This window comes from Gadus morhua, chromosome 15, assembly GCF_902167405.1.
Source record: "Gadus morhua chromosome 15, gadMor3.0, whole genome shotgun sequence".
NCBI lineage: Eukaryota > Metazoa > Chordata > Actinopteri > Gadiformes > Gadidae > Gadus > Gadus morhua.
The window spans coordinates 13,957,836-14,018,783 of record NC_044062.1 but is presented as its reverse complement, the minus strand read 5'-3'; the positions used below and the strand labels follow the sequence as shown (position 1 = coordinate 14,018,783).

General features: G+C 44.6%; 1 protein-coding gene across 1 annotated transcript; it reads right to left on the bottom strand.

Annotated features, from left to right (window-relative positions):
• Positions 1-824: 824 nt before the first annotated feature.
• On the bottom strand, positions 825-29,820 carry neurl1ab (neuralized E3 ubiquitin protein ligase 1Ab). Its single transcript, XM_030379848.1, has 6 exons — positions 29,505-29,820; positions 25,913-26,157; positions 24,566-24,887; positions 10,600-11,427; positions 5,221-5,388; positions 825-4,588 (listed from the first exon to the last, which is right to left on the bottom strand). Exons 1-6 carry the CDS (start codon positions 29,536-29,538, stop codon positions 4,299-4,301), a joined length of 1,887 nt encoding a protein of 628 aa, XP_030235708.1. The 5' UTR covers positions 29,539-29,820; the 3' UTR covers positions 825-4,298.
• Between the last annotated feature and the right edge of the window lie 31,128 nt (positions 29,821-60,948).

Here is a 60,948-nt window from a genome sequence, read left to right as displayed (position 1 = left end):
GGAGCATTTCCTGCAGGACATCAGGAAATGATTTGTTGTCGGATGCCTACTGAGGTATGTTTGTAACTTGTAGACATTCAACCCACCTACATTTTGCCTGGGAGGCCCTGGAACATCCTGGCTACTACACTTCACCCGACCACCATTTCTTTTTTCCCTCTAAGATTCAAAGAAGGACAGGTTCACTGCAAGGTCTCAATGGAAAGTCTGTGTGTACACGCACACACGCACACCAACTACATTCGCGCCCCGCTTAACATCCACAACCCTCCCCCTTACCCGACGCCTGTTTCATGTCTGCGTGTCACACACACCCTGCGGGTCCAATCTGTGTGGAGCGGCGTCTAAAAAACGTTAAGGAGAGTCAGTGTGTCGGCGATCCATGGGTAGTAAATAACAGACGCTAACCGCAGCCAGGTCTGCATAGCTCGTCTCTAAACAGCTCCTCCGTGAGTTATGGCTGTTTACTAAAAGCCCTTGTCTCTTGTTATTCATAGACAAAGGATGTTACACAAGACTGGGCCCACTACTGGGATTAATGGCGGCAGCATAGGAATGAGCGGGAGAATCTGAGACATGGAAGTGGATGGCTGCAGTCAGTGGAGCCCAATTATAACTGGGTCATGAGGATTGAAGAGGATATCAGTTATGTCACCCAAAGAGATCCAGTGAAAAATGTTGGCTGGATAATGAAAATAATCTATAACTATTTGAAATCCAGCTATGGATAAGATTAGTTTGGACTAGATGCAAAGGCTGTAATCCAATATACAGCCTAAGTATACTGAAGTAAGCCTTTTCATCAGGCAGAAAAACACACTATCCAAAAGCTTATCAGACTTTATTTTGAAATGTCTTGGTTGTGTGTGAATTATACACGTTTTTTGGTTTCTCATGATTAGAATTGAGAATCGGTTGCAGATGATGAGAGACAAAACAGCTAGATAATTGTTGCCCTCTCGTGGGTTATTTAGCCTGATCGTTACATATTTGGTCACATTAAATAAATAATCAAATAGGTTGTCATGATTAAAAGTGTATTGGCACCGTCCATGTCCGTTTGAAAACCACCCTGTGCAAACACCATCAATTGCCCAACGAAGGGAAGAGATACTGACAACAGAAAACAGAAGTAATACCATCTTTTATATGCTAGAGAAGGTAAGCTACAGAAAATAGTGTTGCTAACATTTGTTCTACAATAAAATACATTTCAAATAAACAGTGATAATCTGTAACACCAAAGACAAAATAAATAAATCGAAAAATGTACAGAATAATGTTCTTTTTTATCATTAGTATTTCTTTCAGTAAAATATTTCAGAACAATCTATTTAGTTGAATGTTCAAATTTGGTCAACTGAAAAAAAGCGGGAAAGTAGAAGCTTGGCAAACAACACAATTCCAGTATTATGTATGTATTACATATATAAACGGATATATTATAAAAATATATTCACAGCACCCAGTCGCTTAAACACTGATATTAAGCACACAGATATTAAGTCTGAACGTTCTGCCTCAGAAAAGTCACAAGATTGCATTTAGTACTCATAGTTGTGTTGTTGTGGCTTTAGGCCATAGACGTTATGGCAGAGTGACACTGAATTACAGTGAACCTGAATATTCCTCCTAATACACGATCGGTTTCCACAGTGTTGAAACTGTGCAATGTCTGCTCAGACTCCCCTGTTTTGTTTTTAAAAGGCACACAAGACTCCTGCTAAATCAATAGTGCTGTATTCATCATAATGATAGGCTGAATACCATGAATAAACAACACCACCGGCGTTAAAGGACTTTCGAATTCATGAGTAAAATGATTAAGGAGAAGCAAAATATTAAACAATCCTGACTTTTCTTTGTTGTTTTGTTTTTGAAGCGAGCATCAACTTATCTAAACAAACGGAAAGCAGCATCTACATAACTGATATGCAAATATCCAACACGGTATTCAAAACTAAAATGGCCTTGGCCTAAAACGCCTTACCACCGACTTAACATGTGCGAATAAAATACAGCCTTTAGTTGTTTTTTTGTCAATTGTAAACAGACATGTTTCACTCATGATTGACATTATAGTGAATGGCATCATTTATGAATAATAATTCACTCAAACTCTTGAAAACTGTCACTTGAAGTGAGAGGACAGAGGAGGTGAGAGAATCAAACTGAATCCTTTGCTGCCGTATTGCAACATAACCCTGGGAAAAAATACTAGCCTGCTGTTCACTGCAGGTTCAGTTTTTTTATCTTTTTGTTTTTTGACGAATTACTCTTTCTCCAATCCCAGAGCAGCCAGTGATGCCATGGCAACAGGACTGGATTTGCAAGACATGAGTCACATTTAATAATAATAGATACAAAAATGTTTTTATAACCGTGGTGAAACTCGAGCAGTTGCGGACTTCGCTCCAAGGTGCCTTCCTCCTCTTCCTCCACCACAGTGTCTCTTCTCTCACCCTTGGATTGGACATCCTCTTTTATCCTCCACCTGTCTTTTCTCCCTTCTCCTCCTCTTGACTTTCCTCCACTGATTTACATCATCATCGCCTATGAGACCTTCTGCAGCGAGACTGTCTGCACATTTTCCCCTTTACGCAATCTATTGGTTAAAGGACAACAGGGGAGAACAGAGCCATCATCATACATCTCGGTTTTTACTCTTCCCTTGCTCAAAACTCTGTCTTCCCTGCATTTTTTTTTTTAACAATTTCACCTTTGTGCTTTGAGGAGAAGATTCTGTGCGCATTTCCCGGTAAAAAGAGGAGCACTTTTGCAGATTAAATTTATTTTGAAAACTGATCATTTTGAGAAGTAATTGACCATTTTACCCAGTAATTGTACCAAATGCCGCTCAGTTCGGTCTGACATTGATTCCTCACCTCGAGTCCCTCTCTCACTTTCTCTCTACCTCACACAGCTTCAGGTAAATCAAGTGAGACGGCTGCTGATGAAATTACAGTCCAGCCTCTCCTTTCCCCTTTCTCTCTTTATTTCCTTCATTCTTTCCTACCCTTCTGGACAGCTTCACCTCTCTGAAATTGCCTTACAGTGATTGAATCATCATCATCGCTCATGCTCAATTCTTCCGCAGCTATTGAGACTTCTTCCTTCTCCTTTTTCTCTTCGGATTGCGAGAGAGAGAGTGAGATTAGCACGTATGACAGGATCATGAGGATTTACCGGAGGAGAAATACCTCTCGCACTGGTGCATCAAATAATCCTTTATCTCACGCTTAGTGTTTTCAGCCCTCAGAGCATATTTGGATTGGTTGTCATAAGTTACACAATAAAACCTAATAAAATACTTGTTTTTTTCCCGAGCAGGTCGCGTCATGGCAAATTTCCTAAAGAGATGATATATAATAATAATAATAATAATAATAATAATAATAATTACATGTCATTTATTGTCCTCTTTCATCATATCCTGCTGTAGGGTACCTGAGCACAGATTTCACATCCAACAAAAACAATATCCCATACGTTGTGCCAACCTTTCCCATGCATGTTCTCACGTGAAACAAGCTACTATAAGCCCGGTTCTCACCGCCCAACACGCGCCGTGTCTGAACAACCCCCGAGTCTGATCTCTAAACAGATCATTTTTTATGGCTTTTAACAAACTCCAGCTTGAGTTTGAAGTTCAAGAATTGCAACCCTTGACGCAGTTTCACGTCCAGTACGCCTGCTCCTACTCCTTTGTACTTCAATGGGTCGGGATGGGCCTTCTGCAGATGGAGCAATGCACACCACCCCAAGGCTGATCTCTGACTGATCATTTCTTTTTCTATGTTTTTTTTTAACAACTTGAGGTCAACTTCAAATTAAAAACCGCAAACCTTTGGCACAGTCCCAAACGCCGTTTCCCCAACACTACAACGTTGTTGTCCTCAGTGGGCCCTTGGCGTCTGGTTTATGGACAATCATTTGTATGGCTTTTCCCCAAAATTGAGTTCCGAGTTCAAGCCAGGTCCATTGACACGCCACAACACCCCCTCCCCACCTCTTCAAATCCTACACACTTCAGTAGGTCCCTTGATGAAGATTTCAATGTTCCTTCCAAGGCTAAATTCGGGTCACAATCACTGTCACCACGTCTGCACACATTTTTCCCCTTGAATTTGAGTTCACGCACAGGGCCTGTGACACACGTCGCCATTTCACGCCCTTATGTAGCGCTTGATGGTCTCGATTTGAGGTCAAATTCGAGTTCAAGATTCAGGGGTCGAATCCGAGTTCAAGCAAAGGCCTTTCACACCGTCGCGCCACCGCCCCTCCCACCCTTCTCCCACCTACGTGCTCCGGTAGGTCTTGATGATGTCTTTGATGGCGCGCCTGCAGATGGGACAGCATGCGTTGTTCATCTTCTTCAGCTTGAGGCCGCAGGCGTAGCAGAGGCACATGTGGCCACAGGCGTACAGCACCGTGTCCACCGCGTTCTCGTAGCAGATGGTGCACTCTGTGTCGCACCACCGCGGCGCCGGCGTTAGCGCTGGCACCCCAGTGCATGCTGGGAAGAAGAAGGTGGGGGACTCCGGGCAGCCGAAGGAGGAGGAGCTTTTGGCGGAGCCCGGTGTTGATCCTTTAGGATAGAGAGAGAGAAAAAGAGAGAGAGTGAGAAAGTGAGAACGTCAGATTGAGAGTGAGAGCGAGAGCATATTAAGCAGATGCATCAAAAGCGTCTTACAGGGAATGTTAGCTGCATATAATTAGGAACCAGGTAGGGGGTGTCTTAGTCAAGGTTGCCTTTAAATCGTCTACAGACGTTAGGGAGTGGAACCTTTCAGCTTGAAGGCCAGCACCCCAACACAAGATTAAACTATCCTGGCCCACATTAAAGCTGACAAAAGTAGCAAGCAGAATGACAAATAACACCTCCTGCACTCTCACTCCCAACTGCCCCGGAAGGAGGGATCTCTGCTGGGCTCCGTCTCAAGGCTGCTTCCCTCTAATTTTTTTTAATTTAAGCTCTTTAGAGGGCTTAGGGTCAGGGGCTGTCAGAAAATGCGGGGCCTGTGAACTACTTTGAGGCAATACAAGAATGTACCTGACTTGACATTAATAAGATAGTACTTTCTTCATTTATTAATCCGGGTGTCACAGCAGAGTGTAATAAGTACAGGAGAGTAATGGCAATCTGAAAAGATAGACATCCTATTCACATTGGCTCCAGGTCGACTCGATTCAAGAGGGAAAGTAAGCAGTGAGACCAACCTGTGGAGGAGGCGAAGGCGTTCTGGTAGCTGGTGTTGGGGCTCTTGTTGTGGGGGTTGTTCAGGTGGGGGTCGGAGCCTCCATGGCAGTGCGGGATCGGGGTGCCTGGGGCTGAGGACGGGGAGCCGGGGGCTGACGGCCCTCTGGGGCCCGTATGAAGCGAGGAGCCTGGATTCGCAGTGGAGGAAAACACAACTGTTTCACATTGAGGCACCTCTGTTGCCTGGAGGGCGGATCGAGGTGGTGTGTTTAGAGATGTTTATCCATGTGGTAAAACAAATTTGTTCTAAACGTCACGGCCTCGTAGTTCTGTTGTCGGGAGGAAATGGAGCAAATGCCTCCGTGCGTCTCCACCCAATCTATTTCTCCCTCGTTTGCGCACAGGCACGCACAAGTAGACACACGCACGCACACACACAGACACACGCGCACACACACACAGACACACGCGCACGGCACACACACACAGACACACGCACACACACACAGACACAGGCCCGCAAAGATAGACACACGCGCACACACACACGCACAGACACAAACAACACACAAACACATACACAACACACACACACACGCACACACATACACCCACACACACACTATCACACCTACACACAACTACTCATGCACACACGCACGTTTCTGAAACCCCTGCAGAAGTCTTGATTACGTAGGTTTTTTTATGCGCGCGTGGTCGTGCGTGCATGAGTGTGTCTGCGTAATAAATAACAGGCAGTTTGTGAGTTAGTGCAACCAGTCTTACACTCCCCCCGCCTCCGTCTGTGTCCGTGTGATAATAGACGGGGGCTGTGAGTTAGTGCTGTCTTGCCAGTGATGCCAACCCTCCTTTCTTCCTCCCCTCCCTTCCACCCTCCCCCCCTCCCTCCCTCCCTCCCTCCCTTGCTCCCCCATGATCCACTGACTCTGTCCTACGCAATCAATCCTCCAGTGGCCGTCTCCCTAATACTCCCTAAGTATTCAACATGGGGCATACTGTGGCGAGTCATGCGTTCTCGTATTGGCAGCACAGCTCAATTTCTGTCTGTTTTCTAAGCGAGGGGAGAGGCACGGCCATTTATAAATACACCAACAGCGTCTGACCTAGTATGTCTGGGCAGGCAGCTCCGATGCATTGTTGTTTACACATTGTCCTTCAGCTGCTCACGACAGAACTATTGCTTTAATTCCCCCCCCCCGGGGCTCAGCTCATCGGGGGGTTTGTGGACGCCTGCACGGACCGTTCCCCCCATGAGTCGAATTACTGTTATCAGTTTATACAAACACCCCCTTCCAATGTCATGCTGGGACGCCTAACTAATTATTCCTCTGAATATTGATGGATGAAATCGGGAAAGGATGACAACTTTTTTTATGATAGGGAGTGGTTACAATGTGTGTCGGACCTACGAGGAAAATGGACCAAACTACGATAACTAATATGAAGACAACGATAATAAATAAATAATGACGAGCAGAATTAACAAACGACCATCTGTGAGTCTAATAGAAGCTCGACAAGTTGCAGCGTGCCAAATGGCAAAAGTTTGGACTAAGCTACACGTGGTCGATTTTCCCCAGATGCCTGGAAGGGTCCGGGTGGAGACCACCCAGATGTCTGAGCCCCGAGCTGGCATAAACACACCTTGTTAGATGCTGCGCAAACACACACACACACACACACACACACACACACACACACACACACACACACACACACACACGCACACACACACACACACACACACACACACCCACACACACACACACACACACACTGGTCAAATGGCCGACAGTTGACAGTAAGACCACAACACTGGAGGGTTTAAGGATGACCAGTCCTCCTCACTCTCTTGTTGTTGTAATGCGTGAGAGTTGAAGAGAGGATAACACTGTTATATAATATGATGTCTGAGCTGGTGTGTGCCCTTGTGTAACAGTCGTCGTCTATATTGTATACAATGTGATAATGTGCACGTGTGCTTTTCATAATTTTTTTAACCGACATTGCATCCATGCATCAATGGGGGCCCTCTGCTAAGAATAGTCCATGCAGTGAGAATATGGGGTCATCTTGGGGTTGGCAAATCAAATGTAATTTCTCGATTTCATGGCATTATAAATTGCATTTGCATGGTAAGCAGACACAATGTTGCTTACTTATGCCAAGCAATGAATTGCTGTTTGAATAACAAGTCACGGTAATATTAATGTGTAGACTAAATTAACAATTAAGAAATGTCAATATTATATTGTATATTTATTATATTTCCCAGATTTATTTCCCCAAAAATGAAGGGCATTGTTTTTTTTCTTTTCACAATGATAAATTATAATCTGAAACCCATCCACAACCCTGACATTAACTTAATCAGGGAGGACTACATCATGTGACCACCTGCCTCACGTGACTGAGCAGCTGTTTAAAAGGCAACCTCTATTGAGGCGTAACCGATAACCTTCCTGTCTCTTCCCACACGCCTTCACTCATACTGTTGGGTTATGCAGTCTGCAGTAGAACTCAAATACATGTGGACCTAAATAAACCCATGACACATAGATCAGATGCTCTACCCCACCACACGCCTAATATATAAAGGCGGCACAATACGGATGTCTATGAATTCTATGTGTCAAGTTCTGTGTCATTATAGCTCACTTGTATAACAGTCTATGTAATTCTGTGTGATTCTAATGTATTCTGTGTATTCTATTCCACTCTGTGTCAAGCTATGTCAATCTATGTCAATCTCAATCAGTCTGTTGTGAAATCCCTATTTCATGCATCTTATATCATTCTTAAGCAATTGTATGATTATTATTTTATGATTAGTAATTGTATGTCACAAATGTGCAACAGATGACAGGATTAATTCTGCCAAATCTATGTCATTCTATGTCACTCTTATTCTTCTATGTATTTACATGTAATACGTATTCGTATTCTGTGGAAATGATGTATTAAGTCACATGGTGTACCAAAGAAGGAGCACAAGAAAAGACACACAACCACCCTGGTGTGTCAGGGCAGGAGGTAAGTAGGCCATTATTGATTCTGCAATCAAACACTTGAGCACCAGGATCCCAGCCGGCCTTGATGGGATATGAGAGAGAGAGAGAGAGAGAGAGAGAGAGAGAGAGAGAGAGAGAGAGAGAGAGAGAGAGAGAGAGAGAGAGAGAGAGAGAGAGAAATTAGAGAAAAGGAGAGAGACAGAAAGAGAGAGATCGGAAAGAGAGTTGAGAGACAGAGACAGAAACAGAGCAGAGACAGAGACAGACAGAAACAGAGCAGAGACAGAGACAAACAGAAACAGAGCAGAGACAGAGCAGAGACAGAGAGGGAGATGGAGAGAAAAGAGAAAAGAAAATTGAACCCAAACTTTTCCACTTCCCACTCTCCAATAAAACCCATTCACAAAAAAACACAAAGCGTTGCCCCCTGTTAGGTATGGCTCAGCGTATCCGTGGCAACGCTGGCGTGGGTGGGCAACGTGGCATGAAGTGAAAAAAAAAAAGAACACTTCCTGTTTCGCTGAGTGGGTGGCGATGACTCAACATGCAATCTAGTGAGTGAGAGGGTGGGAGATACATGGGGGGCCGGGGAGAAGGGGTGGGGGGGGTGAGGAGAGCTAAAGTGGATGCAATGTGGGCAGCGAAACTAACATGCTCGAAACATCCGTGCGACTAGATTGCATGATGGATGTATGTAAAAGGCTCTGTCATGTCTGCCCACGTAGGACACAAATAAACTCACCGTGTTTTGACATGAGAGAGGAGGGGAGACGAGAAGAGAAGAGGGGAGGAGAGGAGAGGCGAAGACAAGAGATGGGAGAGGAGAGGAGAGGGTGGGAAGAGAGGGCCGGGAGGAGGGTAGAAGAGGAGAGGAAGAGAGAGCAGAGGACATGAGAGATGGAAGGAGAGAGTGGAGTGGAGGAGAGAGGAGAAAGTAGATGAGAACAGAGGAGAGTTAAGTGAGATGGGAGGAATAGAAGTGGGAGGAAATGAGAGAAGAGGAGATGAGGATATGGAGAGAGGAAGGGAATGGAGAGGGAAGGAAAGGTGAGAGGAGAAAATGAGAGGAGAAGAGAAGAGTGGAGAGAAGAAAAGAAGAGAAGAGAGGAGAGGAGGGAAGATGAGAGGAAAGTAGGAGCGGAAAGGAGATGGGAGGAGTGAAGATGAAGGGAAAATAAGAGAGGACAGGAGATGAGAGGGAAGGGAAGGTGGGAAAGGACTTCATCGACCCTTTCAATTACACCCAACATCTTCAAACGATGATCAGAAACACTTTGATCAGCAATGAAAACAGAACGTGTTCACCGGGAGACAAATGATAGCACCTGCTCAATGAGATCAACGATTATGATTTATTTAGATCATCTTTTATTAAAGATGCTAGTTCAACTTAAATTGTTACAAATTGATCTTTCCCTGAGCCAAAAAAGACAAACTATAAAGGCAGAAGTGGGCAGACGCCTGGTCTTTGCTAAGCAGGATGGGACTATTCCCAGACTAAAGAACACTATTAGTATTAGTATAAGTTTAACACTGTATTAGAGGCAAAGCATAAGGCGTTATGTACTGCACAATAAACCAACTAAAACAGTGTGTCCCTTTGTCAAACATCATCCAAAGTGTTTAAAGTTCCAATGTGACAAATGTTTTACGATAGGATTAATTATATTGGAGTAAAAATACAATAACCACCCAATGTGTTTAATGTTATGTTTTCTTCTGTGGTGATTTATTTTTGTTTACTGTGTGTATTTGTTGTGGTTGCTACCCGCCTACCCCAAGATTTCAGCGGTTGTTTCTGCTGTCTTGACCGGATCTCACTCGCGACCATGAGGCTAAACTTTGGTTAAATAAAAACTAGTTCCATTATAGTTCTATTGTTTTCAAACCATTTGTCAACTTCTGACATGAAGTGATTTTAGATATGACGATGCCGGCTGGCTGGTTGATGAACCAGAACAATATGTTCAGTTCCAAAACAGGCTGAGCTGGCTCAGCCAGCTCCCCATCTCTCCCCATCTCTCTTTGACTCTCTCTTTCTCCCTCCCCCTCTCCTCAAGAGAGAGAGTCAAAGAGAGATGGGGAGAGTCTGTCTGTCTGTCTGTCTGTCTGTCTGTCTGTCTGTCTGTCTGTCTGTCTGTCTGTCTGTCTGTCTGTCTGTCTGTCTGTCTGTCTGTCTGTCTGTCTGTCTGTCTGTTTGTGTGATCAAAGATTGAAGTGAGAGAGATTGGCTGAGATAGGCCGAGAGGGAATTTTAGAGATCAGGAGAAAGACAAAGAGAGTTGACGAGAGAGACACAGAGAGCGGTGAGCAGAGCGATGACGACAGACACGAGGAGCGACGAGCCGAGAACGAAGGGATCCTCACCTAAGATCCGGAGTTGCGTGACGTTGCCGTGGAGACCGTAGAACATCCAGAGCGGGCGGGAGTTGTCCACGCAGAGCCGCGCGCCGGCGCTGGCGCCGTTGCGGCTCATGGTCAGCTCCCCGTCGCCGCTCACCGAGAAGCCCAGCACGTCGCCGCTGTGCAGGGGCGCGCCCACGCGGCCCACCGCCCAGAACTCCTTCCGGTCCACCAGCGCCTCGGGGCCGGGGGGGAGGTCGCAGGGCCGCAGCGTGGCCGGGTCACATGACGTCACGCCGTAGGAGAGCGGCGTGGCGCCGCCGGGGGGAGAGTGCCCCGACCGCGTCACCCTCACCAGGACCGTCTCCGAGCAGCGCAGCGGTCGGCTTGTGAACACCAGAGTCCTCTTCTCCTCCCCTCCCCCTCCTCCTCCTCCTCCTCCTCCTCCTCCTCCTCCTCCTCCTCCCCCTCCTGCTCCCCCCCGATGGGCCACTACTGTCTGCTCGTCCGGCGCGGCGACGTCACTCCCATGCACGGCGTGGAAGCGGAGCTCGCCGGCGTCCTGCAGGGCACACCGCTGGGAATTCTGGGAGTTTTGCGGACCGTGGCAGGAGATCGAGCGTGCGAAGGAGTCGGACGGCGGCCGCGGGCTCATCTGCTGCTGCTCCTCTTCTTCCTGCTGCTGCTGCCGCTGCTCCTGCTCCTCCTCTTCGTTTTCCCGCTGCTGCCGGAGGCTGAGGTCGCACAGGCTGACGGAGGAGGAGGAGGAGGAGGTGGTGGTGCGGGCGTCGTGGACGGAGGGCCGGTCGAAGGAGCGGGGCCGTAGGCAGTCCAGCGGAACCATCCGGCTGTCTGCGGAGGGGGGGGGGGGGGGCAGAGGGGAGACCGTCATCACACACGGGTCCCAACGCTGCTTAGGATACACACAGGTTAATGCTGATCCAAAAGGGCTTTGGTCGTAGCGGAGGAGGCCGGTTTGACTAGACGATGCTAGATGTAGAGGGAAGAGGTCTTAGATGAAAGGAGCTGAGAGAAGAGATGAGGAGGAGAAAGGAAAGGAGAACTTAAGAAAAAGGTAAAAGGATAGCAAGGAAGAGGAGAGGAGGAGAGAGGAAAGGGAGTGAGATGAGCGGGGGAAGATGAGAGGAGAGGAGGAGAGAGGAGAAGAAAGGAGAGGAGAGGAGGGGAGGGTTGGATTTTGAAGTGGAGAAAGAAGATGAGAGGAGAGCGAATTGATCCTGTAGATGATAATTATGTTTTCAGACAATTAATGATTTTGATGGAGAATAAAGACAGGACGTTTTACGCTGAGACGAATAATAGCACCTGCTGAACGATTATGATTAATCCAGATGCGGATTGGGAGTAGAAATCAAAAAATCCCATCATAGTATGTGAGCCAACTAAAGTGTTAGAGAGACTGACAATAAATAAAGATATGTAGAATAATAATAAAATCTAAGAAATACAAATCATTTTCTCCCTGTGATAACACATTCAAGTAAAGAGATCAAGATGTTTCTTGTAAGTGTGGACATTGCCAGTGGCTGTAAAAGCCTATAACCCCTAAATAACCCTTAGAAAGGGAAGAAGAACTAATAGCTTTATGTAACACAGAAAAGAGCAGTCGGGGCCCCGGCCCCTATATTAAGTCTCAGCTGGATTGAGGGCCCTTCAGATGTAACGAGCACAATGTGAAAGCCATTACAGCTGTCCCACACACTAGACGCTGTACAGGACACTGGTGCAAATGGGATTCCGTCTCTACAGCCGTCTATTATATAACCTTGTTCCACTTTCTCTGCTGCAGCGGCAGCATTGTGTTCTGCCTGGCTTGTCATCCTTGTTCGCTTGTAGCGCTAAAGTACAGCGCGTGTTTCTGATTCTGACACGGATAATATGGTTGTGGATTATATCTATTTTTATTAACATCGGGTTTTGCATGGAAATATATGCTTTATTTTTTTTACATTTCATAGTGTACAGAAAGAAAACTAAACTTTCCATCCCTTTAAATAATAGATGGACACTTGGGGACCGAATAGTTAGAAGAGGGAGTAGCAAAGAGAGGGACATGAAGAGACAGACAAGGCCAGACACAAACAGACAGAGAAAGTGACAGGCCGACAGAGAGGGGCGAGAAAGAAAGAGAGACAGAGCGATAGACAAGAGAACCAGGAATCAGTCTGTTATCCCCCAGAGGACAGAACTTCTCCGGCTAGCATCTGATAAACTGCTTGACCTGAATGACTTCCTGGGTCAAGAGAGCGGAGCCCCAACCCAGCGTAAGGGCCCCTATTAATAGACTGCTTATCGTTAAGACCTCCAAAGTCCCCACAACACTGTGCACGTCTCCTCCATCCGCGACTATTATAGCCTCACACACTGCTCCTACATTGACTCAACATGGAACTCAATATGGAAGTTGAGTTGTTCTTTCATCTGTATTAAGATTAGATACACTTCATTTATCCCCAAGCAGAGAGGCTGGGTTAGTCACTCATGCACACATCCTCACATGGAGAATACACAATAGACAATGCATCCCATTCCAAGAGCGCATAATCATAGCTGAGTACACAATATGGAAAGGTTAAGGCCCCGTCCACACGAAGCCGAAACAGGCGAAACCGTTACGGTTTCGATCTATCCGGTTTCGCAGTGTTTCCGTAAAGACGAAGCCAAGCGAAACCGGGTAGATCTGTAGAAACGCTGTAGTACACATGCCAGGCCCATAAGGGGCGCTGCTTCTGCTACAGAAATCCTTGTTGTTGTGAGTTCTGAGACTCCGCGGGCTTAACAGTCATTAGCTAGAGGGTCGAGGGCTGGGGCGATGACGTCATGGTTTACGGTTTCAGTCGGTTTCAGGCGTCCACACGAATCCAAAACGAAACCGGGTATATTTGAAACCACCTCCGAGGGTGGTTTCAGAAGTTTGCGGTTTCGGTCAGCGGATTCGCCGGCTTCGTGTGGACGGAAGGCCGAACCGTACAAGACCTTTGCGGTTTCGCCATGAAATCGGCTTCGTGTGGATGGGGCCTAAAACACTGTGCTATTAGAATTAAATAATGAAGTAAACTATTGATACTGAACACAATTCCTTAATTGAATTGAACATTGAATTGGTTATGGAAGTTATTGATTTGAATCTTTACTGCCCGACAAATTTGCTTTATTGATTCAACAGGAAAACAGGAAGTAGATTTTGGCATCCGATGTACTTTAGGTGTCGTGGGAAGAGCAGCATGAGAAAAACTGGAACGAAGGAACTTCAAGCAGGTTGGGACAGGACATCACTGGTTACCTGAAGAGGTTTCTACTGGGGTATTTCTTAGATCACTTGATCAGATAATCGGTGGAGTTAGAACGTCTGCTCAACAACATGTAAATGTAACCTAGATCCGTGTTTGGATGGCTGGTGAATGCAAATATGGATCCAACGGCTCTTCAAGGTGAAAATACCCCACTCTGGCTTTTCCCCACACTTTGTTGCAACCACTGTAATCCGACTCCTTCCGAATGTTCTATTGAAAGGTTATTTTGAAGCAACCCGACTCAAGTCTTCCCTTCATTCATATAAAACACTGATTATGGAAACGTGATTGAAGTAGTTTCCTTCTCTAAATTAGTTTGCTTTGTTCTTTTTTGTATCCCTACAACCGACACATAGCCAACGGCAATTATTCGGGTAACCGAAAAAGTTGAGAACAGGATTCTCTGAAGCGTTGAAGCCAGTGTTGTTCCCTGGCACTCATTAAAACGTCAATCACACACACTGACACACACACACACACACACACATACACACACACACACACACACACACACACACACACACACACACACACACACACACACACACACACACACACACACACACACACACACACACACACACACACACACACACACACACACACATACATGCATACACACACATACACAGAGAGACAGGTGCAGGCTTGCACCTATTGTCCTCACTGGGCCGTTTGAAAGCACTCTGCCAGAAAATTAATTCTGGCATTTATAGACCTTCAATGTGGCCTAACCCAACCCGCTCCTTTCCCAACCCCCACTCCCCCCCCACATTTTCTTTAAGCCGCTCGAATTGGGTGCTGGCCAGAAGTTCCCATCATGAAAGTATATTAGACCATAATGATGCAGATGTAATAATGCTCCAGAAAATGAGGTTGCCAAAGTTGACTTTTTGAAAAGAGAGATCAAATAGGGAGGCGTTTTTTCTTTTCGACCTTAATCGACTGAAAGCTTAATCGACTAGAGGCCTTTGTAGAATAAGAAGGGCTTTTGTAGTTTCCTCCGGTTTTCTGGCGGAATATCAACAAACTGTGGGAATAAAAAAGACAAGGGAGTGATACAACTGGCATGTAGCCATGGCTACCAAAAAAGGAGTTTGGTTGCATTGGGTTCTCTGAGGGGTCAGGTAGGAGCTGAAGGTATGTGAACCTTAGGCCAGGGTATAGACCAAGTGGATCACGAAACATGATCTCTCCTCAGGTGAGACCCGGAGAGAGGGGAAGAGATCCCGTCAAACCAGTTGCTGGAAGGTGGAACAGACCAGGGAGTTTCAGAATTATCTTTTTTCACGGGCCGATCTCAAATGCAATCATCTCTTGAACTTCATGCTGAAATAAAAAAATATGAGAAAAATACATAAAAATAAATAAATATGTCACTTGAAATCAACAGAATGTTATTCTTTTCAAGGGTCTTTTCTAGTCTTGGTCGGTAAAAGGGAAGGCTCTGGTCATTTCCTATTGGCTCTTGGGGGGAAAAGGATTATCAGACTTTTTGGTTTTCTGTGGGTTGGCAGAAACCTCTATACAAGGTCATCTTGCGAGAGGAGTGTGTGTGTGTGTGTGTGTGTGTGTGTGTGTGTGTGTGTGTGTGTGTGTGTCTGTGTGTGTGTGTGTGTGTGTGTGTGTGTGTGTGTGTATGTGTGTGTGTGTGTGTGTGTGTGTGTGTTGAGTGTGTTGTCATTAGGTGTGTCTGTGTGTGTGTATGTGTGTGTGTGTGTGTGTGTGTGTGTGTGTGTGTGTGTGTGTGTGTGTGTGTGTGTGTGTGTGTGTGTGTGTGTGTGTGCGCGCACTTTTCCATTTTTGGAAGTGGTGTGTTTGCATGGGTCTTTGTATGTCCGTCTTTGTGTGCATGTGTCTGTCTTTGTGTGTGTGTGTGTGTGAGAATGTGCAGGCTGGCGCATGTGTGTAACTATGTCTTTGTGTGTGTGTGTGTGTGTGTGTGTGTGTGTGTGTGTGTGTGTGTGTGTGTGTGTGTGTGTGTGTGTGTTTGTTTGCATGCAATTGAAGGGGGAATTGCATGCCTTGGGGGGGGGGCTCCAGGGGGTCTGTCTACAATGAGTGAAGTCATCTGTCATCAGAGGGACGGAGGGGAGGTGGGACGGAGGTCGGAGGTGGGCTGAGGGCAGAGCAGTCTGGAGAATCTGGTGGCGTGTGTCCGATACCAAAGGGACCTCCGGGTGGCCTTTTGATGGTGGACCGAAACCGGAGCTATCCGCTCCCAATGTTTCAGAGGGAGGCCGCAGCAGAATGCTCAGGCTCAGGGCCAGATGTTTAGGATTTTTTGGCGCTCCATTGTGGAAACATAAGGGATTAGAGACGAGGGTTCAGATGAAAAAAATAAATAGACAATGCTTAACATTGAGATGTTATTAAAAGTCTCAACTCTGGCAAACGGTCGTTTTGAGACAGGCCTCAACTTTAGAGACCGCGTCAACAGTGGTTGTGATTGTCCACTAGGTTTTAGTCAAATACCTCACTTTTATATTGGATACAAAGCAGTGTAGCAATTTCTCCATTGCAATATGTTTCGGGGGAATTTTGTATCATTCCGAGGGAATTTGATACAATTTTGGGAAATATTGACGTTTATCTTTATTTTACTGTGGCATTTAAAAGCCCATCTACACACAACTACGAGGGCTTAACCTTTCAATTTTGGCAAGCTTATTTCATTGCCGACCCCGATACATAGTAGTTGAAATGTTGGATGTCACCGCATAAGCAATGTTTCAAAGGTGCTTCATTATTTCCTTGGGAAGGTGTGTATTTTCCTAGAAAGTGCCATTGGTTGTTCCAACAAATTAATAGTACCTTTCTATAATTACATAATTACACTTCACACCCATTCAATACAAATGAATGGGTGTGAAGTGAACTACTAACACGAAACAATGGCCTGCTGAAAAGGATTACTCTTCCTCCCGCACTTCGCCCAGAGCCATCGTCTTCAAAGGGTGTACAGTTGCAACTTATATTTTCCTTTCTACCCTAATGTTTTAGTTTCCAACTCGCTTCATCAACGCTGACAACAACAGCCTGTCCAGCCACAGTTAGTCCGATTTCGGTAAAAATGTAATTAACTCCAAAGTATGAGATAATTTCAATCTCGAGGAGGCATCACATTACTTACATCCCACATGCCTGTTCATATTGATGAGTTTCAGATCAAAAGTCTGAAACGCAACAACATGAATCTAATGATGGAAATTCAACATTTGGACTTTTTCCAAACCTCACATTGTAGAAAATAACAGACCTTTGACGTAGTCTTATTTCCTACTTTTTGATTATTTTATCTACTGGTATATTAATAATGTATTCTTCTTATGCTAGGCAATGTCATCCATCCCAAAATACATGTTTTCATACGAGGAGTGCCTTCCGAACACTGAAACGTCTCCTAATTGACTCCCTGACATGGACATTTCTCAGAACAAACTGACGGTTTCAGTGATTTCCAGACTTGTGGAAATTGGACGCATGTGAAAACCTTAATGCGGCTTTAATCAGGTCTACACATCCAATCACTGCCGACAGCCAGGGTTTTCCCATGATTTATTAGGGCGAGAGACAGACCCTCACAAGGAATGTTAGCCTGTTAGTGAGAGAGAGACAGAGAGATGGAAAGAGAGAAGGACAGACAGAGGGAGTGCAAGAGAGATAGAGTGAGAAAGGGGTGAAAGCAGAGAGAGCGAGAGAAACAGAGAGAAAGAGAGAGAGATAGAGAGAGAGCAAGTGTTAGAGAGATAGACACAGAGACATAGAGCAAGAAACAGAGAGAGAGAGTGAGTGAGAGAGAGCAAGAGAGCAAGGGAGCGCAAATGCGAGAGAGAGATGTATTTAGCCTAATTCTGCCAAGAAACAATTCGGTGGACATTGCTAAATATTTACAATAACCACACATTGAGCATCTCTCTTTGCCTCCTTCCTGCTCTCCAGTCCACTGTTGCTTACTTTTTAACTTTATATAGCAGAACAGTATTGAAGCAGTTTCAGTGTCTTCATTCATTACGACAGAACAACTTTGCTTGGAAGTAGCTGGTAGCTGGGTTGCACGATAGACTGTAACCACTTCATCCATAGATCCATTCTGTGTAAATAGCTTTGGTGACGACAGGCTCAACAATTAGGCAGGTTATTCATATTCATATATCTGTCTGTGTCTGTGTCTGCATGTGTTTGTGTGTGTGTGTGTGTGTGTGTGTGTGTGTGTGTGTTCCCATGTGTGTGGTCATGTGTCTGTATCAGGGTGTGGGCACACATGTGAATGCGTGAGCACCCAGACAGAAATAGCCACAAAGACAGGAAACAACCTTGCAATCAAGTATAAGCAGGTTGTGTTTTTGTGCAACTTGGACTTATTTAATCTTGGTTTACTGGAATGTCCAAACAAAAGATAAAGGGAAAAATGCTTTTGTTCAGCGTTTAAAAAGAGAGAAAAATTCCCTGAAGACATACAAGGTCATGCGATTAAAATACAAAACCAAAATGTGGCATTGATTTTTTCCTCCGACATCAACACACTAAAGTGAAGTGTTACTGATGAGATTGTCCCACAATGCCTTGCACCACATATGATGGATTTAGGCAGCCTCGTAACCAAGATAGTCGGATCGGTCTCCAGACCCCATTTTGGATCTGTGTCTAATGACCGACATAGACACACAGAATGTGTGTGTGTTGGTGCGTGTGCGTGTGCGAGGTGTCGCGGATCGCCGGCGTTCTGTCAGTGATTAAGTGACTCATCTACCCCTAGTAAACAAACTTAGCAGAGTGCCTCTAATCCATCAAAACACGCCTCCGCCTCAACCCCCTCCTCCTCCTACTCCCACTCGTCCCCCTTCTCTTCCCCCTCCTCCTCCTCCTCCTCCTCCTCCTCCCCCTCCTCCTCCTCCCCCTCCTCCTCTTCCCCCTCCTCCTCCTCCTCCTCCCCTCGCCCTCCTCCTCCTCACTGTGCTTATCGTGCCCGTGGAGGTAATCTATCACACCTGTATGAGGGGAGCAGGGTGGCAGCAGCGCGATTCCCCAGGAATTCTTCTTCGTAAACAAACATTCTGTCAGCGTTACAGCGTGTGTGAAGTGGACGACCCGATCTGTCATTATTTTATGCTTTTTATTTCGAAAGGGGGAAGCGGGAGGATGGGGGAGATGGGGGAGAGTGGAGCGTAGGCAATGGTCCGTTTCTATTTTAGTTTGTGCTACTGGGGACTGGAGGAGGACAACTGAATTAAAAATAAAACATTTCCTATTTCTCATTGATCTGCGTGTGTGTGCGTGCCTCTGTGTGTATCTGTGTGAATCTACTAATGTTGTGTACTAATGGATCAAACTGGATGACATGTATCAGAATTCCCCGTCTTGCTTTGAATGAAAGCATCTGCTTAATGACAAAATAGTAAATTGCTACATGATGCATCAGCGTATCAATATTGAATCAAGTTATCAATATTCACATCCTCATTTATTTCTCCTTACTCATTATTCATTCATTATTTCGAGAAAGTACTACACGCACATAAAAAACGGGGGATTTATAAATACAAATACGAGTGGTTCAGTCTTTCTGGTTCTCAGCCTTTTTAGTCGGCGACGAGCAAAACATTTTTATGCAGGGGTTCGTGACCCCGTCCTCCTGGACCCACCCTTAGAACACACTGAGGTGACCCCGCCTCACCCGGCCCCCGGCCCCGCAGGCACGGCTGCTTACACACGCCCCGACGCGGCGCCGAGCACGACTCGAATCTGTCTCCCCTGCGCACGGTAGGCCCGACTACACAAAGGTGGAAGGTGGAGTGACCCTCCGCTGCTAACACACGCTGCTCTGCTGCAATATATACGGCGTTCTGCTCCCTGGCGGTCCCGGGGCTTACCATCGCACATGACAGCTAACCATGATACACTCACGTAGAACAGCGCAATTTGGCATACATTAAAGTTTCGAAATCTATTCAGGTTCCCGAAAGCACCACTCATTGTGAAGGCGGGCACAAGACTGCTTTACAGCCTGAATAATGGAAACAGGCTTGAACTAGGGGCCAATACATTCTCATCTCCTTATTATTAGCTGGGCCAACACAGTACGGCTGTACCCGCTGTCTGTGCCACCCAAGCTGGAGAAGAATCCTTCTTGGCACCCTCCTCACCCACCCACTCATTTCACCCACTCACTCAAATAAGTTTTATAATGACTGCTTTATTCCATCGCTATTGGAGCGTTAATGGAAAAATCATAAATATATATCTAGGTTTTACCACCGTCCAGCAACCCCCATTGCAGTTTGTCCTTGGCTGGATGTCAAAGCGTTGAACAACAGCATTGTCTATACACTACATCTGCAACAGTAGCTGCATGCATGAACAGTGCGCAAGAATGAGGTAAGAGATAAGACTATGGCGGTGATGTAACATAGTGTAATTAATTTCCACGGTGAACCATTGTTTTTACAAACACACAACCACACACACACACACGCACACGCACACACACACGCACACGCACACACACACAAACAGTTATTTATGTCCACATAGATACAAAGGATTATAGCAGTACCTCCTCCATAAAAAGCGACTGCCATGGATGTTGAGAAGTAGTTAACAACCTGCTAGGCTTTCGTCTTTGACAGATCTATCATCTGAAGGCCCCTCACTACCAGCTTTTCCTCAGTTACGCAACTCACCTCCACCTGGGTTTCCATCAAGCAGCTGGCCTATCTGTTCTTGGGGTTCACCTTTGACAACTCTTGCGGGGGCGACTAGCAACCTTTTGCAATGGAAATAGCCATAAGACAGGATTTTCGAAAGACACTCAAGGCCACGCTTATTGTCCTCTGGGTCGGATGGGGGGGGAACTAAGACAGCCGTGGTTGATTTACAGCTATACCATGAGCTACATCCTGGGATGGCCAAGGCAGTAGTGGCAACCTTATTTACAGGGGGTTTCCCTGCTTTAATACTGCAGTAGGCCCATTGTTCGGGGCTCAGTACATCGCTTCAACCTAATGCTTGTCATGCTGAGTGGCCTTTCTGCGCTGATACAACTTGTATTTTGTACTATGTACCCTTTTTTCAATAAACTCTACGTTTATTCTGAGGTACGTTGTCAATAAAGTTCAAAGAATTCCCACCAGTTTTCCTCTTTACGAGTGCTTAACAAGGAGGCTGGGTAGCTTAGCGAGGAAGCTGGCTAGCTTATCCATAGCTTATACGTAAAGCAATGCTTCTCCTCTGTTTTCACATGCAATAACACAAACATGACACAAATGTTAAGTTTCAGGTCGAGTGTCAAATCTCAGAAGTAGATTATCATTTTGTGACACGTAGATATTTAGTAAGTATTATAAGTATATTTTATGTATATTTTTGTGTATGTTTACATTTTTCTCTATTCAATGTTAATTCCTAACTTTATTCAATTATGTTTATTTTTGTGATTTAAATATTTTATATAAATTTCATGATTATATTTGTAACTTTACATTTTATTTCTAATCTATTATTACATTTCCAATTATTTGCGGAGCCAATGTGGTAAAAATGTTCCTTTTGTATAAAAAAATATGCATATTGTTCAGATTATTATTTATCGCTCCTTTTAGATAAGTCTTAAGATTTAGATAACATATATTTTCTAGATGCTAGGTCAATCACGTAATTATTGAATGATCTGATTGACAATCAGGCCATTCCAAAGTTCTAACACTATTACGATGCACTTGGTTGTACTAAGTAGGCATCAGTTATCAGTTGGTTGAAAACAAGTTACATATAAAAGTAAATAGTTTTTTTCTGTTGGAAACAAGGTAAAAGTTTAATTCTCAGTAAACTCAACTGTTCAACCAGTATTTCTTGAAATGGAAGACAACATCAGAGCCATTTTAACTCTGGTGGTCGTGTTGTGTGGGGGGAAGCCCCCTGAACGGGCACAACTGTAGTGCATTTAACATTAGGGCTGTCCCTGTCCTCTGATGGCTGTATTGTTCAGAAGAACAGCTACATACGTAGGCAGGGACATTTGGAACAATCAAATAGGAGTCAGTGGCTGAGAAAGAGGATAACAAGCATTTAGGGGATTAATCTGCTGGACTTTACTACACCCTGAGGTACACTTGAGGTTCCCAAGTATCGACTCGTTTATAGTAGTCAGTATTCAGAGGAAAGTAAATTGAAAAGAGTATATTTACGTCCCATTTAGCTGACATTTCTATTATCCAAAGTGACTGAAAGGTTAGCTGTAAAATATTCAGCTTGGGTGCTTTTCTGTAATTATTTAGTCTGATCTTGAGCTGATGTGTTACGTCTGACTGAGCCGCCAACCACAGAAACAGTACATCTAAATGTAACGCGGGCACGGTTGTTTCTCATTTGCAATTCAAGGGGGCCACATCAAGGCCATCTAACCCAGACCTTGCAGAATGCAACGGCCGCATATCTCCAGTTCCCACCTGGGTTGGACCAGGCCGTGTGATAAAGTTAGGAAACAACAGGTGAAATTGGTCTGGAATGCCTCAGCTGGGGCAGCATTGACGTTCAGCGCGCTGTGTGCATGTGTGTGTGTGCGTGCGTGCGTGCATGCGTGTGTGTGTGTGTGTGTGTGTGTGTGTGTGTGTGTGTGTGTGTGTTTGTAAGCATCATTAAAGCGTGAAAAAGTAGCCCTACTATTGGAAAGGAAAACAACGGAAATGTGTGTTGCCAGTGCAGCAAACCGTGCTTTGATGTTGGCACCCATGTTTGAAGGAGCGAGGTAGACTTGTTGATCTGCAGCAGAGAGAGCCGGGGGTGGGTGGGTTGGTGGGTGGGTGGGGGGGGGGGGTCCTTGAGATACCCCACGCTCCTGAGCGGTGACGTTGGCGTGTAGAAGAGGAGCTGATTGTGAAGTGACACTCAGGCTGACGGGTCGAGGGAGACCGAGGCCCTCGCTTTCATCATCTTTGAGTTTATACTCAAGAGCAGAAATTATGGCAAAGGAGGAAAAGTAAGGAGCAGAGCCGTGGAGAGGCTGAAGGAGAAGTACTGCTGCTTTGTGGTTGCCATACAACCGAAAATCCCGTCATGATAGAAACACAGAACTACAAAAGCCGTAGGCTTTTCTCTCTGTCGTTATCGTGACTTGAATTTCAAAATGAAAGCGCCGGTCTTTCGCGAGAGATTGTCGTGACTTGAATCTGAAAAATAAAAGCGCTCCAGTATTTCTCAGTCATGTCTGTGACTTGCATTTCAAAATAACAGAAGCACAGCGGTTCTAAGTCATCACCATGCCTTGCATTTCAAAATAGATATTCGTATATCTTCAACGGAATTCAACACAAACGGTGCGTGAACGGTGTGTGAGAGTCGGGCGTGTAAAGCACAGGCAGTCACGGCGGCGCGACAGGTTTGCCCGCCTGATGAAATGGCTCCCGGCAGTTCATCCATCATCGCGTCAGGAGATGACGGAGGCAAGTGACAGCCGTGTGCTGGCTGCCATCATGGCTCGCCGAAGCGAAGCCACTGAACCCAGATAGTCTCGGGCTCTGGCGCGGGACACTGAACAGCAACCTAACCAGATAGCGCCGCCATTTGTTGTCAGCTAGCGCCGCAAGAAATTAGGTTAACCGGCAACGGCGCTATCTTCTGCCACAATGCTGGAGCCTCTTCTATTTTTATTTAACAGCGATGACAGCTTCCATTCCGGGGAGAAAGAGGTAATGTAGTTCCTGGAAATGAATGTTCATGTACTGGGGGTGGGGGTGGGGGGGGGGGGGGGGGGGGGGGGGATTACATGGTGGAAAGATTCACGTAACTTATTTATTTGCATTGTAAGCAAACGACTCTGTTTGATAAAAATACATTTGAGTGTTTATACACAACCAAATAGTTATACAGAACACCCGGAGCGTTGTGCTACGTTTATTTTCCCTAAGAAATATACGTTTCGGGCCAAAAGGTAGGAAAACAGCTGAATGCTTGAGGAGGTCACCTCCTCAAGCATTCGATCTAATGTCTTATCAAACGTGACGGGGAACGTTAGAAAACCGTTTGAAACTAAATGACTGGTAACTAAACAACCCTGCTAATCTTCCGCCATCTTTTTTCCATTGCTTGATTGGGTTAGTGGGGTCGAGAAGGGGGGGGGGTAGTTTGTACATACCAGTGGTAAAATCGCAATCATTTACACTTGAAACGTGATCAACTCAAAACATTTCCAACCGGCAATGTTCTTTCGAGGAACTCTCTCTCAGTTCAACTAATGAGACTTTAATTAAGCCGGGATGAGTTGGGCTTTCCAGTCTGACTCATTCGACTGATGCATGTGTAAACCTTGAGGATGTGATAGCTAGAAGGGTGCTATAGCCATAGGATGAGGGCCAGAAGAGAAACAGAGAGAAGAGGGGAAAAGAGTCAAACATTTGATTTGCCACTAAATTATTCTTCATTGATTTAGCGTTTCTCAGTAACGCGTCAATGAAGATAACCGATGGGATTCAAACCTCTAACCCTAGCAATGTTTACACCACGCTCTCTAATTTGAGCTAGACCGAGAATCTAAGAGGACCAGTCTCATGAAAGGGAATGAAACCCCTAACCTCAGGCAATTGAACCCCCTGACCCTGGCAGTATTGCTAGCTAAACTGAATGGAGTCTACTCAGCTGAGACAGGACTACCACAAGACCCACTTTCAAGGACAACTCACCCAGTAGCTGCACTCCCCTGGTGAGGCCGTAGACATCGATGAGAGCCCAGAGAGGCTCGGAGGCGCGGACCCCGCTGAAGAACAGCATGGGGCTGGAGTTGTTCATGCGGTAAAACACCCGGCCCTTCTTGTCCACCCAGAAGGAGACAACGTTGCCCTCGTTGGACAGGTCCTCCGGCAGGGCCTTGGCCCAGAAGCCGCTCTGGGACACCAGGTCGGGGCAGGCGTACTTGGGCAGGCTGTCTGGATTGATCCTGGACGGGTCCTTGCAGGTGAAGCCCAGCCGGAGAGCTCCACTCCAACAAGACTGCTTCTTGGTGATCTGTTTGGAGAGTTTAAAAGGTTGAATGGATCTTTAAGCTCCTAGGCCTGACACTGACTTCCCCTGCTCCTTCTCCCCTCCCCATCCACTGAAGGCAGGACAGTCTAGTGATTTAGGCTCACGGCTTACTGTTCGTCTCCCAGCCGAACGGTACTGGGTTCCATTTTGCTAAAGGATGCTTAAAAAAGGTACGCAGCCTACCTGCAGACCTCCTTAAGAATATGCCCTAACTCCTAGGAGACGTCTGGTTTCACCGCCACTTTTGATTAATGCGAATGCTAAGAAGCAATCTGCTACTCAATGATGGATCTTTCTACTCTGCCATCTCTACCCTAGCACACACATATTCTCGCCTCTCCTATTAACCGAACGAGTGATTTATATTGAATGCTCCAACACTCTTGTCTATACTGACGTCTGCAGCTAATTACACTTTTCATGTTGAGACGTGAAGAAGATTTGTGTCACCTAAATGCATTTATTCCAATAAATTACTGAATGAAGTACAACGTCCCCCCCCCCCCGTGCACTTGACACATCTGTGGAAAAGCAACAAATACAGATAAGGCTTTCTGGCATTTTTATGGCCTGTGAAGTAGCTATTCTCATCAAATTCAGATCCTCTTAGTTACATTTGGTTTACTGTGCGAGATAACAGTGTTCCTCACATGGAAGTGCTTGTCCTACTGGCTTTCAAGACACAGATTTTCCCGATTGTCTCGAGTGGAAACTCTAAGCTGCTGCTGCTGCTGCCGCCGCTCCGGCCCACACATGAGCCAGGAGAAATCATTTGAGAATCAGATCACAGGAAGATTTAGAACCCACAGTCAACCTGTGGGCATCCTTCAGCAAGATGGCTAACTGCTCCATAATGACATGTATCCAAAATAATTCACACCTTGATAAAGGTTTCTGCCAAAAGTCTAGATACTAATAGTAAACAGTCAACTGAGAGAATAGAAAAGAGAAAAGGTCTAGCTAATGTGACCAACAGTTGGTGTTTATATGTATGCCATGAGCTTTACCTTCAGTCGCACTTGCTCGTAGAGAGCTATAGGTCTGTTGCTGAAGGTGATGCCGTTACAGAAGCTGGCCTGCCTTTTGACCGTCCTCTGGGACATGTCCATGACGATCTGGGACCCCTTAGCACTGGGGTGGAACAGGAGGGGGAAGGACGAGAGGCCAACACTGCACTGCTGGATGGGCAGGCAGCGCTTTGGCTTGTGCTGGCAGCGTTGGGAAGTGGCCGGAAAAGTGCCGCCTAAAGAATCTTAAGACAAAGACACAAGGAGATTTCGTAGAAAGTCAAAATCAAAGCGTCATATAGGCCTTTTTCAGTATTCGCCGTGACATCATAGTATTTCACAGTCATCAGCGTGACTTGAATTTTATCATAATAGCACCATAGTCCTACTTGGTTATAATCAAGACTTTTAGAAAAGAAGTTTAGGGAAATTGTGTAAGGACTGGGAGAATGTTGGTGGAAGTTTGGAAGGTAAAAACTGCAAAGGCAGACAGAAAGTAACCGACCGGGAACTGTTCAGACTGTACTGTGTTCTAACTTGCAGTACACCATAATATTTTATGGTGTACTGCTTTGTCTGTCCACTGTTTCCCACTGCCCATGGCCTTCTTCATTAATAAATTTGTAAAAATGGGGTGCTAGCACTCTTTGCTCAGCCACTGCATGTGTATCTATTTGCTTTTTACCGTTTGCATATGAGGAGGTCTGCAAAAGGTCTCACAGACATTTAATGGAACACCTAAAGTCAAAAGGTGGGAACAACTGGTCTATCTTATCCACAGATTCTCGTGTATCCTTGCCAAGCACACACATTGCTGATCTGGATATATATTAGAGGATGGAACAAAGTATTTGAATAGTTTACTGCCGGTAATATCGATAGGAAATCCTGAATATTGGAGCTAGAAAGCTAATAGTAACAAATTAAGAAAATAAAGAGTGAAATACTGTGAAATATGAATTTAATAATCTTGACCAAACATGATCATAAGTACTTCATCTAAGGTAGTATGGTTACCTAAATCATGGACCTTTCCATTAATCATGGAACGGACTGCACAGAAACAACATGTATGGCATATGTTATAATTCAGCTCCCGTTGATGTTACTGTAGCTGACATAAACTTATTCGCAAACTCAAGGTTTTTTTTCTCAAAATGATATCATATACAAAGCTACCAAATTAGCTTATAGGAAACTAATACTTGGGCTGTGGAAAATTCTAAATGCACGTCATCATTTTCTGTTTTCTCCAACACCTTGTGATTAATATGACTCATGGAAAATGTTCCTGCTAACTGCTTCTTAACTATATTTTCACATGTGGATAGGCTATATTTCCTTTTTTGGAACAGATAATCCCAGTCAGAGTAACATAAAACGTTCAGTAGAATTCATTCTTTCCAAGAACTCAATCCAACATGGAAATTATTAATAGTTTATGTTGTATTTGTGTAAATCTTGGACTAAAGCTAATGTGACATTAGCATTACCATCATGTTAATGTGATATATAGACAGACATATATGTCATTACATAGAACTGAATCGCTACACTACAGTAAAATAAACCCGTTCTTCAATAGTGTCAAGCGTTCACTGTTGCCACAAACCGGCTTGTTTCAGGTGCACTTCAACCATCAGAAATATTAACAGATTCTCCTTCAACACCTAGCCTACATTTTGTTTATCGGATAGTTTTACAGCACAAACACCAGGATATTCTCCCTCTTACACACTGGTGCAGCGTCATATCATCCAGCTAGACCCAGTACTCTCCATGCTTTGTAAAGACCCAAGTTGTATGAGCACAAGACAGCCTAACAATGAACAGCAGCATCTGCCAGAAGATGTCCATATATGCCCTTTCTCTCCACCTTGCTCCCTCTCTTTCCCTCTAAACCAGGCTATTTCAGGCCCAATTCCCGTCTGACCTTGGAAGGTCAAGAGCTCCTCAGCCTCTCCCGGGAGACGGATCAATTAAGGCTCTCCTTGGGTGACGGGATTGGTCACCTCTGATCAGGTGACCCGGCCAACCATTTGATGGCAGGGCAGTGGTTTGCAGAGTTTAGGCACGGAGCTTATTGTAGCACAAAAAAGTTTTTTTGATAATTTAATATCATTTTATTGATTTTTTTGTGTTAGTAATTTCCTTAGTCATTCTATTATATTATAACTAGAGCTTCCTTTTATGTGATATCAATAGATATTATATAACTTTTTCTATATGTAAAAACTTTTGGCCTGTTTGGTGTTTTCTGCGTCTGATAACAGGAACTGCCTTGTTTTTGTAAACACTAGTACAGCTGTGTGTTGTGGTATTATGTAAACAGATGCTGAATGAAGCTTTATGGAAAACAAAGGTCCTTAATGAAGTGATCAAACACACTCAACGCATTTGTCACGACTGACGTAATGACGCTGACCCGACATGTAATGTCTACGAGAGAACAGTGAGTCAGTGTATTATTGTTATAAAACAACTAAATGGACGGCTACTGAAGGGAAAAATGTATTAGCTTAATACAAATGTTTTTCATTAGGCCAAGACCTGGTGTAAATACATTTAAGGTCGATACCAATCGCATTTTGTAGCTATATGTTTGAATTATTACTGCAGTCATGCACAAATAGAAGTGCAGGTTAAGGAAAATCTAATCACACTATGTAATTGTTTTGGCGTTCTGGCCTTCATTTGAATGCAGAACAAGAGAAAAGTCAGGCCCTGGAAGAAGACTCACTTGACAACTTTAGCCCCCCTGACGCTTCATCGAACTGAGTCTTCCGACGCGTTGTGACGTCATTGTCAGTAGACGCACGGGAATTTATGCGTATGTGCGCCTTCGTTCGTGCGTGGCAAGTAAACGCGCACCAATAACAAAAAGTTACCTTTATGGTTATCCAGCTATCCATCTATCTATTATATATATATATATATATATAAACACATCTAGCCTAAATGTATACACACAAACACACTTTATTTTTGGATGACTGTGCTTGTAAAGTTGGTAGGGCTAGGCCTACTATATTTAAATGTAAAGAATGAAGGCAACCATAGGGTTAAATATTTGAAAGTAGCCTACTCATTTAGAGATGACAAACCCGTCCATAGTAGGCTGGTTTTGCTTTAGGGGACTATTACCTAAGACCACGTGATGATATAGCCTATACCGCAAAGGATATATAATTCAATAAAGAAAATTGCAAGTAACGACTACATATCTTTTGAAAAGTCATAACAGTTGCAATTCATAAAATGTAGCAGACTTCCAACACACTAATCGCATAGGATAAGCATAACTAATTCACATAATACAGACACATGCCATGCGTCAGTAGCAGCCTACACATTCGCTTAGCAACCAGCTCCTCACTGGAGACCTGCATTAATGCATGGTTCTTTCTTTTCATGACAGCAACTTTAGGCAAGTAGCCGGGCATGTTGAACTCGGACGCACAGCTCTTCCCAATGAAGGAAAAAAAATGTCTTGTTAAATACAATAACTATAGGCCTTTATACAAAGATCACTAAATTGGAAATTAAAAACGACCTAAACATTTAGTGAAACATGCTTTCTTATTCAGCCTACCGTAAAAGGTGTTTCTCGTTATCTGCCCACCCATGGTTGCATGAAACACGCGTTTTCCTCTCACTTCAGCGGGTCCAAAACGATCTCAGGAAACTGTGCGTCTCCGATGTCAACATGATCACTCGCCACTTAGGTATTAGGTTATCTCCGTTGATAACAATCACAAACAAAACCCTCTACTACAGCGTCACGAATCGAACGACTACCCCGGGTTACGAACATCCACCGACTCGACGACATCGGGGAGCAGTGTGCAGAAACGCGGACACGAAGCGAGCGACTCCTCCACGCCACCGCCAAGCACCGCACGATTCAATTGAACTCATCAGAAAAGGTAGTCGTGTGGGAGGGCGTGACTGGGACTCGAGACAGAGGTGGTACTGATGGGGATGGGGGTTGGGGGGGGGGGGGGGGGGGTTTCTGCCGTGGTGGGCTATACTAGATAGAAGACTGTTTTGCATGCATTGCCGGAAAGGCTCAGGTGTTTCGCGCGGTAAGAGCGGCGGGTGTGTGTGTGTGTGTGTGTGTGTGTGCGGGGGAGTTTTTTTTTTGCTTTCTATGGTCTAAATAAATAATAAATAGATCATGATTTAGTTATTCTACCCACTCATCTCCCTCTAAACATGTCTAGTCAAAACATACATTTTGATTACATAACGGTGTCAACTTCGTCTGGGAGATATATTCGATCTGTAACTGTTGCAGAACCAGGCCTAAACTATTTGTAGTAGGCTAGTGGCTCTTAAATGGGTAAAGTTGCCAAGATGATCCTGAAAGTCAGCTCTCTCTCGTTCACCATTCACGCACACATTCACACACCGACGGCGGAGTCATCCATGCAAGCGACGGCTGTCGGTGGCAGTTAGGGTTAGGTGCCTTTCTAAAGGAAACCTCAAACCTCACAGCTAGGAGGAGCCAGGGATCAAACCAGCAACCTACAGGTTACCAGTCAACAAGCTCTACCTCCTGAGCTACTGCCGCCCGTATAAGTGATTTATATTCTATAATAGACCGGTTATGGTATGAGGCCTACTATAACTACGCTATAAATGTGCCAGTAACCGACAGCTGGTCCTGGGTGCCGGCACCCAAGGCCTGGTCCCTCTAAGAAGTTTACATAATCCCCCCGGGCAGCCAGGGCTGTAAAATAACGTATTAGGCTTGGCGACGCGGCACTATTCTCACGCTGTTTATAGAAAGCTCTCCCATTTTGTATAGAGTGGCCCAAGCAGCTGGTAAACTTTAGTCCGATAAACGCATGATATTTCATTTTCTATTTGTCACTATGCATTTTGGAGTGTTGTTTTGGTTCGTACTAACATCCCCTACTGCCCTGTTTTTCAGAGAACTGAGCACTGTACAAATAACAAGTAGGCCCGTTATTCTACATAGAATCACTTATTTCCTCTGTGTGCGTTGGGACAGTTTGTAGCTTAATGATGAAGAGAAGACCCTGAACCTCCCCCAAATAACTATTATTACTATTATTTTGAGGAAGCTGGAATGTTTGTTTGCCCTAGCTAGGTCCAGAGGGGTCAGACTAGGTTGTGGTCCACCACCATCTCACAGAGGCGATCAACATGCCCTTCCACCACCAGAGACGGTTAGCAGACTGAGGCCGGCATCAAACCTGCACGCATGGCTTTTTCCTCCACCGCGAGCCTACCGCCTCTTAGGCTTCGTGTTTACTTCCTCAATCCGTGGAGGACAACGATCTGTGGCAAACAAAAACAAGCATTCAATGGAAATGCTTTCACTCTCCCCCCCCCCATCTACATTCATCTGCCCTTCTACCTTGGGCTCCATGTGCTGAAGAACTCAAAGACAACACAAGAGGGTCATGGGACTGTTTTGGGCCAACAGTGGAGACACAGCCATGTTCATTTAAGTGATGTGGGGGGGTGAGGGAGGGGGGGGGGAGGTATGGGGGTCAGTGGGTGTTTGACAGTAGCATTAGTCACATGATCCTTGGACTGGGATCAACCAGGGATGAAGGGGTGGTGGGGTGGGGGATGGGGGTGTTATTGACAGATTTCCAAGGGCGGGATGGTAATTTAAGCGTGCTTTATTTAATATGGATTACTATTTGCTATTCTGTGACGGTGGTTCTCAACCTTTTTTTGGGCCCATGACCCAATTCCCTTCTTCAGGATGCCTAAATTCGAGGCTGCAGGCTTGGGGGATTGACGTAGAACCTTTCACATGGCAGTCCAACAGCCTATCCCAAAGATCTCCATCATAAAACAATCAATGCATTCTCTTATTTAAAAAAATAGGGCCAGGAATATAATTTACATTATATAGTAACTACTACTAAGTAAACTACTACTTTGAATTATTATTATTATTATTACTTTACTACTTAGTTATCCACATACAACTGATATTTCATAGCAATTGACTGAGCATACTATCATAAGTGATTGTGTTTTAAATCTACCTCGAAGCTCTGTTTAGACCTAATTAAATGTGGCCTCCAATGCTTGGTGCTACACTTCAGAGTATGCTGATCGAAGGCCCATCTCTTTAATTACGAATGGATTAATACATTTAGGGACTATGCAGTGACTCATTTAGCATCAATCTATTGTTCAATCCCACTAGAACTCATCCAACATCCAAGGATCCAAGTTTGGTGAGGGACACAAACAACCTGACAGCCGGAATGCAAACCTGAAGGTTAAATCCTTGGTTTGCAATGGTTAAGCTGACCACTTTGACTTACCACAGCGTCGAACAGAGCAAGCCAGCCCTCTCTCTTTAGGCTAACTCCCACGCTATGCTCCAGGTGACACATGGCTATGATGGATAAACGCGCCTGACAAACAGTGGCTTGGCTCTGTGTCTCGGCCTGAGAGCAAACGCCTTCCATGTAGGGTAACCCAGAGCCGGGACTAGATGTAGGTTGTGCTGTCAAAATATTTAGAATGAATAGATTGAGTTGTACCGGCTACCTATGACTCGGCCAAGGTTAATGCAGAGCCACGTATAATTTTTTGATTTTAGAACTGTTGACATCGTTCTCGACATATACTTGTTTAAATTAATGTGTTTGTCATGTATGAATGTTCTTAAACTGATGTTTTTACCTGACAATTATGTATTTATTTTCAGGAATTGTTGAAAAAGTGACTATTAGTCAATAAGTAGCTGCTTTCATCAAATAATTTACAAGATAGACATTTCGAGGTACAGGATCAAAATTGGAGTAGCTAGAATAAATCCAATTCACATTATTATTATTATTAAGTTATACTGTTGTTTGTTCAGGACTGTTTGATATGTTCACAAAAAAGAGCAAAAAAAAAGGAGCAAAAGAGCAACAGATAATCGTCAAATAGATATTTTGCCCCCAAGTGCTACAACTGTTTCTTTCTAATGAGCCCCCTTCCACCAGGAGATTCATGTTTTTCACTAAATGTATTGTGTGTCTTGTTGAAAATATAATCCTCCTCCCTCTATTATGCAGGAAAACAATGTCTATTGGAATGGTATTTATATATTAAACAAAAAGAATAAGCATATTCAACCCATAAATAAATCAATGTGAATCAATAATACATTTAGGTTGATTTGATACGTTGATTCTAGATTGTTTAATTTCTGATTTTATGCTAGTGGGATTCGTTCTGGAATTATAATGCAAAACGTCCAAGAAACTGTCAGCCAGACCTTGATTACACTCAGGAGGAAATAAACAAGATTACATCATTTCCATTGCTCTGAAGCAAAACATTTCAGTTTAAGACCATATATAGGCTCTACTACAATCGAAGATTGCTCACTCATTAAAAGTCTGCAGAAAACTGTTGAACAATGCAGGATAAAGAACAAAAGTTAATCAAAAATGAATCAGCCATGAACTGAATTAGCCATTAACACTTCTTGAAAATGGCTATTATCTTAGAGACATTTACAGTAAGAATAAACTTGAGACGCTACTCAATGTGCACAGTTGGCACTTTCATGCTGGCAGGATCCACAAACACCGTTGTCTTTTTATTTTTACATCGATTGATGGATTAGTCGTGTTAGTAGCTGACCTCAAAAAGCTGGTCTCTGTGCCGTATCTCAGCAGAAGAGAAAAAAAAGAAAAAAATCACCAAGGGCCTTGTTGGCAGAGATGAAGCACCTCAGTGACAGCTTTCCCACCCCCCTGAACTGCTTCCCCACCCCCATGAACCGCATCCACACCCCCCTGAACCACATCCAGCCCCCCTCCACCAACCACTGCTCACCTGAGGCGAGCCCCACTCCGCTCCAGCACGCCCCACCCTGCAGCCCCAGAGGTCTCTGTGGACGGCCCAGAGGAGACGGGACAGACCGGGGGAAGGAGGAGTGGTGGGAAGACAAATTGTGAGAGGCACAGAGTAATTCATCAGATGGCGGCAGGGTTAGGGGAGGTGGGGGCGTCCCAACGGTACACTACAGAGCTGGGGTTCCCAAACTTTTCTAACGCCGTGACCCACCTTTGGGGGTACGTTTGCTCCCTAGGACCCCCAGAATATTTTGTGCAGTAAAATATAGCAATACATTCTCCGTGTCAAGCAGTGGGCTATTTCTCTATACTCTATGTGTTTGCTCTTCAATGCAGCATCCCCCTGTAAACTCTTTGATTGAAACAGACAAGGCGTATCTTTTTAAAGCAAATGTTTACTGTGGCTATTAGACAATGTCGATGCTAATAGGGTGATTAGGTTTTACGTTTATTGTCCACAACAGGACTTTATTGATAGTCAGACGGCAGTGGAATGAGTTTAAAGTGGTGTGGTTGGACTGCAACACAAAGTCAACACAAATATAAACAACATCATTTCGGCATCAATTCTAACGCACACAAAACAGGCTCACCACTTTGCTTTGGGCTTTACAGAACAAAGGAACAACTAGGATTCAAGATGAGATAGCAACACATTGTTGTTTTATGTTACGCATACAACAACAATGCATATACACAGTCATTGTCCTTCTGTGAAGACTGAATGTTAAGTGATTGACTTAAAGCCCCTTAATTGTTGAAATAGTAATATTTAAGTAAATTGAGCAATAGTCTAGCCATGACCTCATCCAGAGTGAGTTCCTCCGTGCCATAGAAGGTATGACCTAAGTACAGAAATGCGTATAAAGTTCAAGACCACAAACCAGTATCACATTCAGTTAGGAGACTCTGATTCAAGAGGATTCAAGAAGCTGCATGCCTGGGGAACGGAAAAGGCCAACAAAAATCACATGAAACATAGGCCATGACTAAAGTGCTTTGGAGAGAAAGAGAACCTCATCTATCCATAAGTGGCAGATACTTCAGACTTCACTTTTCACAAATACCACGGGAGGCTGGAACATAAGACCTGCAGAGGGAGGCCAGAGATCATTAAGGGTCAGTTTGCCAGTTGACACATTGAGCACTAAGGTGCGGTAGTGGGAAAGAGTTTTTAGGTAATCTAGCTTCATGTTGCAATATATTCCACTTACAATGGGTACCACCAATGACACATTTTGATTAAGTTTGCTACATTGTCAGTTAGTGGAAGGAATAGTATTTAGACTACTAACTTTCTTGCTTTTATTTTTTAATTATATCAATTTTGCCATTGCCGGACACCCAATATTTCCATGGGAGTTTCTGGTGCATATTTCACTTGTCCCGTTAGTTGGCTGTTAGTTTACAGGCAGCCCCTCAGCTTCAACAATTCTTAAGGGTCAGAGTCTCTGCAAATGGCTCAGGAATTTTTGTGTGTTCTCGCTGGCCCCCATTTAAGCAAAATCTAAATTACATAGACAATGATGGAAAGTGAACAGATATTGCTTAAAAAATAAGGGGAAAGGGGATACGCTGTCATCCAACCTTAGATGCACCTCCAGTGGGCAGACCGGCCAGTGAAGCTGTGTATGATACGTCAGAGAGTGACATGGCTGCAGAAGGCCATGGAGACACTCAGGGAGGAGAGTGGGAAACAAGATTGACTTGTTTGATGGGACTTTCAGTAGCCGTAGGTCATCTGTTCCAGCTACCACCACGTACACACGGATACACCAGCCAGCCACGACCAGCTCAAATCCAATAACCACCTATTCCCATCACACACGCACACACATCCACACACACACAAGCTCACACACTCCAACCATCCAGGCGGCGAAATGGTTCGATCGAACCACATCACCGCTTGCCTCCCCTCCACGGTCCCCTTACCTATTTATACAGAATTCCAGCAGAGAGAAGGCCAACCATTATAGACCTTAATGCAATGGAGAAGGTATCCCGACGTGTCGAAGCCCCGTCTGTAACACCGCATTTTTCAGTCACTCTGCAGTGAGCACAGCACAAGCCGTCTCCCCTCCTACAGATCTGCTGCTTTTGATGCTGCTGACCCCAAGGAATACAGCAAGCTGGGCTGTCAACCTCCCCGCAGTGAAGGAGTCCCGCTCGAGAAAGGAACAGAGTGGGAACCTTATCGACGGGGGGGGAAAACAACCCAAACATCTCGGCCTCCATGTCAACTGGTCGACATGGCCCAGAGCCGGGGAGAGACGCGGTGAGAGATCTGTTGAGGGAAGAGAGAGCAAGGCCTTTGGCTACGACAAAACTGATTCACTCTAGAATTATCTTGTATACTCCTATTTGTCTGCTAGCATTCACAGAGGAGGGTTTGGCTCTGGCAAAGTATTAAGATCCAGCCTTGGGGAGAAGACTAAATGTACTACATCCCTGATTATGATATTGTATTTGCCTTGTTTATTTGAGCTGGATCGTTATAATTATGAATGTACTTTGGTACTGCATCATTAGTATGTTTTGTAACAGTGTAACTAATAGGCCCACATGGGCTAGGCACCTATGAGGATGCTTAAGCACTCATTGTCTATTTAAAAGAGGTTTCCAGGGAGATGGATAGTCTTCTAGTGGTTAGGGTGTCGGCCTCCAAGCCAAAAGGTTCTGCAGTCGACCCCCAATGTCTGCAGTCTACTTGCCCTAACCCTTATGATTGACGTTTGGATTAATCATTAATGTAAATCTCACATGTATAGATCCTATCCCACAAACGTACACGCACATGCACACACACACACACACATGCAGGCACACACACACTCCCACACACACACACACACACACACACACACACACACACACACACACACACACACACACACACACACACACACACACACACACACACACACACACACACACACACACACACACAGAGACACACACACACACACACACACACACACACACACACACACACACACACACACACACACACACACACACACACACACACACACACACACACACACACACACACACACACAAAGACATACATAGCCTTAGGAAAATCACCACATGCTTGGACATGCATGGATTGATCAACTGCCTGTCATCCCAATCTAACATGGGTGTGCTATCCACACATGAAATAGTCATTCAGTACGCACTGGGATTCCCGACAGGACCGGATTTGATCTCTGTCAGCACCAAGGAACCATAATGGAGGGTGGCCATTGGTCATTTCCTTTTATTCTGCTACGGTGGCACCAGCCGAAGAGAATGATCATAAGCATTCTGGCAAGGTGAAGTTCTTTAGCATTTAATGGTAAAAATGTCAAAAAGAAAAAAAATAGTGCACAATGGACTACTTCCATCAGGCACATTTTCATTGTCAACTATGCAGACAAAAACAACCCACTGCGCTATGTGTGTGCCCACCAGTGTGAAATTGAAACGCCCCGGGCCATTGTTGGATTTGCAGAGATAGACCAGACCCAACGTTGCCATCAATCACCGCCCAGGGAGGTACACCTACAAGCCAATCGGTATGTCCCGACGAATGCCCCTATGTTTGTCATGTATGGGAGCTACACAGAGGAGGAAGTGAGCCCAGAGGTCGTACCCCTCTATGAAAGGTGTAAGGAGATAAGAATCTCGGCGGAGAGACCCAGCAATGAATAGGGTCGGGATTCTCTTCTCTAGCCGGAGTATTGGGACTGGATGTATGTCATGGATCAAATCAACCCTCCACAAATCCACCACCTTCACTGAAGTCTCATCATCAATGACTAAATTCATGGGCGTGCCAGGGCAGCAGAGTGCAGCTAGTAAGGTGATCTCATACCCCCCCCCACCCCCCCTCCTTACCCACAGAAAAGGCAAGTGGGCTGCTTCAACAGGATTCTGGTCAGACTGCGACACACTACAGGAATAAGTGACAATGAATCCTCGTTCCACCAAGAAGTTGTCAATGTATACAATGTAAACCACAGCAACTGTCTCCACTCTTTCAGATCTTTGAAGGGTACACCATGTTCCCTGACAACCTTGTCTTCAGTGGCCTCAATGTCCACACAGGGAACCAGAGAACTACACAGACCATTTACATGACAGCAGAGAACGAGGGAAGCATTATGCACAGCCAGGCAGTAATGTCACAAAGTAGGCTTGTTAGTGGAAAAAAGCTACCCCCTAGCTAGCATTATGACAGGGAAGCATAGCATGGTCGAAGAACCTCACCCAGGAGCAAGAGGTATGGTTAGATAGACGGGTCAGAGCGCAGAAAGCCCAGGGCGGACTAAAATCCAACCAAGAGGACGAGGTGTAGGTAATAACCTGGAGATACAGCGGTTAGCTTTGTTCCACTCATCGCTGTAGGCGTAGAGGAACGCATCCACAGAAACTTTTATCTCCATGTGTGTGATTATTTGGACACAATGGTTGATATGATGGCGCTTCCAGCTTCAGGACAATGTTCACAATTAAACTGGGACAGAGCGCTAGCAACCTGACCTACACAGCTAGAAAAGGACAGAGCCACACAATGGGAAGGACAGGAATAGTAATTATCAGATGACCGGTATGAACCGAGGTACCACCAATTCAGGCAGACGGACTGGAGACCAGAGTGCGATATTGCTTTGAACCAAGAGGAGAACCCCTTCACATCTCACTCTCACCGAGTTTCATCCTCATTGACCCTAATGCAGATTCCACTATCCCCCAATCCACAAGCGCCCTTTCCCCAGTGACCTTCACTGGCCTCTAAGAACGACCTCCCCTGACCATATGCCCTTCATTCCAAATCTCAACACCCGCAAGGGTTACACCTGTGAGGGGCCACAGATGGAAACCCTGAATGCCTCTTAAGAAAGGGACTTTATAACTTTACCTGTCTGTCCATATCCACAACAAGACATATCAGCCACTTAAACCCCATTTGTCAGGCAGATAATTTCACATTAAGGAAGTTATTTGCCGTTTAAAACTTTCAAAGGACATAGCTTTCATGGTTTAAGGTCAGTGAATTTGTGTCTACAATTATGTGCATCTGTAGGTGAACAGATATCAATACCAGAGAGGCATGATTGTAATATGAATAAAGGTGTGTGATTTTATGCAATCGCTGAACATAGATTGTATCTTTGTAGCTCAAGACACACTCAATGTGTGGGACCTTTTTGAACAAGTAATCATTATAATTAATATTATAATGATGGTATTTACAAGAGAGCCCCCCATTGAGTAGCTTTGTCGCTATGGCAACGGGTTACAAAGTAGGGGCATGAGTGGGTTGTTTTCAGGCGCCAGCCTTTCAGGGCTAGTCAACTGAATTTAGATGTAACATTAATTCCTCTTCCAATGAATTCATGAAGAAATCTCAATAATGTGTAGATACAATTAGGATTCTAATGAGTCCTAAGGATTTTGTGAGAAGGTTTGGCTAGGTGAATGGATTCTGCTAACAGCAGTTCTAACGTCACTTGGCCCTCGTTGCCGTAGTAACAGCAGTCACAGTAGCAGTGGCCAATGATTGATTGTATATATAGCCAACATTTTATTGTTAATAATTAGTCAAACCGCAGAAGACAAAATTTGTCCTTGCATTTTTTTGAAGTCCTTGAATTCAATTGTGTATTTATGTAGGTGCCTGTGGTTTATTGTAGAGTGTGAATACAGTTGGTTTGCTTTCATAAGCCCTGATCTGGTGTTGAGAACCAGGCCACTTAGAATATTTGTATTCAATTCACAAAACAAATCAACCATACAAAGTATATATCACTCTGAGTTTACACACAGAATGTTTGTAATCAAACTTTTGGATTATAGAGTTTGATTGAGGATTAGGTTATTTTCTTTATTGTGCTACAGCCACATCACTTTTGTTGGAAATTACTTTTCGAGGAATAAAAAAAGTCTACCCCCCTCAATCAACCACTTATTATTTATTCACTATCAGTTTGTTCAGTGGAGATCAGGCAAGCAAATCAAATTTTACGCAAAAGTGATGAGATCTAAGTTAAAGATGTATATTTCAGCCGAAATATGATGTTCTAAAAAATGTATTCAAGTAGGCATCTTCAGCAATAAATAGTTACCCTTATGTATAATTCCTTATATTGCTTACCACTTTGACATGTGTCTTTTAACGTATCAATCCAAAAACAAAAACATGGATATTGCCCTTCAGTTGTGATTGCAACTAATAAAAACGCTCTCTTGTTTGTAAAGATCACTACACTAACTCTGCGGTTGAAATTTAATTGTTAGTCATCCCAGAAATTGCGGTCTTCTTAGCTACTGTTTATCTTTGATAGACATTTTAAGCCCCCTCTGTATTAAATGTCTGATTAAATCTAGGAAAAAGGCTTGTTCATCATCCAAACCCAGATCGCAATGAGTGCCTCCATTCTGGAAGTATAGCAGCATGGGAATGGTACAGTGTTTTGTTCATTGTTTAATAATTAATCAGGAAATTATTTGTCATCATGGGGAGACATTGGGTTTGAAACTACTACAGCGTTGCTCATGAAAGGTTTTGATTACGCTAGGATGCTTCTGGCACGAAAAAAATTGAAATTACGTGCCCCAGATAACGATAGATTAAATGACGTGACAGTGTCACGTATTTCTGTGAGACTGGGTTGAAATATATACATTGCACTTTTTCTTTAGAATTCACACTTACCTTAGTTGGATCCTTGGGCAAAGCAATTAATTTGAGAGGGAGAGAGGGAATAACATTAAAGTGAACACGACTGAGTATTTAAAGAATGATAATAAAATATTTCTCTAAAGACAATGTCCTTGTCCAAGGCAAGCATAATGAAGAAGACCTTCATTTACTTTGACAGCGTCCACGTGTAACAAGATGAAGTACACGTCCAAACCACAGTATTGATTTGTCGGTGTGACGAAACAGACACTTTGTCACTCCCCTTGACCTCCATTCAGATGACGTTGACAACTAGGTGAAGGCCATCTTGGATCTATAGATGACAGCTGGGGACAACAGTGCCAAAGGGTCTACACATCTGTCTTTACACCTGCGTCATAACGTAATTGCAACAACTTTCAATATGAATAATGAACAAATCCACAAACTTTCTTTGAACCCTTATATCATAACTACGCTTTATTTGGTGTTACTCCAAGTCATACGGATGTTTTGCTCTAGTGACTTGAGATTCCTTTCGTTACATTTTCCATTGTTATGATTATTATGGATAATAATTCCAATCTGCGTGACAACGTAGCGAATGTCTCGTCCACATTTCCATGCTTGTCCCCCTGATGTTTCGGCTTTTCTCAACAGATGTTTCATCAAATCTATTTATGCTTGACTGTGCAGGCCTTCGCCTTTTTTGCTCAAAGAAGGTTACGTGTGTGTGGGGGTGTATGTGCACGTACACTTGCATGCTGATTTGTGTGTGTGCAAGCATGTGTATATGTGTGTGCACACAGACTGTGCCCCTTGCTCATCCTGTGTATATGTACTTTTGATCAAATTATCTCTCATGTATATATATATATATATATATATATATATATATATATGTATATATATATACATATATATACATATATTCCCAGAAGACCAGAGGCTTGTCAGTAAACTTCAGCTGTTTACATATAAATCCGCCCCCGATTCAACTATTACGAACAGAACATAAAATTAGCAACAAACGACTTAAAAGACTTGAAAGCCATTTTACTGCCGAGCTCCATCACTACATCCATGGCCTCTCCTTCAACCTGTTGTATGTTGTTTGGCTGAACTGTTGCTAACAAAAGGTTCCTATCTGTTACTGTTTAAGAAAGACGCAGTGAGGTCGACAAGGTCTGTATTGAACAGGTTGGACGATGATGAAGGGTCCCCATTTTTAGTCTCTCTTGTGTCGCTTTAGATGTACAGGAGAGCCTGGAAGAAGACCCCAACAGTTTGGGCAGGCCGTTCAGGTGTCAATTGAGCTGTGAATTGGGGGATTGTTCTTGACGCGAGTTGAAGAGCAGAGTGGGCGGCGTGATGGACCAATGGTTCTGACCCCTTATGCTCCATCCCGCTCACTCCAATCATCTGACCACAATCTCTTCTCTGTCCCCCGCACCAGACTCTCTGCCCTTGGTGGCAAGTCTTTCAGCGCCATGGCCCCCAAACTCTGGAACTCCCTTCCTCAATCCCTCCGTGACTGTCCCTCCTTCCCACTCTTTAAAGCTCATCTCAAGACCTTTCTGTTCCAAGAAAACTTCGGCTCTTCTACCACCACTGCAGACCCTCTGTATATATTGATTTTTTATCTTTATTTTATATTTATTTGTGTTTTTGTGCGGTCTTGTTCTTTTTGTACTCATGACACTGTAAAGCGACCTTGAGTATGAGAAAGGCGCTATATAAAATAAACATATTATTATTATTATTATTAATGGCTGGCTGCAGCAACAAATCTGAATTCAACAAAACAGAGGTTTAGGAGCTTGACTGGTTAAGGTAACGCATTGGGCTGGACTAAAGGGCCCCTGACAGTGAATACCATGCCCTTAGTAGGGGCCTGTATAGATGGTAGGTAGGTACCTGTAGACATCCTTCAGCAAGATACCCTCCCTATCTTGCTCAAGGATGTCCCTCCCTACACTCTCCCTGCTCCTTCATGCATTTACCATATCCACTTTGGATAAAAGCATCTGCTAAATGACGAGAATAGAATAGACTGGTACTGACTCTTCACCCTCTCTCAGAAAAGCATAGTCTTATCCCTTAATGAGCCAGGTCCCAACATAGATCAACACATCTTAGTCCCTCTCCCACGCACAACCCACACCCTTATTTGTAAGTGTGTGTAATATAGGACATAGATTACTGCAATCTTTTTGCGTCAAATTAAATGACGGGTTTGGTTTATGATGTGTTAAATGAATTCCAGTTTTTGATGCCAACTGCTTCCAGAGGAATATGTTAATATGAGGGCATGGATCCCGTCTTCTCTTTCATTACCAAGAGAGTTTGTTCACTTTTGAAAGAATTTTGACTTTGGCAGTTGAGTTTTGCGTTATACATGGGCATGGCACTTTCTAGCGATTGGGTGGTGCTAAATTTTAATTGTAGTCGTGCAGTCGGGGTTCCTCGGTGTCTCAGCTGTATCCATATTCATGGCTGTCTCCGTTGTCAGCACAGCTGTCCTCACTAACACCCTGAACTGACATCGTTCCCACACACATAAACCACACATACACTGGCTGACACACACTCACACACATACACATGCTGAAACACACACACACACACACACACACACACACACACACACACACACACACACACACACACACACACACACACACACACACACACACACACACACACACACACACACACAGGTGCACCCAAATGCATTCACATATACTTACACAAACGCACACACTAATGCATGCACGCACACACACACACACACACACACACACACACACACACACACACACACACACACACACACACACACACACACACACACACACACACAAACACACACATACAAATGCATGAATATACATACACACACACACACACACAAACACACACACACTCATAAAACCGAGAATGCCTCTGTATCTAAAGTGATTGACAGTAACGCGGGTGCCCGTGCCTTGGTGGAACAAGTAAAGAGCGGTCATGTAGCCATGCTGCTGCTCTCGCTCCGCTGAAAGCACATTATTACCAGCCAGTCACAAACAACGACCGGCGAGGAGGAGGCGTGCAAGGTGTCATCCGCGGTTGTCAAGGAAACACCCTGGAACAGGCTGGCTGCGGCTTCGGATGGAACGCGCCCGGCTCTCCTTCTGACCAAGTCCATCTGTCGTTGCGGTGACACTCTGCAGACAGGCAACCATTTAACGTGTCCCATGTAGAAATACACACAACATGCAGAACACCGATTGTGAACGAGGTGCGAATAAGACTATTTTAGGACGGATAAGATGACAGACGAGAGGAGAAATAGAAGGAAAAGGAAGGATGTGAGAAGAAACAAGAAGCGGAAGAAGACGAAGCGACAAAAAGAGGAGCAGAGAAGGAGTCAAGGGGGCAACAAGGAGGATGAAGGAAATGAGGAGACAGGGAAGGAGGGAAGGGAGGGGAAGAGGGAGGAAATGGAAGAGAGTGGAGAGGAGGAGGAAAGGAGATGAAATTGAGAAAGAGATTTCAGAAGGGCGAGATGAAAGAGAATAAGAGATAGGAGAAGGAAGAGGGGGAGAGAGGAGGTGGAAGATGATGAAGTCGAGGGAAGGACGAGGAGGTAGAAGGAGAGGTAGGAGGAAGAAGATTAGGATAACCCCACGACCACCCATACGTCTTACCACTTATGTGTCTATGTGCGATTTGTTTCCATTGCAATCAAAGCTACAGTTCGTTTTAGCGGCTACATGCATACAGATACAGATGTACTAACTACTTTTTCATCTAATTGAAACCAACTAGCACCATTGTTGGGAATTGTCGGCAATACCATCCGCAATATCACCACCATTAGCATTACCACCACTCCCACCACCAACACAGGCACTACAATGTTAATAAAAAAATGATTACAGTGACATTGTACAGTAGCCTACTATCTTCTTTTGTCTGAGGCCTAGCTAAAAGAATGTTTATAAAGATACCTTGGTACGCGTAGACAGGGTCCTAGTGTGTTAAGAGTTTCCACTTTTCAAGTGTTATCAAAGCATACACACTCTACGCTGTTTTAATTCCCACCAAACAACCAGTCAGCCTCCCTCCCCTCTATCACCGCATAACCATCTAATACCAATTAGTAAGTCTATTCAAATGCATGCAAATTAAAGTTGTAGCAAATTAGCTGGTCCCTCACAGCTTATCAGGCCCACTGGAGTGTGGCTCCACTCCATCCGTATCTCGCCTTATTTTATTGTTTCATTCTTCACCAGCCAGCCCTCTCCTTTCCCTCCCCTCCCCTTTCCTCCAATCCCCTCCCCTCCCGTCTCTCGGGGTAAAGAGGGGAGGGGAGGGGTATTAATTCGACCTGGATTAGTCGCGTATGATGTTTCCTGGCGCTTGATCAATAATGAACGACGGGTTTGATAATTGTGTAAACCTTTTCTCCCATGTTATGCTATATTTCCTGCAATTTCCGTATGTATCATACGGAAATTCATTGTCTTAAGTAGGCCAATGTAGCCTATATGTCATTACTTGCCTGTGTAATCCTATTTCGTTTAGATTCGCATCCTTCCTATGATTTAGCCCCCTCTAGTGTGTGTACTGCTTAAACATGACTTTATTATCGCATTAAAGTGGTGACACTTTCATTCCCACACACCGTCATGGCTCTTTACACAAACACCGTGGTTATGCCTTCCCCCGTTTTAGTGCGAGACTAGTGTGTGTGAAGTTTGTGTTTTAAATGCATTTTTAACAATATGTCCACAAGTATGGGTCAGAATAGGGTGTGGATTGCAATCACAAAAAAAAGACTATAAGGCCTATTTAAGAATTGTTTTGTGTCGTAGTGGGCTACTTACTACACTGGCAAATGGGTTCCATCTCCGAAAACATCAGACTAGCTTATTTAATGAATTATGAATACAAATAAAAACAATTATGAGAAATTTGTGTTTTTTCTAAATCAATCCTATTCATTAGTACACAAGTGATAACTTCCGGCATGACCACTAGGAGGCAGTACAAAACAACTTGGCTATTATCCTGGGACTCATAAAGCCGAGTGTTTTATTGCCGACTGTATTTGTGTTTTTTTCCAGATGAAATTCAAAACAGTCAGGACTGTTTTCCTCTCAAAGCCCCCCGCCCAACAACACTACCCCTTTAATTCCCCTTTGTAGACACTTTTTTTTTTTCATTATTTCACAAACCAATGGTTTTGTTGTTTGGAATATGCTAATCTTCCATGCACCGACAAGTCCCTAGGTGCGGATCACTTATTAAAAGCATAGTTGGTAGGGTTTATGCAAATTTATGGGGAATCAAAGCAGTACGTTCACTTGGTTGGAGCTCCTGCTTACACACTGCAGGAACAATGTGGGCTTTATATTTCAGTTTAAGGTCTAGTAAAGCCTCCACTAGGACAAGGCTAACGTTACCCCCATCCTGGTGATCACCCCAGCTCCCCGGCAGGTAGGCCTACCACGGTTCATGCTGGACTCATGTTGAACGTTGTTCAACACCAGCTCCTTTCTGTCCTTGTCTTGCTCTAGTATTTTACAGTGCAGTTTTGCTTGCGAGCAGTTGGGAAAGTTTCATTTCCCGTTGTGCGGATTGACAGATTTGTTGGAAGGGAAAGATGGATAATATCCGGCTGCTGTGAGTAATCTGACACAGACACTGATTACGTCTCTTGAGAGCCAAAGGGATGGCGGTGCCGGGTCTTAAAAGTGGAAGGAAAAGAAAACAAAAATAACCGAACGGGGGGGGGGAAAAGGAACACAAGCCCAAATCGGATTGAATGAAATTCAAGAAGAGTTTTTGTGGGCGAGCTGCTTCATGTGGTGCGCTGTGGTCCGATTAGAAAATAGAAAATAAAAGTTTATCTTTTTTTTTATTTATATTTACGCTCTTTCTCAACACCCAACAATCTACATGCTATACAGAATTGGCTAGCATACAGTGCCACTGGCAATTGCATAATGTAACAGAAATTTTGTCATGGCGGATTTTAAACCAACCTCTTGCTCTGCACTATTTTGTTTGCAAAATTGTCATGTAAACACAGCTGACTTTTCCCATGACCTCGGCCCCTGTTGCACCTCTCGCTGTGCAAAACCAGAGCACAGAGGTGAGCTCTTCGTCTTCCATATTTATATTTTGACGTCAAATGAAGTTAAAAGAGCAGAGGTCACACTCTCCTGCGCCAAGGGAAAACGTGCAGACTCTGCAGTTCTGTGGAAAGCGCCAATTTCCGAGATGTGTGTTGATGCCTTCTTGAGTTGGATGGGGAAAGCCTCTGCGCTCTAATGAAAGTAACCTGTTCACCATATATATAAATAAATAATTGAGACCGCATGGCAACCGAGCTTGTGAAGAATAATAATTTTACTTCAGATCAAGAACACACACATTATTTGTGAAGGTTTATTTGATAGCAAGCAACGTCTGCATGTTCTTAAGCATCTGTTTGTTTAGTTTCTATTTCCCCATGAATTTCATTGTAGGCCTTGTTAATCACTATAGGCTTATACGTCAATAGTTAATAAACCCATTTAACCAACTTACCCCCATGTTTTTCTGTTCAGTGCAGGTGGGGGAGAACTAGCCTATGTTTATTAGACCTTCATAAACGTGCTATTACAGTGTAATAGTATCCTAAATGAGGAAACTAAGAATCCAGTTTGTAAAGCTACTATGCACTAATATACATAGATACCACCAACATATAGAAAGGAGATTGTCTCCGCATTGCAACAAATAAAATCAACAAATCAACTATTATACAGTGTTCGGGTGTGTTAAGGACCGGTTTGCCCTGACACATTTCCTCGGACATCTGTGCGCATCGGTGTCCTCAGAGGTCAGTTCAGCGAGGGAGTCGCCTGGGCTCCGTTTTAGCATTTAACCCAGGCTCAGACCCCTTTCAAAGCAGCCAGCGTGGTTTTAATTCCATAATCCGAACAGACAGCGAAAAGGGAAAAAAAGGAAAAAAAACGCTGGGTGAAAAAAAATCCCAGCAGGGCTGAAGCAGACTAATGCGAACACAGAGGGGCTTTCCAATTGGAAAGTTTAATTGCAATATTAATCAATTAGAGAGAATGACAAGTTGATTTCTATGCCCATCAAGCGAGCGTGGTGTGCCGGCGTCCCGGGGCTTCCACCCGCCAGATTGTGCCAGGCGGTTCCGACGCGGCGGGGGGGATATTCAATAAGGTAAAATGAGGTATTATTATGCACACGCAAAAAAAGAACTCATCCCCTCTCAATGCAATTTATTTATTTTTTTATCTCGTGGGCTCTTTGGAGGAGAGTGCACTTAAGGCGACATGCCTCGTGCGCGACATGATGTATTCTATGTTAGTTGCTCGACAAGCAGACACACAACCCTACGGACGCAGGCGGCCATTATTAAACTTGAATGCGGTTCAATATTGCCTCGATCTGGATAAAAGAAGAACTATCCCAACCCCCCCAAAACTCCCGCTCCGTAGAAACCATCACAGAGGGCAATCGATGGGCTTTCATCCCCATGACGGAAATTGCACTCACAGCGCACTGACTGCAGGGAGGTACCCCATCGAAGGCCAAATCATTACCGCCAAACTTCCAGGAAAGAAATCTGAAATGTTGTTCGGCGCTCTGTCTCCCAGCCGTACGTGAAATCAACAGAACAATTTATTTCTAATCTGATTTCATGCCTTTCACATCAACTGACAAACTCATTGGGCCCCAAAACAGAATTAGATTGAATATTACATTTATAATAATTCCACTCTTGAATCAGAAGTCATGAGTTCAATGAGGCGGGTGTCTTAATAAAGAAAAACTATTTGACATTGTACCCCGACAGCAGTTGTTGGGCGGTAGAGTCAACACATTCATATTGCACACGTGTTCAGACTATCATGGGTACACGAATACGCACAAATTAAAACACACACAGACACACACACACACACACACACACACACACACACACACACACACACACACACACACACACACACACACACACACACACACACACACACACACACACACACACACACACACACAAACCAACAAAGACAGTGACTTGTGGCTGTTTTAATCAATCCCATGCAAAGCATTGTAACATTCCAGATATTATTCATTCAAGATCAATTATGGTGATCTTTTCCAAAAAAAGGTTATTTAATAGCCGACGGGTACAATTTATATTAGATTGTATACCTTTCCCTTTCTCATTTCCAATGCATCAAATATTAATCTTAACTAGAAATGACAAGTCAATGGTAACACACACACACACACACACACACACACACACACACACACACACACACACACACACACACACACACACACACACACACACACACACACACACACACACACACACACACACACATATAAAAGCAAAGCGTTTCCTGCTTTCACCATCTTAAGTTGTTTTCATTAATTTTCTTTCATTCTTCACGCATACCCTTAAAATGCAAACATATACACAGCATCACCTTCTGTCTCACTTTCTCCGGTCTCCATTTCTGTCTGTTTTGTTGCTGTGCTCGGGATCGCTTTCAGACAGGTGTAGAGTTGAACTCATTTCGGCAGTAAAATCCCCTGAGGGATTGGCTTGTGTGTTTGAGAGACACCTGCGCTTGTTTCCTCTTGTCATATCTAGAGAGCATCCCTGCTATAGATTTCTCACAGAGTATCACGTGTGCCATAACAATTAGTGTCGAAATCGTGTCCTTCGGTGACAAATGTCGACTAATGGCTGTAATTACGCAATAACGACCTGGTTGTCAGGATTGTGGCTATTTTCCACATTCGGTTTCTTGATTGACATGTTATATTATCCCCATCCCAGGGAACATCTTAAGTACACAAAACCACGTTGACCGAATTTGCCTTTCGCAGAAACGGCCCTTTTCTTCTGCTTTCCCGGGCTTTGCGTAGGGATCATGCTCAGACACATCCATGATTGCCAAGGCCCTTGTTTGAGTTTCATCCCATAACTGAAGGATGGGTTAAAAAGTGAAGCATTCAAATGGATCTGATAACAGTATAGTAATTACTTCCATTAGCCCTCGTCAAACATGGCGGCCAGCTATCTCAACGATGGCATCTTCGTGGTCCTTTTTGTTTTCTTTCATCGACTGTCATTCATTTGGGAATAGCGTGATTCCAAAATGTACCTTTTCCTTCGCTACCCAGCTGTACTCATAGGTAGTTCATTCAGACGATGTGGCGTTCAGGGATAGTTGTTATTTTATTGTGCGGATTTGGGTCCTGTGGTATAAATAGACTGACACAACTTGATTCCTGAGACTCATGGGATAGTTCTAAACATTGGCAATTTTTATTTACGTTAACTAACATTTATTTGTTTGGTTTGGCCCAAAGCAAATGTGTGGTTTCTACAAAATCTGAGCTATCAAACACATACACCCACACAAATGTACACACACACAAACACACGTCCATGCAGACACATCCGTCCACACACACGTCTACACAAATCCTCGGACAACAATAGTACAGTTTCTTGACACAAATCAATGTTGACATGTTCTGATTTCCAGAGCTGATGCATAACCACCTCCAACCATCCAGCCTCAACACCACCTCATACCCCCTCGGTGATGAAGTGTCTGGCAGAGAGCACCTGCCCTACTGGCTCGCCGGCGACACATCTGCTGTCCTGGTCAATAGGCCGACTGAGGCTCTCACACAAACATACACACACACACACATACACACACACACACACACACACACACACACACACACACACACACACACACACACACACACACACACACACACACACACACACACACACACACACACACGCGCGCGCACACACACACACACACACACACACACACACACACACACACACACACACACACACACACACACACACACACAAACACACACACCACACACACACACACAGCGAGAGCAAGAGAGAGCAAGAGAGAGCAAGAGTGAAAGAGCGAGCGAGAGGCTCACTGAGCCGGATGAGAGAGAGAGTGAGAGAGTGACAGAGCGGGGGAGAGAGGCGATGTCATCGCCAGATCAAACAGCTTGATCTGGTGAAAGACCCTGACGCCAGACACTGATTGACTGGCCCTCGCCCAGGGTGTGTGCGATTGTGTGTGTGTGTGTGTGTGTGTGTGTGTGTGTGTGTGTGTGTGTGTGTGTCTGCTATCTTGTCCTCAGTCACAAAACGTTCACAGCTCACACAGAGAGGCACAGGGGCTGAATTTTACTATTTCCGCCAGAGTGATTAAATCCAGGGTATTTCTGTATTCGGCGGCGACATCAGCTGAGGATGAGTTGCCATGACGCTGATAACCAAGAGTGATGACCTTCTAACACCCCCCCCCCCCCCCCCATAATACCCCCCCTCAACACCAGAGCATGAAACCGTCCAACCTTGCAGATGGATGGAGGGAGGTTTGGCGACGGACCTTATTCACCAAGCAGCCTTTTAAATGAGTTGGGTGGGGAGACCATCTAGAATCTTTGGAAACCATGACAACTCAATGCATAATATTTTCAGTTCTACATTCCATTTCCCCACCAAGGAAGTATTTCAAAGCCTTTCAGATGAGTTGTCATAGCATCCCACAAAGATTCAGAATCACCATCGTTCATCGTAGTTAGGGTTAGTAAGAAGGTTTACAAGAACCGATACGCTCACTAGGTGAATCAGGTCTGTTGCCGCCCAGGGGGATTTAGAGAGACACACTGTCATTACACTGCAGGTTTATGATCGAAATCCCCAGAACCAGTGGATCAGCAGTGTGTCTGGATGGATCTGAATGCATGTGTGTGTGTGTTTCCTCCGGAGATACTAACGTACTTGGGTTGCTGGATTATTTCAAAGAGACACATAATGCATGACATTAAACAGAAACATCTTCGGGGAGGGGGGGGGGGGGGGGGGGGGGGTTGATCTTCTCACCACACTCCCACCCCAGTCTCTCCCCCACCACCCACCTTCCCAGGAAGATATGGGTGTCATGCACAATTAATATGACAAATGGAGGCGTTTCTTTATTAGTTTTATTTATAGAGCTGCCGCAACGCCAGGGTTATGGATGGCAGCCACCTCGGAAGAAGATTAAGTTAATGTTGTTTATACAAGCCGCACCCCCCCCCCCCCCCCCCCCCACACACACTTCCTCCCGACCCCACCTCCCCTTCCAAATTGGCGATGTTGTCATCAGAAGATTGGACCCACTCACGGTTTGGAATCCTAAACACACATTAGCGGGGCCCGGCTCTGGCGGGTACTTGGGGGCCACAGACGGCTCCTAATGTCCTACGAGACGGTAAATAAAGAGCCTAATGTGTTCCTGCACACACAGCTAAACGGGCCTTGTCAAGGAAACGTAATCTGCTCTTCCTCACGGCGGCCCGTATATGGTAATGCCCCGTCCCTTGTCCCCCCACTGACTTTGTTTTATTATGACTTGAAAAGGAAAGGCTTTGAAAGGAAAATGACGGGGATATTTTCTCGTCAAAGGAAAATTCCTCCTCCTTTGACTCCGTTTTGCAATCTGCGAAGCGTCAACAACAAATCCAGATAAAAGTGTGTGTGTGTTGTGGGATAGGTAGTACATTTGGTCTTATATGACTGAATAGCACATCAAATGGCACATCACAGTGAATTAGTTCCAACATCAAAGATAAAGGGAAATAATTAGAGTCCAACAATTTTTATGATGGTGAAATTTTTGATTCATAATATATCCTGTCTATGAGCCCTGATTCAATCAAATGTTGAATCCACCTGCTGCAATATTGAGTTTATGTTCTAAATACGAAAATACTGAATCCTCAATTAAGGCATGCAGCAGTCTGTTTCTTTATAAAGAGCAGACCACTGTAACAAATAATATTTCCACAGACAATTTTCTGAGTAGAAGGAAAGGATAATCATTAAAATCATTATTAAATCATTATAATCATTATTTGTTGCTATATTTTGCATCAATATGAAGTAAACCTGGTTTGATTGCAGCCATTCTTGTAAAAGCACTGCACTTATTGATAATTTCAGTTCCTTGTCTGCACCAAAAAAACTGTGATTGGGAACTCAGTGTACGGGAGAGAGAGGAAGAGTCCAAACAGATCTGAGAGAGAGAGAGAGAGAGAGAGAGAGAGAGAGAGAGAGAGAGAGAGAGAGAGAGAGAGAGAGAGAGAGAGAGAGAGAGAGAGAGAGAGAGAGAGAGAGAAAGGGAGAGAGAGAGAGAGACAGAGAGAGAGAGATCTATATATATCTATATAGATTTATAGATCGCTCTCTATATATCTATAACTAAACATCTATATCTATACACCTATACATCTATATATCCCTTTAAAGATATATATCTATCTATATAGATATAGTCGTCACACATCCCACAGTGAATTCATTGAAATGGAGTAGTCTGAGTGAGGGTGGCGTTGGGCCCATGACAGTGTTGATTAAACTTTAAGGAAGAGAGATAATGCCATTTTACCACTGTGGCTTCCCTCGCTCCTTTATACCAGCATTTCATCTCTTGCCCTTGAACTCAAATATACTGCCGAGTGACAGGATGGCAAGAATAATGATAATGAATTATGCATAAATGGGAAACTTGAATTCGTCTCGATGCAACTTTGGAAACTCGGTGCACGGGAAAGAGGGGAAGAGAGCGGGCGAGAGAGAGAGAGCGATAGTGAGAGAGAGGGAGAGAGAGAGAGAGAGAGAGAGAGAGAGAGAGAGAGAGAGAGAGAGAGCGATAGTGAGAGAGAGAATGCGGAAGAGAGAGAGAGAGCGATAGTGAGAGAGAGAGAAAGAGAGAGAGAGTGAGAGAGAGGGGCGGAGGGGAAGAGAGAAGGAGATATAGAGGGAGAGAGAGAGAGAGAGAGAGAGAGGGAGATAGAGAGAGAGAGAGAGAGAGAGAGAGAGAGAGAGAGAGAGAGAGAGAGAGAGAGAGAGAGAGAGAGAGAGAGAGAGAGAGAGAGAGAGAGAGAGAGGGGCGGAGGGGAAGAGAGAAGGAGATATAGAGGGAGAGAGGGAGGGAAAGATCAGGATAGATAGAGGAAGATGGAGGAGAGAGAGAGAGATGACGCTGAGTGGTGTTGGCCAAGCTTCAGCTGACAGTCTGCTGAGTAGTTTTCTGCCGAGAAAACGCCTGCTGGATGAGTGGAGTCGTGGTTGCTTTAAAGGCGTTTTCACAGGCGTAGACCGGACGGTGTTCTGGCTATTAGATGGTCATAGGTTAATAGAGGAAAGCCAGAAAAAATGCCTTGTTCAATTTCTGGATGGACCCCCTTTTTCTCAGTTCAAGATCTAGTGGAGACTGACTCACCAAGAGGAGAGATGCTATTATCATAGAGTGTGATAGTGCTACCTTGTGGCATACCCCTAGCTTATTACTGGAAGTTCAACTTTTGATTAAACAATTGGTAATATAAGCACAACCTATAATTCAATCCATGTTTAATTCTGTCTATTTACTAAATAGCTGTGAACTTATTAATTAATTTCTCTTTGCCAACTTTATTCATCCAAGGGGGTTGATTCTAAAGGAGAAATGTATTTAGTTATCATCATTTAATATTCTTTGTTTTTATTGAATTGATAAGACATGCCATTTGTTTGTTTTTACCAAAATATACATACTGCTCCTTTATAACTACTTCTCAACTTCTACTCTGTTGGTTTGATTCCAGCCACCATTGTTTTTAAAACTAATAAATAAAACACCTCTCCTCCTTAGCCTCCAAATCAATTTTTTATCTTGAGTTGTTCCTGAACGTCAATACGATAAAAGGTACAGGACAAGAAAGCAGGCTTTTTATTTTGCATCAAAACAAAATGTTCTCAGACAGCAGAATAACAGCACAAGCCCTTCCATGTTATTGTATATTGTGGCAGTTGAAAATGGGTACAGAGAAAAATAGAAGAAAGCAGAAAAGGTCTTCATATAGAATTTACGATGAGAAATAATAATAACACATAAAAACTATTTCAAGCCAACCTTATTTCCCTGCATTCTCTCTCTCTCTCTCTCTCTCTCTCTCTCTCTCTCTCTCTCTCTCTCTCTCTCTCTCTCTCTCTCTCTCTCTCTCTCTCTCTCTCTCCCTCTCTCCCCCTCTCTCCCTCTCTCTCTCTCTCTCTCTCTCTCTCTCTCTCTCTCTCTCTCTCTCTCTCTCTCTCTCTCTCTCTCAGTTCACTGGGCTCACCTGTTGAGCTAGTTGCACATTTACAGGTATACAGTGTTAATAATGAGATGGGCAGAAATGGCAGAAATGCCTTGCTGATTTTTCTCTCGCCGTGCAAACACGCGCCACAAACACACACACATTTACATTGCTGCAATGTGTGTTTTTTTGGCTTTGCTGATTCATGACATTTGAGGCATTATTTGGTAAGTGTTGGTCAATGCCATCATTCCATCCATATCCATAATGTATGACCGTCAGGGCTTCTCATTCACTAGAACATTGCAAATCCAACACATTGATATATTCATAGACGTAGTTTCACCTTGGCTCCACTGTCTTATCATTTTTCATTTGGTCCGTGATATTGCCAGAGAGATGTGTGCAATTCTCTCCTCTCGTCTAGCCTTGGAATTTCCCGGGATATCGTTTCTTATCTCCTTTTGGAGTCATCGTACTCGAGGTTAAAAACCTTAGGGAGGGCTCCCGGGTAGAGATAGCAAGATATACTTTAATATACCGATTATCTAGCCTGGCTAACGCCAGGCCTCATCATCTCAATCTACATTGAGATGAGGTCTGGAAACCACACATTCATTTTCTCGTATTTGAGGCGTGGTTTACGATTGCCCGGAGTCGTTTATTGGGCACTACGAATGTCTATCATATGAGTCTGTACGTAGCTCATAGCCAATCGTATCAATTATACCAGATGACTTACGTAGAGCGACAGAAATTCGATGAGAAAGAAGATGAGGGGTGTGTCGAATAGACGTCGTCATCATCTTGCCATTCCTCCCCGTTCTGTGATTGGTTCCCTATCTCAGGCGAAATTCAGATCCATGGAATCCAGGCTGCCTTGCAGTGCAAAATGAAATCGCGCGCAAGGCTGCATTGGTATACCGAGGCAACCGATTATCTGGGTGAAAAATCTAGTCCTCTCATCAGTGATTTCACAGGTCTATATCTACCATATAGTTACTTTGGAACATCAAGTTTTTGATCAAATGTTTATTTAATTAAATTTCACAGCGTCTTATTTTGAGGATATTTTCCCACATTCAAGGTGAAAGTTGCACAAAGGTGAAATGAATCGGTTGTTATACCCTCCGTCTCTCTTTGTGTGCTGATTGCTTCCCTCTCTATCCTCCCCTCCATGATTCCCTCGTGAGAACCTTAATGAATCATCTTAATTGCCATTCACTTTGAGTACATTTGGGTTTGTTAACGACGATTAGCTGATTCTTGGCTTGTTGTTTCATCATGAAAGAACTGAGAAATCCTTTCATTCAACATTAGTATTCGACCAACAATTTTAATCGAAGCCTAATGACCTGGTCACCGATGCACAGTGCTCTCTTGGGAAGAAGTAAATATATTCATATCCCGGAAAGCATAAACAAAGTTATTTCAATGCTACAAACAAAATAATAACCACACCACATTTAAAGGTTTTTAAAATCCCCAACAAGCAGAGATAGTTTATAACCATTAGGAAATAAGGTTGGGGGGAACAAAAGTGATTCAAATATCCAAAGTATTAAGTGAGCAATGAAGTTAGCGGGCGTTTAATTGGAAGACTGGCGCAGGTTCGTCGCCCCAGTTTCAACCTCAAGGAGCGGCTAAATCCATCACACCCCGAACAAAGCTTGCTAGCGCGCCGACCCCCAGCTACGCCGCCGCGCGACTCTCCGATTTAATTTAGCGGTGTGCGGCGAGGTCGTCTAGAGCCCAGCGATGTTTGATGAAGGTGCCGTCACCCTGAATGAGAGAAGTAATTATCACAACAACACATTCTAAAGCCCTCCATTAGATTAGGGGCCACTTTAATAGACCCAGAGTGGGAGTGGTGTGGCACAATGTAATTGGTTAGCTAAACAAATGACACGCAGAGTGAAGCTCCGCCCCCGTGCCCCAACACCCCCTAAACCCCCTCCCCCGTGCCTCTGCGGAAAGCTTCACTTGACCGCTTAAATCTTATTTCTTACTTTGACATCTCAGAGGTTCGTTTCCTATTCTCGCTGTTGCTGCCGTGTGTCTCCCCCATCTATAATACATGCAGAGTCTTCAATGGGCCCCGAGGTGCACACAATAAGACACCGGGGGGGGGGGGGGGGGGGAGAGCGGGAGAGAGACAGAGAGGGAAAGAGAGAGAGAGAGAGATAGATAGACAGGGTGGATGAGAAAGGGAGATAGAGTGAGGGAGAGAGAGAGATAAATGGACAGTGTTGGACAGAGCGATAAAGAGGGGGGGGAAAGCGGGAGGGAGAAAGAGAGGGTCAGAGAGAGAGCGAAAGATAAATAGAGCGGGGGAGAGAGAGGTGTTCTGTGGCTGCGCCTTACCCAACAATACAAACTGTTTGCTTTTATTTGTTCAATAGGTATTGATTGGTTACTGATGAGTATGGGGTCCTTTATTACTCCGCTCAAATGGCTGTGCTTAGTGCTAATGAAGCATGGCTTAAAGGTGGTTTGTTTTCTCACTGGCTCCACCCAGGCTTACTCTACCTGCAGTCTCTGGAGCCTGAGCCCCTCGCTAGTCACGAGATGTTAAATGTCAAGCTGGAAATAACGTTGACGGCTTTTGGCGAAATGTGGGATAAAAGGTTTATTTCATGTTGCACCGGGTTCCAGCCCTACAGCAGCGTATTTCATATTATATTTAACATTGTGTGCGTTTACTTTCCGCTTTGTATTCTATGTGAGCTGGGATTGAGGGGTTCTTACTTAACAATGAATGACGAAATTTAAGGGATTTCTGTGGACTGGACTGTGGACTCGCTGGTGTCAGTGTGGTTAATAGTTAATGTTGCATGCATCAATTATGCATGAATAAATAAATGGCGTGTGGATAGTGTAGGGGCCACGGTGCTCACCCTAGCCACCTGTGACTGCCTAGAGTGTTCATCGTAAGGCACTGGGATCGATCCCCCCCAATGTCGAGGGTCTTGCGACCTATAGACCCCCCTGAGCAAAAAATGCCCCCTAACCCCAACCCTGCTTCTTAATGACCCAAATCTGTATTCACTGCAAGTCCCTTTGGGTGAAAGTGTCTGCTAAATAACTTAATAGTGGCACTAAATAGTAAATATACCTTCGCATGGCATAATGAGTGTCATCTGTGTCAGAAAGATTATCATAAAAATATATTTATGCTTATGCATGCATCATGCTCTCAGAATGTCTCGGGGTAAATACAGGGGACTTTTTATTGTTATTTAGGCTTGTTGTCGTGCTATGGGTTTCTCGTTTCCAATTTGCACAATTGTGACTGAGAATACCCTGAATGCTATGCAAATGTAAGAGCTGCAGTCCCTGGTTGCAACGAGCGTCAGCACGCAGGGGCCTGTGTATGAAACGGTTGCCTCTATTATTCACCTTGATCAGTGTCCTGATCATGAATACCCCCTACTCTCCCCCCTGCATTCATCCCACGTAAGTCATAATTATTAGAAGGGAATACAGCAACGTCGGGCATCATGAAAAGTAAATCGCAGAATCAAAGGCCAGTTTGGAAATATCTGACAAATAAATAAAATAAAAAATGATAAATAATAAAAAATAAAATAGAGCGAGCACCGGCAGGAGCGAGACCACGTTCGCCATACCGAGCCTGAGGAACTGAGGAAGGTTATTATCTCGGACAAACTCAATTCCAAAAAAACTCCTTTTACAACCTCCCCACACCCTCCACACACGAGCACCATCGCTGCCCCACAAACCTAATCTAAACTGCGTGAATGACAGCTTTGCAAAACTCAAAAAAGGGAAAAAAAGGAAGAGGGGTGGTGAGGGAGGGAGGGAGGGGGTTGGGCTCGAAGAAGAAGTAAAAGTAGAAGAAGAAGAAGAAGAAGAAGAAGAAGAAGAAGAAGAAGAAGAAGAAGAAGAAGAAGGAGAGAGAGAGAGAGAGAGAGAGAGAGAGAGAGAGAGAGAGAGAGAGAGAGAGAGAGAGAGAGAGAGAGAGAGAGACTGAATTGGAATTGAGGTGCGATGGAAGGGAGATGGGTTGGGCTGCTCTCTCTGTAGGAAGATGTAACAGCCGCCCGACGCAGCTGTTCCCTAGCCGTGTGCGGTAGAGTTCGTCCCCCATATATGTCGCACCGTCACCCCACCCACTTCGCCCGCCCGACTCAAGTCCAGACAGGGGGGGAGATGAGATGAGGGTGTCATGTTTCTATCTTACTGTGTCGTAAGGCACCCAGCGAGAGGGGGGGAGGAGAGGGCGGGGGGGGGTGGAGGGGAGGGCGGGAGGTTGATGGGAGCACAGAGATGAGACAGTGACAGTGGTTGAGGTGGAGGACGAGGAGGAGGAGGAGGAGGTGGAAGAGAAGAAGGAGGAGGAGGTTTGGTTAATGTAGGCTCACAGGGAAGTCTTAAGCCTCCGTGGTAGCCGGGGAATGAGAGCACAGTGTGAACCGGAATGTGCCGACACTGCACAGCGCTGCGTCAGCCTCTCCCATCATTTACTGCCACCGGAAAGACACACACAATTTCATTTGTCCCGAAAAATGAGAGGTAACGGTGTAATGGATGTAGGCAGATGTCCTCCCGTGACTGATATCCCAGTGTAACTGCTTAGCCAGCTATGTTTCTCTCTCCACCCCCCCCCCCCCCCCCCACCCTCCCTTTACCTCAACACAATATGCACTAGATTCATCTTAAAGGGACTCTTACCTTTGTTGCATTTGAGAATTACAGCACATTCAAATCATCCCGCCTTCCTCCAATGCCCCACCCCCTAAGCGTTATTTTTTACAAGTACAAAACTAAGCGTTATTTTTTAACGAGTACTGTAACGACCTCGCCGGTGACATAATGATGTCGAGTCATTAGTAGTTGAAGGTAGTTTTAATGAACCAAAACCAGGTCACTGAAACCTGTAACATTGTAACCAACGGCAGAAAACCGACACAAAACAAACCCCGGTTACCCCGGCAACCCCCAACACGGTCTCACTCGCGTGCAGGCCCCCACCCTCCTGTTCTTCCAAGGCCCTCCCCCAGCTGACCTAATGATTCGCCCCCACGCTGATTGACAAGAAGAACATTACAATACATGCATTGAACAACTGGCATAACGGACAACGAAATATAATGTAACACATAACACACAAACTATTTAACTGTCCCAGGGTCGCTACAGTACAAAAGTTCTAGACTCCCATGGGTTATGTTTAGACTCCCATGGGTTATGTTTAGACTCCCAGGGGTCATAATATAGAAACGTGTATGAGCATTACAAACAGAGTAGCGGGACAACGTAGCGTCTGAGGCCGAAATGGGTCCCCTAATCTGACTGAATAGTGCGGTTGTTTGCCAACGGTCTGGAGGTCTTCCTGGAGCTCCAGATTAGCGGGACAACGTCGCGTCTGAGCCCGAAATGGGTCCCGTAATCGGATTGAGTGTGGCGGTTGGTTGCCAACGGTCTGGAGGTCTTCCTGGAGCTCCAGAGTAGCGGGACAACGTCGCGTCTGAGTCCGAAATGGGTACCGTAATCGGACTGAGTGTGGCGGTTGGTTGCCAACGGTCTTGAGGTCTTCCTGGAGCTCCAGAGTAGAGGGACAACGTCGCGTCTGAGTCCGAAACGGGTCCCCTAATCGGACTGAGTGGTGCGGTTGGTTGCCAACGGTCTGGAGGTCCTGAGAATCATCCAGGGGAGCGGGACCACTTGGCTTCTGAGGCCGAATCGGGTCCCCTTGTCGGACTGAATGGTGCAGTTGGTGGCCAACAGTCTGGAGGTCTTCCTGAGGCTCCAGAGGAGGGTAACTCTGTGAGTCTGAGTCCGAGATGAGTCCCCTAATCAGACTGAATGGTGCAGTTTCAGTACGCCGTGGACCACTTTGGTCTGCCATCGTCAGTCGCTACGGTCGCTACTCGCTACTGTCTGCCGTGGAATCAAAACAAACCCTCTAGTTGAGGACGCGCCTTGATGACGCGGGCCCGAATGCGCCGCAAGAAGCAGACGGAAAACCTTATATATCCATGCAGCAAACAGACAGGTCTGTCGGCCAATAAGGTCATTCGGTCCGAAGAATTTTATTGGTTGAAGTTTTCACTAAATATTATGAGAGTAAAATAATTGTTTGTTTTTACTCCTGGTGGGTCTGTCTTGCATATTAGAGTGTTATTACCTTATTAATACCAATTTAACCTTATCCAAAAAAAGTGTAAAAATGCAACAAAGGTAAGAGTCCCTTTAACAACAAACTGAGATGTCGGCGGGGGGTGGGGGGGTTGTGTTGTGCTTGATAAGACTCAGCCTTCAGCGAGATGCAAGGCTGTCTAACCACTGGGATC

Bases quoted from the DNA above. Each gene is read 5' to 3' on its own strand.
- neurl1ab (XM_030379848.1), bottom strand. From the start codon at position 29,538: ATGGGTGGGCAGATAACGAGAAACACCTTTTACG. The intron at 26,158-29,504 runs GTAGGCTGAATA...CTTTGTCTTAAG, and splicing joins AACGAGAAACACCTTTTACG to ATTCTTTAGGCGGCACTTTT. The intron at 4,589-5,220 runs GTTGGTCTCACT...TCTATCCTAAAG, and splicing joins CGCCTTCGCCTCCTCCACAG to GATCAACACCGGGCTCCGCC.